The 72089-nt window shown below is 40.5% G+C and overlaps 1 protein-coding gene across 2 annotated transcripts; it reads left to right on the top strand.

Annotated features, from left to right (window-relative positions):
- The first annotated feature begins 26573 nt into the window (after positions 1 to 26573).
- On the top strand, positions 26574 to 66400 carry LOC311108018 (coiled-coil domain-containing protein 69-like). 2 transcript variants are annotated; one of them, XM_084150654.1, is made up of 11 exons: positions 26574 to 26828; positions 26934 to 27086; positions 31479 to 31661; positions 48354 to 48420; positions 49958 to 50142; positions 60010 to 60097; positions 61572 to 61645; positions 61781 to 61882; positions 62307 to 62426; positions 64347 to 64444; positions 65352 to 65560. In XM_084150654.1, exons 1-11 carry the CDS (start codon positions 26730 to 26732, stop codon positions 65518 to 65520), a joined length of 1338 nt encoding a protein of 445 aa, XP_084006780.1. In that variant the 5' UTR covers positions 26574 to 26729; the 3' UTR covers positions 65521 to 65560. The 2 variants fall into 2 exon arrangements, with proteins under 2 accessions (XP_084006780.1, XP_084006779.1); XM_084150653.1 differs by lacking the exons at positions 26574 to 26828; positions 26934 to 27086; positions 31479 to 31661 and adding an exon at positions 43138 to 43311 and having other exon boundaries at positions 65352 to 66400.
- Positions 66401 to 72089: the final 5689 nt, after the last annotated feature.

Here is a 72089-nt window from a genome sequence, read left to right as displayed (position 1 = left end):
ATGTGAAATTACAGTTAATAAACTATCTGTCTGACTCATGATGTGACATTACAGTTAATAAACTATCTGTCTGACTCATGATGTGACATTACAGTTAATAAACTATCTGTCTGACCATGATGTGACATTACAGTTAATAAACTATCTGTTTGACTCATTATGTGACATTACAGTTAATAAACTATCTGTCTGACTCATGATGTGACATTACAGTTAATAAACTATCTGTCTGACTCATGACGTGACATTACAGTTAATAAACTATCTGTCAGACTCATGATGTGACATTACAGTTAAAAAACTATCTGTCTGACTCATGATGTGACATTACAGTTAATAAACTATCTGTCTGACTCATGATGTGACATTACAGTTAATAAACTATATGTCTGACTCATGATGTGACATTTCAGTTAATAAACTATGTCTGACTCATGATGTGACATTACAGTTAATAAATTATCTGTGTCTGACTCATGATGTGACATTTCAGTTAATAAACTATGTCTGACTCATGATGTGACATTACAGTTAATAAACTATATGTCTGACTCATGACGTGACATTACAGTTAATAAACTATCTGTCTGACTCATAATGTGAAATTACAGTTAATAAACTATCTGTCTGACTCATGACGTGACATTACAGTTAATAAATTATCTGTGTCTGACTCATGACGTGACATTACAGTTAATAAACTATCTGTCTGACTCATAATGTGAAATTACAGTTAATAAACTATCTGTCTGACTCATGATGTGACATTACAGTTAATAAACTATCTGTCTGACTCATGATGTGACATTACAGTTAATAAACTATCTGTCTGACCATGATGTGACATTACAGTTAATAAACTATCTGTTTGACTCATTATGTGACATTACAGTTAATAAACTATCTGTCTGACTCATGATGTGACATTACAGTTAATAAACTATCTGTCTGACTCATGACGTGACATTACAGTTAATAAACTATCTGTCAGACTCATGATGTGACATTACAGTTAAAAAACTATCTGTCTGACTCATGATGTGACATTACAGTTAATAAACTATCTGTCTGACTCATGATGTGACATTACAGTTAATAAACTATATGTCTGACTCATGATGTGACATTTCAGTTAATAAACTATGTCTGACTCATGATGTGACATTACAGTTAATAAACTATCTGTCTGACCATGATGTGACATTACAGTTAATAAACTATCTGTTTGACTCATTATGTGACATTACAGTTAATAAACTATCTGTCTGACTCATGATGTGACATTACAGTTAATAAACTATCTGTCTGACTCATGACGTGACATTACAGTTAATAAACTATCTGTCTGACTCATGATGTGACATTACAGTTAAAAAACTATCTGTCTGACTCATGATGTGACATTACAGTTAATAAACTATCTGTCTGACTCATGATGTGACATTACAGTTAATAAACTATATGTCTGACTCATGATGTGACATTTCAGTTAATAAACTATGTCTGACTCATGATGTGACATTACAGTTAATAAATTATCTGTGTCTGACTCATGACGTGACATTACAGTTAATAAACTATGTCTGACTCATGATGTGACATTACAGTTAATAAACTATATGTCTGACTCATGACGTGACATTACAGTTAATAAACTATCTGTCTGACTCATAATTTGAAATTACAGTTAATAAACTATCTGTCTGACTCATGACGTGACATTACAGTTAATAAATTATCTGTGTCTGACTCATGACGTGACATTACAGTTAATAAACTATCTGTCTGACTCATAATGTGAAATTACAGTTAATAAACTATCTGTCTGACTCATGATGTGACATTACAGTTAATAAACTATCTGTCTGACTCATGATGTGACATTACAGTTAATAAACTATCTGTCTGACCATGATGTGACATTACAGTTAATAAACTATCTGTTTGACTCATTATGTGACATTACAGTTAATAAACTATCTGTCTGACTCATGACGTGACATTACAGTTAATAAACTATCTGTCAGACTCATGATGTGACATTACAGTTAAAAAACTATCTGTCTGACTCATGATGTGACATTACAGTTAATAAACTATCTGTCTGACTCATGATGTGACATTACAGTTAATAAACTATATGTCTGACTCATGATGTGACATTTCAGTTAATAAACTATGTCTGACTCATGATGTGACATTACAGTTAATAAATTATCTGTGTCTGACTCATGATGTGACATTTCAGTTAATAAACTATGTCTGACTCATGATGTGACATTACAGTTAATAAACTATATGTCTGACTCATGACGTGACATTACAGTTAATAAACTATCTGTCTGACTCATAATGTGAAATTACAGTTAATAAACTATCTGTCTGACTCATGATGTGACATTACAGTTAATAAACTATCTGTCTGACTCATGATGTGACATTACAGTTAATAAACTATCTGTCTGACCATGATGTGACATTACAGTTAATAAACTATCTGTTTGACTCATTATGTGACATTACAGTTAATAAACTATCTGTCTGACTCATGACGTGACATTACAGTTAATAAACTATCTGTCAGACTCATGATGTGACATTACAGTTAAAAAACTATCTGTCTGACTCATGATGTGACATTACAGTTAATAAACTATCTGTCTGACTCATGATGTGACATTACAGTTAATAAACTATATGTCTGACTCATGATGTGACATTTCAGTTAATAAACTATGTCTGACTCATGATGTGACATTACAGTTAATAAATTATCTGTGTCTGACTCATGATGTGACATTTCAGTTAATAAACTATGTCTGACTCATGATGTGACATTACAGTTAATAAACTATATGTCTGACTCATGACGTGACATTACAGTTAATAAACTATCTGTCTGACTCATAATGTGAAATTACAGTTAATAAACTATCTGTCTGACTCATGACGTGACATTACAGTTAATAAATTATCTGTGTCTGACTCATGACGTGACATTACAGTTAATAAACTATCTGTCTGACTCATAATGTGAAATTACAGTTAATAAACTATCTGTCTGACTCATGATGTGACATTACAGTTAATAAACTATCTGTCTGACTCATGATGTGACATTACAGTTAATAAACTATCTGTCTGACCATGATGTGACATTACAGTTAATAAACTATCTGTTTGACTCATTATGTGACATTACAGTTAATAAACTATCTGTCTGACTCATGATGTGACATTACAGTTAATAAACTATCTGTCTGACTCATGACGTGACATTACAGTTAATAAACTATCTGTCAGACTCATGATGTGACATTACAGTTAAAAAACTATCTGTCTGACTCATGATGTGACATTACAGTTAATAAACTATCTGTCTGACTCATGATGTGACATTACAGTTAATAAACTATATGTCTGACTCATGATGTGACATTTCAGTTAATAAACTATGTCTGACTCATGATGTGACATTACAGTTAATAAATTATCTGTGTCTGACTCATGACGTGACATTACAGTTAATAAACTATCTGTCTGACTCATAATGTGAAATTACAGTTAATAAACTATCTGTCTGACTCATGATGTGACATTACAGTTAATAAACTATGTCTGACTCATGATGTGACATTACAGTTAATAAATTATCTGTGTCTGACTCATGACGTGACATTACAGTTAATAAACTATCTGTCTGACTCATAATGTGAAATTACAGTTAATAAACTATCTGTCTGACTCATGATGTGACATTACAGTTAATAAACTATCTGTCTGACTCATGATGTGACATTACAGTTAATAAACTATATGTCTGACTCATGACGTGACATTACAGTTAATAAACTATCTGTGTCTGACTCATGATGTGACATTACAGTTAATAAACTATATGTCTGACTCATGATGTGACATTACAGTTAATAAACTATCTGTCTGACTCATAATGTGAAATTACAGTTAATAAACTATATGTCTGACTCATGACGTGACATTACAGTTAATAAACTATCTGTGTCTGACTCATGATGTGACATTACAGTTAATAAACTATATGTCTGACTCATGACGTGACATTACAGTTAATAAACTATATGTCTGACTCATGACGTGACATTACAGTTAATAAACTATATGTGTGACTCATGATGTGACATTACAGTTAATAAACTATCTGTCTGACTCATAATGTGAAATTACAGTTAATAAACTATATGTCTGACTCATGACGTGACATTACAGTTAATAAACTATCTGTCTGACTCATGATGTGACATTACAGTTAATAAACTATCTGTCTGACTCATAATGTGAAATTACAGTTAATAAACTATATGTCTGACTCATGACGTGACATTACAGTTAATAAACTATCTGTCTGACTCATAATGTGAAATTACAGTTAATAAACTATATGTCTGACTCATGACGTGACATTACAGTTAATAAACTATCTGTGTCTGACTCATGATTTGACATTACAGTTAATAAACTATATGTCTGACTCATGATGTGACATTACAGTTAATAAACTATCTGTCTGACTCATAATGTGAAATTACAGTTAATAAACTATATGTAATAATAATAATAATATGCCATTTAGCAGACGCTTTTATCCAAAGCGACTTACAGTCATGCGTGCATACATTTGTGTATGGGTGGTCCCGGGGATCGAACCCACTACCTTGGCGTTACAAGCGCCGTGCTCTACCAGCTGAGCTACAGAGGACCACATGTCTGACTCATGATGTGACATTACAGTTAATAAACTATCTGTCTGACTCATAATGTGAAATTACAGTTAATAAACTATCTGAGTCTGACTCATGACGTGACATTACAGTTAATAAACTATCTGTCTGACTCATGATGTGATATTACAGTTAATAAACTATCTGTTTGACTCATGATGTGACATTACAGTTAATAAACTATCTGTTTGACTCATGATGTGACATTACAGTTAATATACTATCTGTCTGACTCATGATGTGACATTACAGTTAATATACTATCTGTTTGACTCATGATGTGACATTACAGTTAATAAACTATCTGAGTCTGACTCATGACGTGACATTACAGTTAATAAACTATATGTCTGACTCATGACGTGACATTACAGTTAATAACCTATCTGTCTGACTCATGACGTGACATTACAGTTAATAAACTATCTGTCTGACTCATGATGTGATATTACAGTTAATAAACTATCTGTCTGACTCATGATGTGACATTACAGTTAATAAACTATCTGTTTGACTCATGATGTGACATTACAGTTAATATACTATCTGTCTGACTCATGATGTGACATTACAGTTAATATACTATCTGTTTGACTCATGATGTGACATTACAGTTAATAAACTATCTGAGTCTGACTCATGACGTGACATTACAGTTAATAAACTATATGTCTGACTCATGACGTGACATTACAGTTAATAAACTATCTGTCTGACTCATGACGTGACATTACAGTTAATAAACTATATGTCTGACTCATGATGTGACATTACAGTTAATAAACTATCTGTCTGACTCATAATGTGAAATTACAGTTAATAAACTATATGTCTGACTCATGACATGACATTACAGTTAATAAACTATCTGTCTGACTCATGATGTGACATTACAGTTAATAAACTATCTGTCTGACTCATAATGTGAAATTACAGTTAATAAACTATATTTCTGACTCATGACGTGACATTACAGTTAATAAACTATCTGTCTGACTCATAATGTGAAATTACAGTTAATAAACTATCTGTCTGACTCATGATGTGACATTACAGTTAATAAACTATATGTCTGACTCATGATGTGACATTACAGTTAATAAACTATCTGTCTGACTCATAATGTGAAATTACAGTTAATAAACTATATGTCTGACTCATGACGTGACATTACAGTTAATAAACTATCTGTGTCTGACTCATGATGTGACATTACAGTTAATAAACTATATGTCTGACTCATGACGTGACATTACAGTTAATAAACTATATGTCTGACTCATGACGTGACATTACAGTTAATAAACTATCTGTGTCTGACTCATGATGTGACATTACAGTTAATAAACTATATGTCTGACTCATGATGTGACATTACAGTTAATAAACTATCTGTCTGACTCATAATGTGAAATTACAGTTAATAAACTATATGTCTGACTCATGACGTGACATTACAGTTAATAAACTATCTGTGTCTGACTCATGATGTGACATTACAGTTAATAAACTATATGTCTGACTCATGACGTGACATTACAGTTAATAAACTATATGTCTGACTCATGACGTGACATTACAGTTAATAAACTATCTGTGTCTGACTCATGATGTGACATTACAGTTAATAAACTATCTGTCTGACTCATAATGTGAAATTACAGTTAATAAACTATATGTCTGACTCATGACGTGACATTACAGTTAATAAACTATCTGTCTGACTCATGATGTGACATTACAGTTAATAAACTATCTGTCTGACTCATAATGTGAAATTACAGTTAATAAACTATATGTCTGACTCATGACGTGACATTACAGTTAATAAACTATCTGTCTGACTCATAATGTGAAATTACAGTTAATAAACTATATGTCTGACTCATGACGTGACATTACAGTTAATAAACTATCTGTGTCTGACTCATGATTTGACATTACAGTTAATAAACTATATGTCTGACTCATGATGTGACATTACAGTTAATATACTATCTGTCTGACTCATAATGTGAAATTACAGTTAATAAACTATATGTCTGACTCATGACGTGACATTACAGTTAATAAACTATCTGTGTCTGACTCATGATTTGACATTACAGTTAATAAACTATATGTCTGACTCATGATGTGACATTACAGTTAATAAACTATCTGTCTGACTCATAATGTGAAATTACAGTTAATAAACTATATGTAATAATAATAATAATATGCCATTTAGCAGACGCTTTTATCCAAAGCGACTTACAGTCATGCGTGCATACATTTGTGTATGAGTGGTCCCGGGGATCGAACCCACTACCTTGGCGTTACAAGCGCCGTGCTCTACCAGCTGAGCTACAGAGGACCACATGTCTGACTCATGATGTGACATTACAGTTAATAAACTATCTGTCTGACTCATAATGTGAAATTACAGTTAATAAACTATCTGAGTCTGACTCATGACGTGACATTACAGTTAATAAACTATCTGTCTGACTCATGATGTGATATTACAGTTAATAAACTATCTGTTTGACTCATGATGTGACATTACAGTTAATAAACTATCTGTTTGACTCATGATGTGACATTACAGTTAATATACTATCTGTCTGACTCATGATGTGACATTACAGTTAATATACTATCTGTTTGACTCATGATGTGACATTACAGTTAATAAACTATCTGAGTCTGACTCATGACGTGACATTACAGTTAATAAACTATATGTCTGACTCATGACGTGACATTACAGTTAATAACCTATCTGTCTGACTCATGACGTGACATTACAGTTAATAAACTATCTGTCTGACTCATGATGTGATATTACAGTTAATAAACTATCTGTCTGACTCATGATGTGACATTACAGTTAATAAACTATCTGTTTGACTCATGATGTGACATTACAGTTAATATACTATCTGTCTGACTCATGATGTGACATTACAGTTAATATACTATCTGTTTGACTCATGATGTGACATTACAGTTAATAAACTATCTGAGTCTGACTCATGACGTGACATTACAGTTAATAAACTATATGTCTGACTCATGACGTGACATTACAGTTAATAAACTATCTGTCTGACTCATGACGTGACATTACAGTTAATAAACTATATGTCTGACTCATGATGTGACATTACAGTTAATAAACTATCTGTCTGACTCATAATGTGAAATTACAGTTAATAAACTATATGTCTGACTCATGACATGACATTACAGTTAATAAACTATCTGTCTGACTCATGATGTGACATTACAGTTAATAAACTATCTGTCTGACTCATAATGTGAAATTACAGTTAATAAACTATATTTCTGACTCATGACGTGACATTACAGTTAATAAACTATCTGTCTGACTCATAATGTGAAATTACAGTTAATAAACTATCTGTCTGACTCATGATGTGACATTACAGTTAATAAACTATCTGTCTGACTCATGATGTGACATTACAGTTAATAAACTATATGTCTGACTCATGACGTGACATTACAGTTAATAAACTATCTGTGTCTGACTCATGATGTGACATTACAGTTAATAAACTATATGTCTGACTCATGATGTGACATTACAGTTAATAAACTATCTGTCTGACTCATAATGTGAAATTACAGTTAATAAACTATATGTCTGACTCATGACGTGACATTACAGTTAATAAACTATCTGTGTCTGACTCATGATGTGACATTACAGTTAATAAACTATATGTCTGACTCATGACGTGACATTACAGTTAATAAACTATATGTCTGACTCATGACGTGACATTACAGTTAATAAACTATCTGTGTCTGACTCATGATGTGACATTACAGTTAATAAACTATATGTCTGACTCATGATGTGACATTACAGTTAATAAACTATCTGTCTGACTCATAATGTGAAATTACAGTTAATAAACTATATGTCTGACTCATGACGTGACATTACAGTTAATAAACTATCTGTGTCTGACTCATGATGTGACATTACAGTTAATAAACTATATGTCTGACTCATGACGTGACATTACAGTTAATAAACTATATGTCTGACTCATGACGTGACATTACAGTTAATAAACTATATGTCTAACTCATGATGTGACATTACAGTTAATAAACTATCTGTCTGACTCATAATGTGAAATTACAGTTAATAAACTATATGTCTGACTCATGACGTGACATTACAGTTAATAAACTATCTGTCTGACTCATGATGTGACATTACAGTTAATAAACTATCTGTCTGACTCATAATGTGAAATTACAGTTAATAAACTATATGTCTGACTCATGACGTGACATTACAGTTAATAAACTATCTGTCTGACTCATAATGTGAAATTACAGTTAATAAACTATATGTCTGACTCATGACGTGACATTACAGTTAATAAACTATCTGTGTCTGACTCATGATTTGACATTACAGTTAATAAACTATATGTCTGACTCATGATGTGACATTACAGTTAATATACTATCTGTCTGACTCATGATGTGACATTACAGTTAATATACTATCTGTTTGACTCATGATGTGACATTACAGTTAATAAACTATCTGTCTGACTCATAATGTGAAATTACAGTTAATAAACTATCTGTGTCTGACTCATGACGTGACATTACAGTTAATAAACTATATGTCTGACTCATAATGTGAAATTACAGTTAATAAACTATCTGTGTCTGACTCATGATGTGACATTACAGTTAATAAACTATCTGTCTGACTCATAATGTGAAATTACAGTTAATAAACTATATGTCTGACTCATGACGTGACATTACAGTTAATAAACTATCTGTGTCTGACTCATGATGTGACATTACAGTTAATAAACTATATGTCTGACTCATGACGTGACATTACAGTTAATAAACTATATGTCTGACTCATGACGTGACATTACAGTTAATAAACTATCTGTGTCTGACTCATGATGTGACATTACAGTTAATAAACTATATGTCTGACTCATGATGTGACATTACAGTTAATAAACTATCTGTCTGACTCATAATGTGAAATTACAGTTAATAAACTATATGTCTGACTCATGACGTGACATTACAGTTAATAAACTATCTGTGTCTGACTCATGATGTGACATTACAGTTAATAAACTATATGTCTGACTCATGACGTGACATTACAGTTAATAAACTATATGTCTGACTCATGACGTGACATTACAGTTAATAAACTATATGTCTGACTCATGATGTGACATTACAGTTAATAAACTATCTGTCTGACTCATAATGTGAAATTACAGTTAATAAACTATATGTCTGACTCATGACGTGACATTACAGTTAATAAACTATCTGTCTGACTCATGATGTGACATTACAGTTAATAAACTATCTGTCTGACTCATAATGTGAAATTACAGTTAATAAACTATATGTCTGACTCATGACGTGACATTACAGTTAATAAACTATCTGTCTGACTCATAATGTGAAATTACAGTTAATAAACTATATGTCTGACTCATGACGTGACATTACAGTTAATAAACTATCTGTGTCTGACTCATGATTTGACATTACAGTTAATAAACTATATGTCTGACTCATGATGTGACATTACAGTTAATAAACTATCTGTCTGACTCATAATGTGAAATTACAGTTAATAAACTATATGTAATAATAATAATAATATGCCATTTAGCAGACGCTTTTATCCAAAGCGACTTACAGTCATGCGTGCATACATTTGTGTATGGGTGGTCCCGGGGATCGAACCCACTACCTTGGCGTTACAAGCGCCGTGCTCTACCAGCTGAGCTACAGAGGACCACATGTCTGACTCATGATGTGACATTACAGTTAATAAACTATCTGTCTGACTCATAATGTGAAATTACAGTTAATAAACTATCTGAGTCTGACTCATGACGTGACATTACAGTTAATAAACTATCTGTCTGACTCATGATGTGATATTACAGTTAATAAACTATCTGTTTGACTCATGATGTGACATTACAGTTAATAAACTATCTGTTTGACTCATGATGTGACATTACAGTTAATATACTATCTGTCTGACTCATGATGTGACATTACAGTTAATATACTATCTGTTTGACTCATGATGTGACATTACAGTTAATAAACTATCTGAGTCTGACTCATGACGTGACATTACAGTTAATAAACTATATGTCTGACTCATGACGTGACATTACAGTTAATAACCTATCTGTCTGACTCATGACGTGACATTACAGTTAATAAACTATCTGTCTGACTCATGATGTGATATTACAGTTAATAAACTATCTGTCTGACTCATGATGTGACATTACAGTTAATAAACTATCTGTTTGACTCATGATGTGACATTACAGTTAATATACTATCTGTCTGACTCATGATGTGACATTACAGTTAATATACTATCTGTTTGACTCATGATGACATTACAGTTAATAAACTATCTGAGTCTGACTCATGACGTGACATTACAGTTAATAAACTATATGTCTGACTCATGACGTGACATTACAGTTAATAAACTATCTGTCTGACTCATGACGTGACATTACAGTTAATAAACTATATGTCTGACTCATGATGTGACATTACAGTTAATAAACTATCTGTCTGACTCATAATGTGAAATTACAGTTAATAAACTATATGCCTGACTCATGACATGACATTACAGTTAATAAACTATCTGTCTGACTCATGATGTGACATTACAGTTAATAAACTATCTGTCTGACTCATAATGTGAAATTACAGTTAATAAACTATATGTCTGACTCATGACATGACATTACAGTTAATAAACTATCTGTCTGACTCATGATGTGACATTACAGTTAATAAACTATCTGTCTGACTCATAATGTGAAATTACAGTTAATAAACTATATGTCTGACTCATGACGTGACATTACAGTTAATAAACTATCTGTGTCTGACTCATGATTTGACATTACAGTTAATAAACTATATGTCTGACTCATGATGTGACATTACAGTTAATAAACTATCTGTCTGACTCATAATGTGAAATTACAGTTAATAAACTATATGTCTGACTCATGATGTGACATTACAGTTAATAAACTATCTGTCTGACTCATAATGTGAAATTACAGTTAATAAACTATCTGAGTCTGACTCATGACGTGACATTACAGTTAATAAACTATCTGTCTGACTCATGATGTGATATTACAGTTAATAAACTATCTGTCTGACTCATGATGTGACATTACAGTTAATAAACTATCTGTTTGACTCATGATGTGACATTACAGTTAATATACTATCTGTCTGACTCATGATGTGACATTACAGTTAATATACTATCTGTTTGACTCATGATGTGACATTACAGTTAATAAACTATCTGAGTCTGACTCATGACGTGACATTACAGTTAATAAACTATATGTCTGACTCATGACGTGACATTACAGTTAATAAACTATCTGTCTGACTCATGACGTGACATTACAGTTAATAAACTATCTGTCTGACTCATGATGTGATATTACAGTTAATAAACTATCTGTCTGACTCATGATGTGACATTACAGTTAATAAACTATCTGTTTGACTCATGATGTGACATTACAGTTAATATACTATCTGTCTGACTCATGATGTGACATTACAGTTAATATACTATCTGTTTGACTCATGATGTGACATTACAGTTAATAAACTATCTGAGTCTGACTCATGACGTGACATTACAGTTAATAAACTATATGTCTGACTCATGACGTGACATTACAGTTAATAAACTATCTGTCTGACTCATGACGTGACATTACAGTTAATAAACGATATGTCTGACTCATGATGTGACATTACAGTTAATAAACTATCTGTCTGACTCACAATGTGACATTACAGTTAATAAACTATCTGTCTGACTCATAATGTGAAATTACAGTTGATAAACTATATGTCTGACTCATGACGTGACATTACAGTTAATAAACTATCTGTCTGACTCATAATGTGAAATTACAGTTAATAAACTATATGTCTGACTCATGACGTGACATTACAGTTAATAAACTATCTGTGTCTGACTCATGATTTGACATTACAGTTAATAAACTATATGTCTGACTCATGATGTGACATTACAGTTAATAAACTATCTGTCTGACTCATAATGTGAAATTACAGTTAATAAACTATATGTAATAATAATAATAATATGCCATTTAGCAGACGCTTTTATCCAAAGCGACTTACAGTCATGCGTGCATACATTTGTGTATGGGTGGTCCCGGGGATCGAACCCACTACCTTGGCGTTACAAGCGCCGTGCTCTACCAGCTGAGCTACAGAGGACCACATGTCTGACTCATGATGTGACATTACAGTTAATAAACTATCTGTCTGACTCATAATGTGAAATTACAGTTAATAAACTATCTGAGTCTGACTCATGACGTGACATTACAGTTAATAAACTATCTGTCTGACTCATGATGTGATATTACAGTTAATAAACTATCTGTTTGACTCATGATGTGACATTACAGTTAATAAACTATCTGTTTGACTCATGATGTGACATTACAGTTAATATACTATCTGTCTGACTCATGATGTGACATTACAGTTAATATACTATCTGTTTGACTCATGATGTGACATTACAGTTAATAAACTATCTGAGTCTGACTCATGACGTGACATTACAGTTAATAAACTATATGTCTGACTCATGACGTGACATTACAGTTAATAACCTATCTGTCTGACTCATGACGTGACATTACAGTTAATAAACTATCTGTCTGACTCATGATGTGATATTACAGTTAATAAACTATCTGTCTGACTCATGATGTGACATTACAGTTAATAAACTATCTGTTTGACTCATGATGTGACATTACAGTTAATATACTATCTGTCTGACTCATGATGTGACATTACAGTTAATATACTATCTGTTTGACTCATGATGTGACATTACAGTTAATAAACTATCTGAGTCTGACTCATGACGTGACATTACAGTTAATAAACTATATGTCTGACTCATGACGTGACATTACAGTTAATAAACTATCTGTCTGACTCATGACGTGACATTACAGTTAATAAACTATATGTCTGACTCATGATGTGACATTACAGTTAATAAACTATCTGTCTGACTCATAATGTGAAATTACAGTTAATAAACTATATGTCTGACTCATGACATGACATTACAGTTAATAAACTATCTGTCTGACTCATGATGTGACATTACAGTTAATAAACTATCTGTCTGACTCATAATGTGAAATTACAGTTAATAAACTATATTTCTGACTCATGACGTGACATTACAGTTAATAAACTATCTGTCTGACTCATAATGTGAAATTACAGTTAATAAACTATATGTCTGACTCATGACGTGACATTACAGTTAATAAACTATCTGTGTCTGACTCATGATTTGACATTACAGTTAATAAACTATATGTCTGACTCATGATGTGACATTACAGTTAATAAACTATCTGTCTGACTCATAATGTGAAATTACAGTTAATAAACTATATGTCTGACTCATGATGTGACATTACAGTTAATAAACTATCTGTCTGACTCATAATGTGAAATTACAGTTAATAAACTATCTGAGTCTGACTCATGACGTGACATTACAGTTAATAAACTATCTGTCTGACTCATGATGTGATATTACAGTTAATAAACTATCTGTCTGACTCATGATGTGACATTACAGTTAATAAACTATCTGTTTGACTCATGATGTGACATTACAGTTAATATACTATCTGTTTGACTCATAATGTGAAATTACAGTTAATAAACTATATGTCTGACTCATGACGTGACATTACAGTTAATAAACTATCTGTGTCTGACTCATGATTTGACATTACAGTTAATAAACTATATGTCTGACTCATGATGTGACATTACAGTTAATAAACTATCTGTCTGACTCATAATGTGAAATTACAGTTAATAAACTATATGTAATAATAATAATAATATGCCATTTAGCAGACGCTTTTATCCAAAGCGACTTACAGTCATGCGTGCATACATTTGTGTATGGGTGGTCCCGGGGATCGAACCCACTACCTTGGCGTTACAAGCGCCGTGCTCTACCAGCTGAGCTACAGAGGACCACATGTCTGACTCATGATGTGACATTACAGTTAATAAACTATCTGTCTGACTCATAATGTGAAATTACAGTTAATAAACTATCTGTCTGACTCATGATGTGATATTACAGTTAATAAACTATCTGTTTGACTCATGATGTGACATTACAGTTAATAAACTATCTGTTTGACTCATGATGTGACATTACAGTTAATATACTATCTGTCTGACTCATGATGTGACATTACAGTTAATATACTATCTGTTTGACTCATGATGTGACATTACAGTTAATAAACTATCTGAGTCTGACTCATGACGTGACATTACAGTTAATAAACTATATGTCTGACTCATGACGTGACATTACAGTTAATAACCTATCTGTCTGACTCATGACGTGACATTACAGTTAATAAACTATCTGTCTGACTCATGATGTGATATTACAGTTAATAAACTATCTGTTTGACTCATGATGTGACATTACAGTTAATAAACTATCTGTTTGACTCATGATGTGACATTACAGTTAATATACTATCTGTCTGACTCATGATGTGACATTACAGTTAATATACTATCTGTTTGACTCATGATGTGACATTACAGTTAATAAACTATCTGAGTCTGACTCATGACGTGACATTACAGTTAATAAACTATATGTCTGACTCATGACGTGACATTACAGTTAATAACCTATCTGTCTGACTCATGACGTGACATTACAGTTAATAAACTATCTGTCTGACTCATGATGTGATATTACAGTTAATAAACTATCTGTCTGACTCATGATGTGACATTACAGTTAATAAACTATCTGTTTGACTCATGATGTGACATTACAGTTAATATACTATCTGTCTGACTCATGATGTGACATTACAGTTAATATACTATCTGTTTGACTCATGATGTGACATTACAGTTAATAAACTATCTGAGTCTGACTCATGACGTGACATTACAGTTAATAAACTATATGTCTGACTCATGACGTGACATTACAGTTAATAAACTATCTGTCTGACTCATGACGTGACATTACAGTTAATAAACTATATGTCTGACTCATGATGTGACATTACAGTTAATAAACTATCTGTCTGACTCATAATGTGAAATTACAGTTAATAAACTATATGTCTGACTCATGACATGACATTACAGTTAATAAACTATCTGTCTGACTCATGATGTGACATTACAGTTAATAAACTATCTGTCTGACTCATAATGTGAAATTACAGTTAATAAACTATATTTCTGACTCATGACGTGACATTACAGTTAATAAACTATCTGTCTGACTCATAATGTGAAATTACAGTTAATAAACTATATGTCTGACTCATGACGTGACATTACAGTTAATAAACTATCTGTGTCTGACTCATGATTTGACATTACAGTTAATAAACTATATGTCTGACTCATGATGTGACATTACAGTTAATAAACTATCTGTCTGACTCATAATGTGAAATTACAGTTAATAAACTATATGTCTGACTCATGATGTGACATTACAGTTAATAAACTATCTGAGTCTGACTCATGACGTGACATTACAGTTAATAAACTATCTGTCTGACTCATGATGTGATATTACAGTTAATAAACTATCTGTCTGACTCATGACGTGACATTACAGTTAATAAACTATCTGTCTGACTCATGATGTGATATTACAGTTAATAAACTATCTGTCTGACTCATGATGTGACATTACAGTTAATAAACTATCTGTTTGACTCATGATGTGACATTACAGTTAATATACTATCTGTCTGACTCATGATGTGACATTACAGTTAATATACTATCTGTTTGACTCATGATGTGACATTACAGTTAATAAACTATCTGAGTCTGACTCATGACGTGACATTACAGTTAATAAACTATATGTCTGACTCATGACGTGACATTACAGTTAATAAACTATATGTCTGACTCATGACGTGACATTACAGTTAATAAACTATCTGTCTGACTCATGATGTTATATTACAGTTAATAAACTATCTGTCTGACTCATGATGTGACATTACAGTTAATAAACTATCTGTTTGACTCATGATGTGACATTACAGTTAATATACTATCTGTCTGACTCATGATGTGACATTACAGTTAATATACTATCTGTTTGACTCATGATGTGACATTACAGTTAATAAACTATCTGAGTCTGACTCATGACGTGACATTACAGTTAATAAACTATATGTCTGACTCATGACGTGACATTACAGTTAATAAACTATCTGTCTGACTCATGACGTGACATTACAGTTAATAAACGATATGTCTGACTCATGATGTGACATTACAGTTAATAAACTATCTGTCTGACTCACAATGTGACATTACAGTTAATAAACTATCTGTCTGACTCATAATGTGAAATTACAGTTAATAAACTATATGTCTGACTCATGACGTGACATTACAGTTAATAAACTATCTGTCTGACTCATAATGTGAAATTACAGTTAATAAACTATATGTCTGACTCATGACGTGACATTACAGTTAATAAACTATCTGTGTCTGACTCATGATTTGACATTACAGTTAATAAACTATATGTCTGACTCATGATGTGACATTACAGTTAATAAACTATCTGTCTGACTCATAATGTGAAATTACAGTTAATAAACTATATGTAATAATAATAATAATATGACATTTAGCAGACGCTTTTATCCAAAGCGACTTACAGTCATGCGTGCATACATTTGTGTATGGGTGGTCCCGGGGATCGAACCCACTACCTTGGCGTTACAAGCGCCGTGCTCTACCAGCTGAGCTACAGAGGACCACATGTCTGACTCATGATGTGACATTACAGTTAATAAACTATCTGTCTGACTCATAATGTGAAATTACAGTTAATAAACTATCTGAGTCTGACTCATGACGTGACATTACAGTTAATAAACTATCTGTCTGACTCATGATGTGATATTACAGTTAATAAACTATCTGTTTGACTCATGATGTGACATTACAGTTAATAAACTATCTGTTTGACTCATGATGTGACATTACAGTTAATATACTATCTGTCTGACTCATGATGTGACATTACAGTTAATATACTATCTGTTTGACTCATGATGTGACATTACAGTTAATAAACTATCTGAGTCTGACTCATGACGTGACATTACAGTTAATAAACTATATGTCTGACTCATGACGTGACATTACAGTTAATAACCTATCTGTCTGACTCATGACGTGACATTACAGTTAATAAACTATCTGTCTGACTCATGATGTGATATTACAGTTAATAAACTATCTGTCTGACTCATGATGTGACATTACAGTTAATAAACTATCTGTTTGACTCATGATGTGACATTACAGTTAATATACTATCTGTCTGACTCATGATGTGACATTACAGTTAATATACTATCTGTTTGACTCATGATGTGACATTACAGTTAATAAACTATCTGAGTCTGACTCATGACGTGACATTACAGTTAATAAACTATATGTCTGACTCATGACGTGACATTACAGTTAATAAACTATCTGTCTGACTCATGACGTGACATTACAGTTAATAAACTATATGTCTGACTCATGATGTGACATTACAGTTAATAAACTATCTGTCTGACTCATAATGTGAAATTACAGTTAATAAACTATATGTCTGACTCATGACATGACATTACAGTTAATAAACTATCTGTCTGACTCATGATGTGACATTACAGTTAATAAACTATCTGTCTGACTCATAATGTGAAATTACAGTTAATAAACTATATTTCTGACTCATGACGTGACATTATAGTTAATAAACTATCTGTCTGACTCATAATGTGAAATTACAGTTAATAAACTATATGTCTGACTCATGACGTGACATTACAGTTAATAAACTATCTGTGTCTGACTCATGATTTGACATTACAGTTAATAAACTATATGTCTGACTCATGATGTGACATTACAGTTAATAAACTATCTGTCTGACTCATAATGTGAAATTACAGTTAATAAACTATATGTCTGACTCATGATGTGACATTACAGTTAATAAACTATCTGTCTGACTCATAATGTGAAATTACAGTTAATAAACTATCTGAGTCTGACTCATGACGTGACATTACAGTTAATAAACTATCTGTCTGACTCATGATGTGATATTACAGTTAATAAACTATCTGTCTGACTCATGATGTGACATTACAGTTAATAAACTATCTGTTTGACTCATGATGTGACATTACAGTTAATATACTATCTGTCTGACTCATGATGTGACATTACAGTTAATATACTATCTGTTTGACTCATGATGTGACATTACAGTTAATAAACTATCTGAGTCTGACTCATGACGTGACATTACAGTTAATAAACTATATGTCTGACTCATGACGTGACATTACAGTTAATAAACTATCTGTCTGACTCATGACGTGACATTACAGTTAATAAACTATCTGTCTGACTCATGATGTGATATTACAGTTAATAAACTATCTGTCTGACTCATGATGTGACATTACAGTTAATAAACTATCTGTTTGACTCATGATGTGACATTACAGTTAATATACTATCTGTCTGACTCATGATGTGACATTACAGTTAATATACTATCTGTTTGACTCATGATGTGACATTACAGTTAATAAACTATCTGAGTCTGACTCATGATGTGACATTACAGTTAATAAACTATATGTCTGACTCATGACGTGACATTACAGTTAATAAACTATCTGTCTGACTCATGACGTGACATTACAGTTAATAAACTATATGTCTGACTCATGATGTGACATTACAGTTAATAAACTATCTGTCTGACTCATAATGTGAAATTACAGTTAATAAACTATATGTCTGACTCATGACGTGACATTACAGTTAATAAACTATCTGTCTGATTCATGATGTGACATTACAGTTAATAAACTATCTGTCTGACTCATAATGTGAAATTACAGTTAATAAACTATATGTCTGACTCATGACGTGACATTACAGTTAATAAACTATCTGTCTGACTCATAATGTGAAATTTACAGTTAATAAACTATATGTCTGACTCATGACGTGACATTACAGTTAATAAACTATCTGTGTCTGACTCATGATGTGACATTACAGTTAATAAACTATATGTCTGACTCATGATGTGACATTACAGTTAATAAACTATCTGTCTGACTCATAATGTGAAATTACAGTTAATAAACTATATGTCTGACTCATGATGTGACATTACAGTTAATAAACTATCTGTCTGACTCATAATGTGAAATTACAGTTAATAAACTATCTGAGTCTGACTCATGACGTGACATTACAGTTAATAAACTATCTGTCTGACTCATGATGTGATATTACAGTTAATAAACTATCTGTCTGACTCATGATGTGACATTACAGTTAATAAACTATCTGTTTGACTCATGATGTGACATTACAGTTAATATACTATCTGTCTGACTCATGATGTGACATTACAGTTAATATACTATCTGTTTGACTCATGATGTGACATTACAGTTAATAAACTATCTGAGTCTGACTCATGACGTGACATTACAGTTAATAAACTATATGTCTGACTCATGACGTGACATTACAGTTAATAAACTATCTGTCTGACTCATGACGTGACATTACAGTTAATAAACCATCTGTCTGACTCATGATGTGACATTACAGTTAATAAACTATCTGTTTGACTCATGATGTGACATTACAGTTAATAAACTATCTGTCTGACTCATGACGTGACATTACAGTTAATAACCTATTTGTCTGACTCATGACGTGACATTACAGTTAATAAACTATCTGTCTGACTCATGATTTGACATTTCCTCAACAGGTTGATAGGTATACTGTGATAGACCAGCCAGGAATATAACAAGACGTTTCCAACTTCATTACGTGCGATTTTGATATGGAATGACACCAAAACCTTCCCAGCACCTCCCTTCGTGTACATAAACGCAACATGAAACAGACAGACAGTGATACAATGAAAATAATTAACAGGAGGGTTCTATAAGATACATGGAAAACATGTGCTTGATATGGACTGACAGACTGTAATAATAATAATAATAATAGTAATAATAATAATAATAATAACACCATATGAGGTCTATGAAACACGTGAAGGAAGATTTCACCACAATACTGATGATGATGTATGGCTTCACAGCATGGTTTCACAGCATGCCTTCACAGCATGGCTTCACAGTTGGAGCCAGGTGGTAGAGACAGGATAGAGGCTAGAGAGATGGGAGAAAGATGTTTTGTTTAAATCCTCTTCATACAGTTTAGTGTGAGTTTAGTGTGAGTGATTTCCTAATGTCTGAGACAGAGAGGTAGGGAGGAGGAGGAGGAGAGACACAAGTGATGAAAGATCAGCTCAGACAATCAAGGAAGGTGCAAGATGAGACTTGGGGATGCGTCCCAAAAGGTAACCTATTCCCTATTTAGTGCACTACTTTCGACCAGAGCGTTATAGTACAACACAATATTAGGGAACAGGGTGCCATTTGGGATGCACTTTGGTGAGAGGAGCATGTCTGTCACACCCTGTCCTACCGTCTGTCTGGCTGACTGAGAGAGAGAGAGTCGACTGTTTGATAACGTCAAAGATTTGGTTACGCTCCAACAGAACTCATAAAGGCCTATTGCAGTCAGGGAATCTTGATTAGCTCATTTGTTTGTGTTGATTGTATAGGCTTAGTCATGTATAAACTAGAAAACACAGAAGGAACTGTGCTATCACACTATAGCTAGTCTGGCTACTGCATTAGCTCATATTGACAATGAGAACTGACTACAGCAACACCAGGCAGTTGGTTGTGTGCTAGACAGCCTTGTTCTGTGTCTAAAATGGCTGCCACCACCACGCTTCACCGCAGGGATGGTGCCAGGTTTCCTCCAGACGTGACGCTTGGCATTCAGGCCAAAGTGTTCAATCTTGGTTTCATAAGACCAGAGAATCTTGTTTCTCATGGTCTGAGAGTCCTTTAAGGGCTTTTTGGCAAACTCCAAGCAGGTAGTCATGGGCCTTTTACTCCCGAGTGGCGCAGTGGTCTAAGGCACTGCATCTCAGTGCTTGAGGCGTCACTACAGACCCCCTGGTTCGATTACAGGCTGTATCACAACCGGCGGTGATTGGGAGTCCCATAGGGCGGCGCACAATTGGCCCAGCGTCGTCCGGGTTTGGCCGGTGTAGGCCGTCATTGTAAATAAAAATGTGTTCTTTACTGACTTGCCTAGTTAAATAAAGGTAAAATAAAAATATATTACTGAGGAGTGGCTTCCGTCTGGCCACTCTACCATAAAGGCCTGATTGGTGGAGTGCTGCAGAGTTGGTTGTCCTTCTGGAAGGTTCTCCCATCTCCACAGAGGAACTCTGGAGCTCTGTCAGAGTGACTATCGGGTTCTTGGTCACCTCCCTGACCAAGGCCCTTCTCCCCCAATTGCTCTAGTAAGAGTCTTGGTGATTCCAAACTTCTTCCATTTAAGAATGATGGAGGCCACTGTGTTTTTGGGACCTTCAATGCTGCAGAAAGTTTTTGGTACCCTTCCCCAGATCTGTGCCTCAAAACAATCATGTCTCTGAGCTCTACGGACAATTCCTTCAACCTCATGGCTTGGTTTTTGCTCTGACATGCACTGTCAACTGTGCGACCTTATATAGACAGGTGTGTGCCTTTCCAAATCATGTCCAATCAATTGAATTTGTAACAGGTGGACTCCAATCAAGTTGTAGAAACATCTCAACAATGATCAAGGGAAACAGAATGCACCTGAGCTCATTTTCTAGTCTCATAGCAAAGGTTCTGAATACTTATGTAAAGAACGTTTTTTTTATTATTATTTTTTATACATTTGCAAACGTTTCTAAAAACCAGTTTTTGCTTTGTCATTATGGGGTATTGTATGAAGATTGATGAGAAAAATAAAAACGTTTTAACCCATTTTTGAATAAGGCCACCAACAAAATGTGGAAAAAGTCAATAGGGTCTCTGAATACATTCCGAAGGTATAGGCTATATGACTGACTAGGTATAGGCTATATGACTGACTAGGTATAGGCTATATGACTGACTAGGTATAGGCTATATGACTGACTAGGTATAGGCTATATGACTGACTAGGTATAGGCTATATGACTGACTAGGTATAGGCTATATGACTGACTAGGTATAGGCTATATGACTGACTAGGTATAGGCTATATGACTGACTAGGTATAGGCTATATGACTGACTAGGTATAGGCTATATGACTGACTAGGTATAGGCTATATGACTGACTAGGTATAGGCTATATGACTGACTAGGTATATGCTATATGACTGACTAGGTATAGGCTATATGACTGACTAGGTATAGGCTATATGACTGACTAGGTATAGGCTATATGACTGACTAGGTATAGGCTATATGACTGACTAGGTATATGCTATATGACTGACTAGGTATAGGCTATATGACTGACTAGGTATAGGCTATATGACTGACTAGGTATAGGCTATATGACTGACTAGGTATAGGCTATATGACTGACTAGGTATAGGCTATATGACTGACTAGGTATAGGCTATATGACTGACTAGGTATATGCTATATGACTGACTAGGTATAGGCTATATGACTGACTAGGTATAGGCTATATGACTGACTAGGTATAGGCTATATGACTGACTAGGTATATGCTATATGACTGACTAGGTATATGCTATATGACTGACTAGGTATAGGCTATATGACTGACTAGGTATAGGCTATATGACTGACTAGGTATAGGCTATATGACTGACTAGGTATAGGCTATATGACTGACTAGGTATAGGCTATATGACTGACTAGGTATAGGCTATATGACTGACTAGGTATAGGCTATATGACTGACTAGGTATAGGCTATATGACTGACTAGGTATAGGCTATATGACTGACTAGGTATAGGCTATATGACTGACTAGGTATAGGCTATATGACTGACTAGGTATAGGCTATATGACTGACTAGGTATAGGCTATATGACTGACTAGGTATAGGCTATATGACTGACTAGGTATAGGCTATATGACTGACTAGGTATAGGCTATATGACTGACTAGGTATAGGCTATATGACTGACTAGGTATAGGCTATATGACTGACTAGGTATAGGCTATATGACTGACTAGGTATAGGCTATATGACTGACTAGGTATATGCTATATGACTGACTAGGTATATGCTATATGACTGACTAGGTATAGGCTATATGACTGACTAGGTATAGGCTATATGACTGACTAGGTATAGGCTATATGACTGACTAGGTATAGGCTATATGACTGACTAGGTATATGCTATATGACTGACTAGGTATAGGCTATATGACTGACTAGGTATAGGCTATATGACTGACTAGGTATAGGCTATATGACTGACTAGGTATATGCTATATGACTGACTAGGTATAGGCTATATGACTGACTAGGTATAGGCTATATGACTGACTAGGTATAGGCTATATGACTGACTAGGTATAGGCTATATGACTGACTAGGTATAGGCTATATGACTGACTAGGTATAGGCTATATGACTGACTAGGTATAGGCTATATGACTGACTAGGTATATGCTATATGACTGACTAGGTATAGGCTATATGACTGACTAGGTATAGGCTATATGACTGACTAGGTATAGGCTATATGACTGACTAGGTATAGGCTATATGACTGACTAGGTATAGGCTATATGACTGACTAGGTATAGGCTATATGACTGACTACAACACTACTATAGTGTTATAACACCTGAAGGATTTGAAAATGCCACTTCAACATTTCAATTCAAAACAACTTGTGCAAGACACTGTGCAGCTGGACTTTGCCTTCAACATTGTCTACAAGGCCAAAGCTCCGAGAGTAGGCCATGCCATGCTGTTCACAGGGAGAGGAAATAAAGACAGTATCGCCATCTTGTGGTGGGTAGCAGATCAACAGCACTGTAGAACGAGTGAGATGGCCCATAGGCAAGTCTACTACTATGGGCGAGAAGGCCAGAGTGTAGGCATCGTCTTCAAAATACAGTGCCTCAGGCAAGCAACCAATTAACCCTATCCCATGGGTTTAACTGCAATGCTTGTTTTGGAACTTGGATGGGATACTAATGGATGGCAGTTTTTGCTGAGATGTGTGGCTACTTACTGAAGGTATGATCAATTCTGGCAACCACTGAATTTTCTTTATGCTGGTGACAGACTATGGATTAGATTTGTTCACAAAAACCTGTATCACAATTTGTCAATCTAAAGATTAAAGACCAATTTCCTGATTGGAGGTATCAAGTGAGGTATTAAATGTATTACCAAAACTAATACATATGTTAAGTAAGCTTCTAATGCATCTGGTAAGTATGCTTCTGACTGTGGAAGATTTCCTTGCGTCCTCTCTTCTCGACCTCCTCGCCTCCTTCTCAAACTCCATTGGATTAGAGAGCCAGAGGTCCCGCCCATCTGACCTTCTTCTCCAATGGATTTTGAGAAGGAGGCAAGGAGAGAGGACGCGAGGAGAAAGTATTGAGATTCTCCCATTGTCATTTGCGTCTACTTTATAGAAGTTTGTCACTAGACAATGTGAGGAAGACTGAGTTTTTTTTTTTCGAGAGTTGCAGGAGAATGTCGGACGGAAAAAAGATAGCGGAAGTGGATTCTGAATCTAATGGCGGTAGAACCAAGGAGAATTGAAATATTGTCCAAAAGAAAGGAAAACGTAGCAAAGGAGAGTACAGTGATGAGAATGTCACGTCGTATCTTGTAGGAGTACGGTTTGTAATTGAGGGCCAGCTGATCGAATTACCAATCTTGAGGAATCCATTTGAGATATCCAAACTGGTGGAGAGAGTCCTGGTGAGAGTGAAAGCTGTGATGATCACGAGAAGCGGGCTGGTTGTTATGTTTTGTGCTTCTGAGGATCAGAAGAAACATGTGTTGTGTCTCACCCGATTTTATAAGTTTGAAGTGTCCTGTGTGTCTTAGGGACAGGGCACCCCTCAAGGGGGTTATATCTGGAGTCTCGTGGGAAGTAGATGTTGAAGAGTCCATGGTGGTGGATAGGCCTTCACTGCAGGCTGCAGGGGTTGCCTTTCACCAGCAGGATCCTGACATTTTAATGGTTAAGAAGGTGGACTTTGTGGCCTTTATAGTTATGGTGATAAATGGCACTGCCAAGGTGGAGAGAAGGTCCAGGAAGATAGAAATCATTGTGGAAGCAGCTGAGCAGTTCCTGGGGCTGAAAGATTTCTTGGCGGAGGAGTTACATGGAATATTGTCACAAGCCGTACCACCCTCTCAGGCCCTAGAGCCTGAAAAGAGAGATATGGAGAACTGAAAGAAGGAAGAAGTGGGAGTTTTGTTTTGTTATTGTACTATTGTTATTTGGGTGGATTAAGTTAGTTTCCCTATTACGTCTGGATTTTCTTTTTACATTGTTTTGGTTTCAACCCGTCCAGTTGGTGACGGCAAAATACACCCAAAAATGGGTTGTAGTCCGCCATAAAACCCACAGAAGAAGAAGTCTGTAACGAGCCTCGGGTTTGATTTGATGAACACGGAAGTGATACTGGAATTAATGATTGGGAAAACAAATCTTTACTGCACCGCCTCAACGTGTTAAGACAGTCATTACCGATTCGTTTCAACCGTGCACAGTCTTAGTTTACGCGCATTCTGTTATCTTGAATTAACCGTAATTCTTTCTAGCTCTGCTGTAGACTAGTTGAGCACAATGAACAACTGTATTGTTAATGTGATAACACTATGCATTGTAATGCAGGTGAATTGCGCTTTGGATTTCGACAAAACGCGCACGACATATTCTGCGAAGGTGAGTGAAATATCTTTACATTTATTCAAATGTTGTTCATTAACCTACTCTATCAATTCATTATGTATAGTACAGTAACATAGACTATTCAATATTCTTGCACAGATCTTTGGGTTCTCATGGGAGAACTGCGGTAAGCCAGACGACCCAGCGGTTCTGAAGACCCTAGCCCTGTCCCCGGACCCCATCACAGTTCCAGGGGACCTGACGGCCAGTGCATCCGGGACCACAACGGTCGAGCTGGCCGCTCCCCTAGCTGTGAGTACAAGGCATGCACCAAGGGTCTCCTCCTCAAATGCTCAAATGAGATCTTGAATGCTATTTGATTACTAACGAAGTATACTGATTTGTTAAAGTAGCTAGTGAATTGAATTAACCAACCATTAGCTTTCGAGGTAGGCATATGGTATTGCCTGTCTTTAACACATGTATATACATACTCCTCTGTTACCATAGCCGCAGGATATAGGGGTGCTAAGGGTGCTGCAGCACCCCCTGAAAAATCAGAAAAAATATATATACTACCGGTCAAAAGTTTGGACACACCTACTCATTCAAGGGTTTTTCTTTATTTTTACTATTTTTGTGTGTTGTAGAATAATAGTGAAGACGTCAAAACTGTGAAATAGCACATATGGAATCATGTAGTAACCAAAAAAGTGTTAAACAAATAAAATAAAATATATTTGAGATTCTTCAAAGTAGCCACCCTTTGCCTTGATGACAGCTATGCACACTCTTGGCATTCTCTCAACCAGCTTCACCTGGAATGCTTTTCCAACAGTCATGAAGGAGTTCCCACATATGCTGAGCACTTGTTGGCTGCTATTCCTTCACTCTGCCGTCCGACTCATCCCAAACCATCAGGGGATTATGGTGGCCAGGTCATCTGATGCAGCACTCCATCACTCTCCTTCTTGGTAAAATAGCCCTTACACAGCCTGGAGGTGTGTTGGGTCATTGTCCTGTTGAAAAAGAAATGATAGTCCCACTAAGCCCAAACCAGATGGGATGGCGTATCACTGCAGAATGCTGTGGTAGCCATGCTGGTTAAGTGGGCCTTGAATTCTAAATAAATCACTGACAGTGTCACCAGCAAAGCACATGAAGGCCTGATTCACGCAGTCTCCTCTGAACAGTTGATGTTGAGATGTGTCTGTTACTTGAACTCTGTGAAGCATTTATTTGGGCTGCAATCTGAGGTGCAGTTAACTCTAATTAACTTATCCTCTGCAGCAGAGGTAACTCTGGGTCTTCCTTTCCTGTGGCGGTCCTCATGAGAGCTAGTTTCATCATAGCGCTTGATGGTTTTTGCGACTGCACTTGAAGAAACGTTCAAAGTTCTTGAAATGTTCCGTATTGACTGACCTTCATGTCTTGATGGACTGTCATTTCTCTTTGCTTATTTGAGCTGTTCTTGCCATAATATGGACTTGGTCTTTTACCAAATAGGGCTATCTTCTGTATACCCCCCCTACCTTGTCACAACACAACTGATTGGCTCAAACGCATTAAGAAGGAAATAAATTTCACAAATTAACTTTTAAGAAGGCCCACCTGTTAATTGAAATGCATTCCAGGTGACTATCTCATGAAGCTGGTTGAGAGAATGAGACACAAGAGTGTGCAAAGCTGTCATCAAGGCAAAAGGGGTGGCTACTTTGAAGAATCTCAAATATAAAATATATTTGGATTTGTTTAACACTTTTTTGGTTACTACATGATTCCACATGTGTTATTTTAATAGTTTTGATGTCTTCACTATTATTCTACAATGTAGAAAATAGTAAAAATAAAGAAAGACCTTTTGAATGGTACTGTATATTACAAAACATTTGTATTTATTTTTTACCAAAGCAGTGCACTGAGCCTTTACTAGTCCTGTATTAACGGACCGATATAGACGTCTGGGGGGAAAAAAGGTAGTTGTATAATTAAGCACCACCCCAAAACTACTTCCCGCGACTATACAATACATAAAGAAATATATATTTTTGTCATTTAGCTTTTATCCAGAGCGACTTACAGGAGCAATTAGGGTTAAGTGCCTTGCTCAAGGGCACATTGGCAGATTTTTCACCTAGTTGGTTTGGGGATTCGAACCAGCGACCTTTCAGTTACTGGCCCAACGCTCTTAACTACTAGGCATATTCAGTGCCTTTGGAAAGTATTCAGACCCCTTGACTTTTTCCACATATTGTTACGTTACAGCCTTATTCTAAAATTGATTAAATAATGTTTTTCTCCTCAATCTACACACAGTACCCCATAATGACAAAGTGAAAACAGGTTTTTTGAAATGTTTGCTAAAAACATCAACAGAAAAACCTTATTTACATACGTGTTCAGACCCTATGGGCCCTGTGTAGCTCAGTTGGTAGAGCATGGCGCTTGCAACGTCAGGGTTGTGGGTTCGATTCCCACGGGAGGCCAGTATGAAAATGTATGCACTCACTAACTGTAAGTCGCTCTGGATAAGATCATCTGCTAAATGACTAAAATGTAAATGTAAATACTCGAAATTGAGCTCAGGTGCATCCTGTTTCTATTGATCATCCTTGAGATGTTTCTACAACTTGATTGGAGACCACCTGTGGTAAATTCATTTAATTGGACATGATTTGGAAAGGTGCACACCTGTCTATATAAGGTCCCATAGTTGACGGTTCATGTCAGAGTAAAAACCAAGCCATGAGGTCAAAGGAATTGTTCGTAGAGCTCCGAGACAGGATTGTGTCGAGGTACAGATCTGGGGAAGGGTATCAAAAAATGTCTGCAGCTTTGAAGGTCCACAAGAACACAGTGGCCTCCATCATTCTTAAATGGAAGAAGATTGGAACCACCAAGACTCTTCCTAGAGCTGACTGCCCGGCCAAACTGAGCAATCGGGGAGAAGGGCCTTGGTCAGGGAGGTGACCAAGAACCCGATGGTCACTCTGACAGAGTTCCTCTGTGGAGATGGGAGAACCTTCCAGAAGGACAACCATCTCTGCAGCACTCCACCAATCAGACCTTTATGGTAGAGTGGCCAGATGGAAGCCACTCCTCAGTAAAAGGCACATGACAGCCCGCTTGGAGTTTGCCAAAAGGAACCTAAAGGACTCTCAGACCATGAGAAACAAGATTCTCTGGTATGATGAAACCAAGCTTGAACTCTTTGGCCTGAATGTCACCTTCCAACAGGACAACGACCCTAAGCACACAGCAAAGACAACACAGGAGTTGCTTCTGGACAAGTCTCTGAATGTCCTTGAGTGGCCCAGCCAGAGCCCGGACTTGAACTTGATCGAACATCTCTGGAGAGACCTGAAAATAGCTGTGCAGCGATGCTCCCCATCCAACCTGACAGAGCTTAAGAGGGTCCGCAGAGAAGTAAAGGGTCTGAATACTTATATAAATGTGATGTTTTTTGTATTTAATAAATATGCAAAAATGTCTAAACCTGTTTTTTTTTTCCATTAGGGGTATTGTGTGTAGATCGATGAGGTGAGAAACAATGTAATACATTTTTGAATAAGGCTGTAACGTAACAAAATGTGGATAAAGTCAAGGGGTCTGAATACTTTCCGAATGAATAGGCTCTTTGTGTATAAAAATGGTCACAATCAAAGCTAGTTTGACACACTATAGTCCTACTAAATAAGAGACCATCAATTCCTCCTGAAAAACTTACCAACAGGGAATTGAAAGCTGTTACTTTGCCACATCAGTCTGTAGGCCTCTTCAGACATGTGAGAGCCTATTCCACTTTGTCTGTGTGTGTCTGTTGTTGGCTCTGTGTGCTTCTGTGTGCTTCTGGGTGCTTCTGGGTGCTGTGTTGTTAAACAGGTAGAAACTTGCCTGTGGGGAGGTTTGTCTGACTCACGGATGAGCTTCATGTGAGCAGCTCACCACATAAACCTCTGCTCTGCTGCACCGGTGGCCCAAATAGATATGAAATGTACAGTAGACTTCCTGATTCAATGCTCACCCTTACAATGCAGAGTTCACAAGAGAAGGAATGGCATTTGCAGTGGTGATGGCAGTGTTCTGTTCAAGAATGCGCCAATGTAATGTTGCGTTATGAACGTTTTTGCAACAGACAGCTTTCACATACTGGACATTCAGTTGTTCCCAACTTCTATTGGTTTAGTTGATGCAATGCAGAGAAGACTGACTTGACTGTTCTTCCTGGAAATCAATCACCTAGATCAGTGTCAGATTATTCCTTTCCTTCCATGGCTATAGCCTACCCCTGATTCTCTCTTAACATTGGTGACATCATTGCAAGGGAAGAATAGAACCGTTTCTGCTTTGCTGGAAACAACTAGGGTGCATTGTACAAGTCAAGAATAGCCTGACATTCGGTTATTTTTTTTAACACCACAGTACTGGACCTATTTTCTCCTCTTAGGTAACTTGACCAAGCCTGGCGGTACGTCTGTCAAGATAGTTTTATTGTCATAACCCATGGATTATATACTTTGTTTTTCATAACATCCCAGTTAACTATTTAGGATGCAAATTGGCCAATCAAACGTTGTAGAGTAGTTGAATAACAGCGTTTTGTCCTTGTGCTGGCCTACCTTGTGGATAGGCATACTGTTACTGTAGCCCACTGTTTTTCCAGACAACCCAGTTAACTGGCCCTATATATTTCTCTCCTCTTAGGTGAACGTGACGCTGGAGAAGGAGGTGGCAGGGTTCTGGGTCAAGGTCCCGTGTCTGGAAGAGATAGGGAGCTGCCACTACACAGACGGCTGTGACCTGCTCAACCAACTGATACCGCCCGGAACGGACTGTCCTGAACCTCTACACACCTACGGCATCCCCTGCCACTGTCCCTTTAAAGCTGTGAGTCTATACTGTAGTTCATCCCCTGCCACTGCCCCTTTAAAGCTGTGAGTCTAGATATGTGATGTAGAAAGAACGTGTTCCTCCAGTGGTTAACGCTTAGGCTACTTCCCTCTTTCATATCCTGTTCAGTGCAATGTAGTGAATGTCCGTTGACAGCACTCTTTGTTGTACAGCAGCTAGCCAAACAACAAAGTTCTAAACGTTCTCTGAATGTTCTGAACATTTGCACTTAACGTTCTGTTGCTCAGTACTCATTCTGTTTTTCTCAAGGATACGTTTTTCTGTTTACTCAATGTCTTTTGTGTTCAAATGACCTATTTTCTCTCTCCTAAGGGTGCATACCTTTCTATACAGTAAAGCATGCTTTACTCAGAGTCTGTATCCCAAATGGCTCCCTATACACTATATATATATATATATATAGTACTTTGACCAAGGTGCACTACCCTTGAAAAGAGCCCAATGGGCCTTGGTCAAAAGTAGTGCACTATATAGGGAATAGGGTGATATTTGGGACACGGAGAAAGTGTATTGGTTGAACCTCTATTTCCTGTCTGTTCTAAGGGGGTGTACACACTACCAGAGTCAGATTTCTACCTCCCTGACATTGACCTTCCCTACTGGCTGACCAACGGACACTACAGAGTACAGGGAGTGCTGGGAGCTGTGGGGAAAGAACTGGGCTGCCTCAAAATCACCTTCGCTGTCCACTCCAATAACTAAACGGTGGGTAAATCACCTTCGCTGTCCACTCTAATAACTAAAACGGTGGGTAAATCACCTTCGCTGTCCACTCTAATAACTAAACGGTGGGTAAATCACCTTCGCTGTCCACTCTAATAACTAAACGGTGGGTAAATCACCTTCGCTGTCCACTCTAATAACTAAACGGTGGGTAAATCACCTTCGCTGTCCACTCTAATAACTAAACGGTGGGTAAATCACCTTTGCTGTCCACTCTAATAACTAAACGGTGGGTAAATGTCCTTCTCTGTCCACTCTAATAACTAAACGCTGGGTAAATCACCTTCGCTGTCCACTCTAATAACTAAACGGTGGGTAAATGTCCTTCTCTGTCCACTCTAATAACTAAACGGTGGGTAAATCACCTTCTCTATCCACTCTAATAACTAAACGGTGGGTAAATGTCCTTCTCTATCCACTCTAATAACTAAACGGTGGGTAAATGTCCTTCTCTGTCCACTCTAATAACTAAACGGTGGGTAAATCACCTTCGCTGTCCACTCTAATAACTAAACGGTGGGTAAATGTCCTTCTCTATCCACCCTAATAACTAAACGGTGGGTAAATGTCCTTCTCTGTCCACTCTAATAACTAAACGGTGGGTAAATGTCCTTCTCTGTCCACTCTAATAACTAAACGGTGGGTAAATCACCTTCGCTGTCCACTCTAATAACTAAACGGTGGGTAAATGTCCTTCTCTATCCACTCTAATAACTAAACGCTGGGTAAATCACCTTCTCTGTCCACTCTAATAACTAAACGGTGGGTAAATGTCCTTCTCTGTCCACTCTAATAACTAAACGGTGGGTAAATGTCCTTCTCTATCCACTCTAATAACTAAACGGTGGGTAAATGTCCTTCTCTATCCACTCTAATAACTAAACGGTGGGTAAATGTCCTTCTCTATCCACTCTAATTAAATGGTGGATACAGGGAACGTAATGTACCATTCAGTGAACTGGTGTACTGACACTTCTTTATTCTCAAGGGAACTTCGGCTTTCATCTCTTCTCATCAAACCGTCGATTGAGAACTGGGCCTGTATACACAGGAGTGTTGACTTAGGATCAGTTTGACCGTTACGGTCTGAGGCGCTTTGTGGATACTGGCCCAAACAAGCAGTAACTGAACTACTACTGTAGTTTAGGACACGATTCAGTAGACTCACTTTCAGGGAAAACAGTTGAGTGATTTGCAAGGCTACGTACAGGCTACGTACAGGCTACGTACAGGCTACGTACAGGCTCCCTACTGTACTGCTATGAACTTGCCATAACTAGTATGATTATTTGTCATAATGTTTTACACTGTCTTTTCTTTTTTTATACGGAATGCTTTTTATTCGATTTCTTGTCAAGGGTGAATGACCGTGGGTATGCTTCTATTGCTCAGTTGCTTTTACCCTAGGCATGGTACTGTATCTCCCGAGTGGCGCAGTGGTCCAAGGCACTGCATCGCAGTGCTAGCTGTGCCACTAGAGATCCTGGTTCGAATCCAGGCTCTGTCGTAGCCGGCCGCGACCGGCAGACCCATGGGGCGGCGCACAATTGGCCCAGCGTCGTCCAGGATAGGGGAGGGAATGGCCGGCAGGGATGTAGCTCAGTTGGTTGAGCATGGCGTTTGCAACGCCAGGGTTGTGGGTTCAATTCCCACGGGGGGCCAGTAAAAATAAAAATATATAGATATATAAAAAAGAATAATGTATGCACTCACTAACTGTAAGTCGCTCTGGATAAGAGCGTCTGCTAAATGACTAAAATGTCAAATGTAAATGTAATACTGGTCACATGACTAGTAGTTTTCTACGGATCGTATTGCTACTTCTGTTGCTAGTGGTGACGCTTCTTATTTTACAACCCATGGGAATATGTTGTTCTTCCTGTTTAATTGTGCATTGATCTGTTTTTTTTCTGAAGGTGTTTTATTGTTGACATGTTCAAAGTGCCTAAATAGACCTGCTGGAATTGGCGTCTACGGATCCAGTGCGACTTTGTGACGTTTCAAAGGGAAATGGCATTAACACAGGCAATCAATTCCCTCCCTCGTATAATACCAATAGGCTAATCCCATTCTGTAACCAATTAAAGTGATCTAAGAAATGTAAATGCACTTCCTATCTTAAATAAAAATTCAAATGAAATGGTAATCAACTATATACGTTTTGCACCTTGATTATTTAGAAATTATGTGCTTACTATTGTAACAAATCACCATTATGCTGGTCAATATTTCACTGTATTTTTTTTTTTTTTTAATAAAATAATATCCTATATGTTGGTAAGTCTTTGTTTTCTGAAATGCATTACTGTATTGTGCGATCAGGATTTGAACCTCTGCAGTTCCCCAGGATGGCCACAGGAAAGCACTAGTGGTTAAATGTTGATTACTTGACAGTGGGTCATGGGAGATTCTGAGACTTATTCCTGGTTTCAGTCTACCAACTTCTTTGGTAGTTTATTGAAAAGATGCCATGCAAATTATGTGTAGTTCTATGTGAAGTACTGTAATTTGATTACTTACTTTAACATCATGGTGCAAGATAATGGAGTGGGGATTGTTATGGATATCTTAGTACTAATCTGTCTGATGTGTTGACCAGTCAGTCTGCAGATGGAAACCCAGTCCTGGTACAATGCTGCTCAGTCCAGAGTCCAGATCACTCTTCTTCTCAACTTGACAACATTCTCCTCATTTCTGATTGTCCAGGGTGTACTCCAATTCACTTTACACTAACAGATGTCCAGGTGTTCTTGTGTGTCTCTCTCTCTCTCTGTGTCTCTCTCAAAATGTCTCAGAGCAGATGTCTAAGTTAAGAGGCCTACGTACCCTCCCCTCATGTCTATAGACTTCCTGTACGTACCCTCCCCTCATGTCTATACACTTCCTGTACGTACCCTCCCCTCATGTCTATAAACTTCCTGTATGTACCCTCCCCTCATGTCTATACACTTCCTGTACGTACCCTCCCCTCATGTCTATACACTTCCTGTACGTACCCTCCCCTCATGTCTATAAACTTCCTGTATGTACCCTCCCCTCATGTCTATACACTTCCTGTACGTACCCTCCCCTCATGTCTATACACTTCCTGTACGTACCCTCCCCTCATGTCTATACACTTCCTGTACGTACCCTCCCCTCATGTCTATAAACTTCCTGTATGTACCCTCCCCTCATGTCTATACACTTCCTGTACGTACCCTCCCCTCATGTCTATAAACTTCCTGTACGTACCCTCCCCACATGTCTATACACTTCCTGTACGTACCCTCCCCTCATGTCTATAAACTTCCTGTACGTACCCTCCCCTCATGTCTATAAACTTCCTGTATGTACCCTCCCCTCATGTCTATAAACTTCCTGTACGTACCCTCCCCTCATGTCTATAAACTTCCTGTACGTACCCTCCCCTCATGTCTATAAACTTCCTGTATGTACCCTCCCCTCATGTCTATAAACTTCCTGTACGTACCCTCCCCTCATGTCTATAAACTTCCTGTACGTACCCTCCCCTCATGTCTATACACTTCCTGTACGTACCCTCCCCTCATGTCTATACACTTCCTGTACGTACCCTCCCCTCATGTCTATACACTTCCTGTACGTACCCTCCCCTCATGTCTATACACTTCCTGTATGTACCCTCCCCTCATGTCTATAAACTTCCTGTACGTACCCTCCCCTCATGTCTATAAACTTCCTGTACGTACCCTCCCCTCATGTCTATAAACTTCCTGTACGTACCCTCCCCTCATGTCTATAAACTTCCTGTACGTACCCTCCCCTCATGTCTATACACTTCCTGTACGTACCCTCCCCTCATGTCTATACACTTCCTGTACGTACCCTCCCCTCATGTCTATACACTTCCTGTACGTACCCTCCCCTCATGTCTATACACTTAAGCCAGGGGCAATTTAGGTGCAAATATAACCTCGTCCCCAGCGGGCTCTCTCTGAATTGAGCCTGGGGACGAGGTGAGTGGAAATAGAACATACCGTTAGTATTTTATGTCACTGTGTATGTTACTGTCCTCTGTTGTGGCTAGAGAGAAATATAAAGCACTGTGTATACCCTTCCAGAGAGTTCTCACTCAGTCTCAGAGGGCAATGGATGCGTCCCAAATGGCACCCTATTCCCCGATGGGCACTGGTCAAACGTAGTGCAGTATATAGGGAATAGGGTGCCATTTGGGACTCATACAATGTTAACAATGTTATATGTTGGCCAGCTGGATGGACAGCTACCCTCCTGATGTCTGGTCCTCCTATCCTGCTGATGTCTGGTCCTCCTACCCTGCTGATGTCTGGTCCTCCTACCCTCCTGATGTCTGGTCCTCCTACCCTGCTGATGTCTGGTCCTCATACCCTCCTGATGTCTGGTCCTCCTACCCTCCTGATGTCTGGTCCTCCTACCCTGCTGATGTCTGGTCCTCCTACCCTGCTGATGTCTGGTCCTCCTACCATCCTAATGTCTGGTCCTCCTACCCTGCTGATGTCTGGTCCTCCTACCCTGCTGATGTCTGGTCCTCCTACCCTGCTGATGTCTGGTCCTCCTACCTTGCTGATGTCTGGTCCTCTTATCCTCTTACCCTGCTGATGCCTGGTCCTCCTACCCTCTTACCCTGCTGATGTCTGGTCCTCCTACCCTGCTGATGTCTGGTCCTCCTACCCTCCTGATGTCTGGTCCTCCTACCCTCCTGATGTCTGGTTCTCCTACCCTGCTGATGTCTGGTCCTCCTACCCTGCTGATGTCTGGTCCTCCTACCCTGCTGATGTCTGGTCCTCCTACCCTGCTGATGTCTGGTCCTCCTACCTTGCTGATGTCTGGTCCTCTTATCCTCTTACCCTGCTGATGCCTGGTCCTCCTACCCTCTTACCCTGCTGATGTCTGGTCCTCCTACCCTGCTGATGTCTGGTCCTCCTACCCTCCTGATGTCTGGTCCTCCTATCCTCCTATCCTCCTGATGTCTGGTCCTCCTACCCTCCTGATGTCTGGTCCTCCTATCCTTCTGATGTCTGGTCCTCCTACCCTCCTACCCTCCTGATGTCTGGTCCTCCTATCCTCTTACCCTGCTGATGTCTGGTCCTCCTACCCTCCTGATGTCTGGTCCTCCTATCCTCCTATCCTCCTGATGTCTGGTCCTCCTACCCTCCTACCCTCCTGATGTCTGGTCCTCCTATCCTCTTACCCTGCTGATGTATGGTCCGTCTACCCTCCTGATGTCTGGTCCTCCTATCCTCCTGATGTCTGGTACTCCTATCTTCCTGATGTCTGGTCCTCCTACCCTGCTGATGTCTGGTCATCCTATCCTCCTGATGTTTGGTCCTCCTACCCTGCTGATGTGTGGTCCTCCTATCCTCCTGATGTCTGGTCCTCCTATCCTCCTGATGTCTGGTCCTCCTACCCTGCTGATGTTTGGTCCTACCCTGCTGATGTCTGGTATTCCTACCCTGCTGATGTCTGGTCTTCCTACCCTCCTGATGTCTGGTCATCCTACCATCCTGATGTCTGGTCATCCTACCCTCCTGATGTCTGGTCCTTCTACCCTGCTGATGTCTGACCCTCCTATCCTCCTGATGTCTGGTCCTCCTATCCTCCTGATGTCTGGTCCTCCTATCCTCCTGATGTCTGGTCCTCCTATCCTCCTACCCTGCTGATGTCTGACCCTCCTACCCTGCTGATGTCTGGTCCTCCTACCCTCCTATCCTCCTGATGTCTGGTCCTCCTATCCTCCTACCCTCCTGATGTCTGTTCCTCCTACCCTGCTGATGTCTGGTCCTCCTACCCTCTACCCTCCTGATATCTGGTCCTCCTATCCTCCTGATGTCTGGTCCTCCTATCCTCCTACCCTGCTGATGTCTGGTCCTCCTATCCTCCTACCCTCCTGATGTCTGTTCCTCCTACCCTGCTGATGTCTGGTCCTCCTACCCTCCTACCCTGCTGATGTCTGGTCCTCCTATCCTCCTACCCTCCTGATGTCTGTTCGTCCTACCCTGCTGATATCTTGTCCTCCTACCGTCCTACCCTGCTGATGTCTGGTCCTCCTACCCTCTACCCTTCTGATGTCTGGTCCTCCTACCCTCCTACCCTGCTGATGTCTGGTCCTCCTTAAGAACTAATAACTGTTCATGCATGATGGATATGGAGTTTCAAATAAACTGTTACATATACAGTACAAGTCAAAAGTTTGGACACACCTTCTCATTCAAGTGTTTTTGTTTATTTTTACTATTTTCTACATTGTAGAATAATATTGAAGACATCAAAACTATGAAATAACACATATGGAATCATGTAGTAACCAAAAAAGTGTTAAACAAATGAACATATTTTATATTTGAGATTCTTCAAATAGCCACCCTTTGCCTTGATGACAGCTTTGCACACTCTTGGCATTCTCAACCAGCTTCACCTGGAATGCTTTTCCAACGGTCTTGAAGGAGTTCCCACATATGCTGAGCACTTGTTGGCTGCTTTTCCTTCACTCTGCCGTCCGACTCATCCCAAACCATCTCAATTGGGTTGAGGTCGGGGGATTGTGGAGGCCAGGTCATCTGATGCAGCACTCCATCACTCTCCTTCTTGGTAAAATAGCCCTTACACAGCCCGGAGGTGTGTTGGGTCATTGTCCTGTTGAAAAACAAATGATAGTCCCACTAAGCCCAAACCAGATGGGATGGCGTATCAATGCAGAATACTGTGGTAGCCATGCTGGTTAAGTGTGCCTTGAATTCTAAATAAATCACAGACAGTGTCACCAGCAAAGCACCCTCATACCATAACACCTCCTCCTCCATGCTTTACGGTGGGAACCACACATGCGGAGATCATCCGTTCACCCACACCGCGTCTCACAAAGACACGGCAGTTGGAACCAAAAATCTCAAATTTGGACTCCAAACCAAAGGACAGATTTCCACTGGTCTAATGTCCATTGCTCGTGTTTCTTGGCCCAAGCAGGTCTCTTCTTCTTATTGGTGTCCTTTAGTAGTGGTTTATTTGCAGCAATTCGACCATGAAGGCCTGATTCACACAGTCCCCTCTGAACAGCTGATGTTGAGATGTGTCTGTGACTTGAACTCTATGAAGCATTTATTTGGGCTGCAATTTCTGAGGCTGGTAACTCTAATAAACGTATCCTCTGCAGCGGAGGTGACTCTGGGTCTTCCATTCCTGTGGCGGTCCTCATGAGAGCCAGTTCCATCATAGCGTTTTGATGGTTTTTGCGACTGCACTTGAAGAAACTTTCAAAGGTCTTGACATTTTTTCGTATTGACTGACCTTAATGTCTTAAAGTAATGATGGGACTGGCGTTTCTCTTTGCTTATTTGAGTTGTTCTTGCCGTAATATGAACTTGGTCTTTTACCAAATAGGGCTATCTTCTGTAGTAAATAGGGCCCCCCCCCCCCCCCCCCCCCCCGTGATTGTCTCTTAGGTATAATCCCCTATTCACACATACAATGACCTCCAAAGTCTTAGCCTGCTTAGCCTGCTGTTCCTTCAGTCTTTGGTCGTCTAGCCTAATACACCTGGTCTTCAAAGTGATCAGCACTGTAGCATATGATTATAGGATTGGTATTAAAAAGTCATGGCCCTATAATCTTATCCTTCCTTTCCACCCTCACTTTGAGAAAGTCATCATTTCCTATCCTAGTGCCTGGTAACAAAAAGGAAGGATGTCACCTCCTTTCTCCTCCCTCTTTCCAGTGTCCAATGAGGCCCTCTTTCTCAGATAAATGACCTACCAATGACAATGACCCTTCCAGATTATCCCTGTGTTTAGTCAGATTGTGTTGAATAAATGTTAGAATGACGTTGACATATTGTTTATCCTTTAGATGGCAGTGCAAACTCGACATTGCATCCGACAGCTTGTCACTCTGATCGCAACAAAGGGAACGTATGGCCCTGTACACACTTAGGTTGTGCAACTGATCTGCAACACATTCGGCACAATGGTTGTGATGCAACAAAACTAATCACACAAGTGCTGTGTAAACATTTTTCAAGCACATAAGTTGTGTCACAACCATTGTTACAAATGCGTCGCACGTCAGTTGTATAACCTAAGTGTATACGGGGCCTTATGGGCCCAGGGTTAACTGAGACACTGCAGCTGCTACTGCTATGGAAAGTTCCACTGTTCACACACAGTTCTCAACGAACAACTGCTCCATCATTTAATGTGGGATTAGAGCTCACTAACCTATAAATAGACAGAGTTTTTTACAAAAAATGAAAGCGTTTGGGATTCCACGGATTAATCTGACCCTAGTACTGTAGATGCTTAGTATAAACTGAACAGAGACCAAGGCCAAAAATAGACTCAGTGTTTCAGTGAACTCATTGCCGGGTTGTGGGGAAGACAGCTGGTGTGTCAGAGGAAAGAGCGACACTTGAATACATTGTTCTGCTTGTATTGTTTTTATACAACTTTTAGTTTGTCCTCTATTTTACAAGATAGAGGACTTTGTCTCTAATATGTTCAAAGTTGAAATAATGTAATGTTGATAATATAGATATTTTGTAATGACTGTAAGTCGCTTTGGATAAAAAGCGTCTGCTAAATGGCATATTATTATTATTGTAAGGGGGCCAACTTTCAGAGTCGTATCTGAGAGATAAAATCTCTTTGTTCACAGTTGAAATTATTGAATGTTAATTGCAGGGAAAGGTATTTTTGTAAGACGGCCATATCATTTATGTCATTTAGCAGACTTACAGGAGCAATTAGGGTTAAGTGCCTTGCTCAAGGGCACATCGACAGATTTTTCACCTAGTCGACTCGGGGATTAGAACCAGCAACCTTTCGGATACTTAACCACTAAACTACCTGCCGCGCATATCACAGTCATATCTGTTTAACCTCTTGTAGTTTTGAATTTAACCCATTTTAAATTGTACCTTTATTTAACTAGGCAAGTCAGTTAAGAACAAATTATTATTTACAATGACGGCCTACACCCGCCAAACCCGGATGCTGGGCCAATTGCGCGCTGCCCTATGGGACTCCCAATCACGGCCGGTTGTGATACAGCCTGGAATCGAACAAGGGGGTCTGTAGCACGCCTCCAGCACCGAGATGCAGTGCCTTAGACCACTGCGCCACTCGGGAGCCCATGATGTCACCTTTGGGAAATGTGATTGTAAACTAACAGCCACTAACTTTTTTGACTCATCACATACGCTGCTTCTGTTGTTAATTATCTGTCACTTTATTCCTAGTTATGTACATATCTACCTCAATTACCTCATACCCCTGCACATAGCCTCAGTATTGGTACCCCTTATATATAGCCAAGTTATCATGGACTCAGTACTGGTACCCTGTGTATATAGCCAAGTTATCATAGCCTCAGTACTGGTACCCTGTGTATATAGCCAAGTTATTATTACTTTTATTATTACGTGTTTTACTTTTCTATTATTTCTGTATTTTCTTTCTCTGCGTTGTTGGGAATGTAGGTAAGCGTTTCACTGTTAGTCTACACCGAAGCATGTTACAAATACAATTCGGTGTGATTAGATTTGTAAGTCATGAGGGCAACGATCATTCTTAACTATGGGACATGATGAAGGTTGGTAAGTTATCCCAGAGGGCTGTGTGCAGCCTACAGGGGTAAAGCTATGATATGGAGTCTTTACAGCTGGCTACCCCTCCCTGCAAGATCAACATGAAGCTGGAGACTCATCTCCCTCACTAACTTTAAGCATCAGTTGTCAGAGCACCTTACCGATCACTGCACCTGTACACAGCTCATCTGAATTTAGCCCACCCAACTACCTCATCCCCATATTGTTATTTATTTTGCTCATTTGCACCCCAGTATCTCTATTTGCACATCATCTTTTGCACATCTATCATTCCAGTGTTAATACTAAATTGTAATTATTTTGCACTATGGCCTATTTATTGCCTTACCTCCATAACTTGCTACATTTGCACACACTGTATATATATTTTCTGTTGTATTTGTAACTTTATGTTTTGTTTATCCCATATGTAACTCTGTGTTGTTGTTTTTATCGCACTGCTTTGCTTTATCTTGGCCAGGTCGCAGTTGTAAATGAGAACTTGTTCTCAACTGGCTTACCTGGTTAAATAAAGGTGAAATAAATAAATAAAATAAACATGGCCTCCTCCTCAGAGAAGGAATTAGTCTGTAAAGTAAAAACATGAAGGTCCATGTCCCATGTCCTTCTGACAGCCCTCCCTCCCTGGATGGATGGATGGATGATGGCTCTACTGTGTGTCTTTTACATTTCCATTGACTTTTTTGTGTGTTTTTCACATGGACTGTTCCCCAACATGTACTGTATTATAAACAAAATCACAGATTCAGATCAACCCATACAATTCTTTATTTGTATCTTATTACAGTGAGAATTCAATATTCTGGGGCACATTATAGGCCTGCTATGATTAAATAGCCTAGGCAATAGGAAACATTTTCCATGTATGAAACCCATGATTAGATAACCTATTATTTGTTTTGTAAATCATTGTATTGTCTGATGGGTCGTGTCTTCGGTGTATTACGGTAAAATGTCAAATCAATAGACTAGAAACACCCACAAGCCTCAATTTTGCGACACAGGATGCGCAATCCACTGATCTTCACAGTGTTTCCCCTTCTAGAACGTGGATATTTAGGTCGGTCCAGATTGTTTTAAGATCAGTGTTTTTGATTTTGAAAAATAACTGCCCATCTGGTCGAGTTGAGCGAGTTGTTGTGAGTGAGAGAGCAGCACAGACCTCTTGAGAGACCCGACCACACCACACCACAGCCCAGCCCAGCCCAGCGAGGCGCGTTGTTCAGAAGAGTTTGTAACTCTAGACAAGGACTGGTAGGGTTGACGAGTGGACGCGGGGCAAGCATGGGTTGCAGACACAGCAAGGTGTGTGGCGGAATTTGCAAGAAAAATGTATTTATTCATATTTGTTGTGAAATCATCTAGGAAGTTAATTAGCGAACCGAGTGGAGTTTTGTTATTGTAGCTGCCATTGTCGCACCGATTCCTGGCACAACACAGGCGTGTTGATCACTTTTTAAATCGATCAAACAAAACTGTTTGTTATGGTTATAGCCTAATTTCCCACGTGGATTTTACAACCGAGATTACACGTTCATTAACATCAGTGCTTTGCAACGGGTGATGTAGGCTATCAGTGAATTTGTGCAACGTTTTCTAAATTTTGATTGGAAACAGATGTGCTGCAAATAACTTCAGAAATGTAGTCTATCCTCAGATACTGACTTTTTCCCACGAGTTTGAAACCTACTTGTCAAATGTAGCGGTGCAGGGAACTAATCTGATGTAAATCTTCCGCATTAATTATAAGAAGTTGCAGGTTGGCCAGACATTGACAGTCACTGCTGATACAATGACACTGAAGGTTGAGATCATTGATACAAGGTATCATAATCACCAGTAAATATACATTGGATTCATTGATTGACACCCTATAGCCTACGTAGTCAGTGAATTACATCTGTCAAAGTTTCTACTTTCTGATCATATGAGTTGTTGGGTTTTTCTACATGGTTCACAAAATCAGTTCATGTTTTCTGTGACAACTACCGATAACTACAAACTGCTGCACTGTTTGTGATAGAACGGAAGTGACTTGAGGATATGAAAATTGTAATATTACATATGCAGCTAAATGTATTTTTTTAGGCTACAGTTAATTAGATGTACTAGTACTGCCTCTTTGACATTTACAACCAGTGGCACAGGCTTATATTACATCCAGAAATTATACCCCAGATATGGATTATCCAGACATTTTACCCCAGATTGTACCACTTCTAGGAGGCATAGAGGAGAGCGACTACATGGATAAATCGTTAAGTTGAAGGGGATATCATTTCACTTATCTGTCAAACAGACACATTGAGACCACTTACACAGTTAAAAGCAGGGTGAATTCTTTGATTGATTAGCCAATATTCTCTTAGTGGATTCCTTCATGTATCAATGGGACCAGGTGGTGCTTGATATTAACACTCCCAACTCTCCTTGAGATGGAAAATTAATTTTATTCTACACAAAGTAAGTAAGCACTTAGAGGTACTGCAAACCAAGCCGCTGGCAAGCTGCAGAGCAGATCACAAAACCATCTGTTTGCCTGGTTGGCGCAGGCAACTGGAGAAGTGTGAAGGTCTGCTAGAGAGGGCTCGACAAGAGAAGCCTGGAGACACACACTATGGCTCCATATGGACCATGATGAAAATACCACATGAAGAGCCTCGGTGTTAATGAAATCTCAAGGAACATTTGTTTCTCCGCTTGAAAGACTTAATCACAGTCTAAATTAAATGTCCCTTAACTAAGTCTGAATGTTCTTTGCTGTGTTGAAGATGTGGTTTTATTTTTCTGAATTTCCTTTTGATTGGCGGGGCTGTTTTTCTAGTTCTATCAACCTAGGGTACATTTCTGTGTCTTCTATGCTTGCACCTTTGACAGGCCACTTCTTTATTCTACAAAAAAATGTGACATTTTGCGCTCTTCTTGGAAAGTTTCTTTCAACTCTTGTGAGAGCATACCTGGACTAGATATTTCTCAAAGTCACAAAACATTCAATCTTAACCTTGTACTCTAGGGCCAGGAGGAACTTGTAACCATTAGGAGTCCGGTGTAGGCTACATTCTGCCATAGGGCTAGGATGTTCCCTGTGAGTTTAGTCAGTGAAGACATACCTCCACGTTGCAGTTTCTCCTATGTTTAAAAGGACTGTGGAGACTGGCCCTCTGTCACAAATGGCACCCTATTCCCTCTGTAGTGCACTACTTTGGGCCCTGGCCTATGGCCCCTGTTCAAAAGCAGTGCACTATATATAGGGAATAGGGTGCCATTTGGGACGTGTTCCCAGAGAAGGAAGAGAAGATGTGATTTATGGCCGTGTTAAAGAGAGCCTTTCCAACCCCTCTTCAACATATGCTCCTGGACTTGTGTTTTTAAGATCCTTTACTGAGATTTAAAGCAGGTCATTAAACACATGTCCATCACATCATGCTGTAATGGTCTCGACATTGTCTTCCTGGAGTCACTTGTGTTATTGGAATATTAGGTATTATGATATTGGAATATTAGATATTGTCTTATTGGAATATTAGATATGATGGTATTTATTGGGGCTGCGTCCTATATGACACTCTTCCCTTTGTCGTGAGCTCCTGTGAGACCAGGGTCCATGGGGCTCTGGTCAAAAGTAGTGTACTATATAGGGAATAGGGTGCCGTTTGGGACACGCCCTGTTTTCCAGGCACAAATGAAGCTGGTACGCCATGTTGTTTGGCGTGTTTATACAGCGGTAGTGGTGGTGGGAGAATGTTGTTTTATGGCAGGAGGTCAGGATGTCGCATGGTGGCAGGTAGCCTAGCGGTCAGAACGTTGTGTTATGGCAGGAGGTGGCTGGTCTCCACGGACGGCCATACTGCATGGTGGCAGGTAGCCTAGCGGTCAGAACGTTGTGTTATGGGAGGAGGTGGCTGGTCTCCACGGACGGCCATACTGCATGGTGGCAGGAAGCCTAGCGGTCAGAACGTTGTGTTATGGGAGGAGGTCAGGAGGTGGCTGGTCTCCACGGACGGCCATACTGCATGGTGGCAGGAAGCCTAGCGGTCAGAACGTTGTGTTATGGCAGGAGGTCAGGAGGTCGCTGGTTTCCACGGACGGCCATACTGCATGGTGGCAGGTAGCCTAGCGGTCAGAACGTTGGGACAGTAACCGAAAAGTCGCTGGTTTGAAAATCGGAGACGTCAAAGTGACAATTATTTCTGTGCCTTCAACTCTAATGTGCTCCAGGGGCGCCGTACTACTATGGCTGACCCTGTAGAACAACACATTACACTGCACCTATCATACTACTATGGCTGACCCTGTAGAACAACACATTACACTGCACCTATCATACTACTATGGCTGACCCTGTAAAACAACACATTACACTGGACCTATCATACTACTATGGCTGACCCTGTAGAACAACACATTACACTGGACCTATCATACTACTATGGCTGACCCTGTAAAACAACACATTACACTGCACCTATCATACTACTATGGCTGACCCTGTAGAACAACACATTACACTGCACCTATCATACTACTATGGCTGACCCTGTAGAACAACACATTACACTGCACCTATCATACTACTATGGCTGACCCTGTTAAACAACACATTACACTGGACCTATCATACTACTATGGCTGACCCTGTAAAACAACACATTACACTGGACCTATCATACTACTATGGCAGACCCTGTAAAACAACACATTACACTGCACCTATCATACTACTATGGCAGACCCTGTAAAACAACACATTACACTGCACCTATCATACTACTATGGCTGACCCTGTAAAACAACACATTACACTGGACCTATCATACTACTATGGCAGACCCTGTAAAACAACACATTACACTGCACCTATCATACTACTATGGCAGACCCTGTAAAACAACACATTACACTGGACCTATCATACTACTATGGCTGACCCTGTAAAACAACACATTACACTGGACCTATCATACTACTATGGCTGACCCTGTAAAACAACACATTACACTGCACCTATCATACTACTATGGCTGACCCTGTAGAACAACACATTACACTGCACCTATCATACTACTATGGCTGACCCTGTAGAACAACACATTACACTGCACCTATCTGGTGTTTGTGGCAATACAACTTTATTTGTATTTCTTTTACAGTCTACACAGTGAGGACTCAATGTAAAGTTGTGTGATCTGGACTCCCTAGTAATGTCAGGAACCTTGATCTTGTTTGACAGTTTAGGAATAGGTTGGTATAGAGTAGTGACCTATGCGGCAAACAGGTTTTTTGTTTCAAGCTTGGCTAATATTTGGTAATGGGCAATTCCATGGAAACTCAGTTTTTTCACTTTAAAATGTATGCCAATCGAAAAACATTGATTTCAGAGTTTAACAAACAATACAACTCTATGCACAATGACTACTTTGAACAATTTACACAGTAAAAAAAATAAAACGTTTACTGGAAAAACAGATGCAAAGTTTGGTAACAGAATTTTCGGTAAAATCTCCCTCAGTTTTATTGTTACCAAATGTTGTTCTTCCTGTAAATGTGTTTTTGTACAAATGTTCCATGTAAAAAGTGGTCCTTGTGCATAGAGTTCCATGGTTTGTTAAACTTTGAAATCAATGTTTTGCTTTTTTGGTATGCATTTTAAATACAAAACAAAATCAGAGTCTCAGCATCATTCCGTTACCATTGAATTGCCCTATTACAAAATCTGTTATGATTGACCTCACAGTAACTCCTTAGTGTAGTGGTTAGTCTCACCTAATATAGGTTATTCTACAACAACGTAATGTATCTAATGCAGAAATGTTTATTAAGACTCCATAAGTACTGGTATGATCAGTTTGAAGTAAATCACCAGTATATCACATTGTACAAATAGTATGAAGACCAGGTCAGCTGTTGAATCCTAACCCTGTAGCATGGACACGTTATGTAACTTTGAACAAATGAATTATTCATTTCCAGTCAGGTGCGTACTAATCACTCCCTATGAGAGAGTAAAATGGGTCAAGCACCCATCAGACGCTTTACATAAGCTCCTACCCTGCTTCAGTTTACTAAGAACAAGTTCTGGTTTCCCTGGTGACTTCAAAACGTCTAAAATAGTGTTTAGGTATTCTTAGTGCTTTTAGTAAATCTGTGATATGTTGAGAGATTGTCATAATGTGTTCCCCACATCAGACGACACACTTTTCTCCTTGTAGAGGAAAAACTAAGAGAGAGAACGGTTTTTAGGTCATGTTAGTAATCTCATCTACTTTACCCAGACAATGTTTAATATCGTGTGAACTAGACCAGAGTTGATCAATGACAACATTCTCTTTTCTCTTGTCTTTTTTTAGAGGAAAAACAAAGCGAAAGTGGTGGAGAAAACGGTGGAGGAGCTCAACAACCATCAAGATGGTGGAGGTGAGTGGTGTGGTTTCCTGTTGTGTTGTAGACAGACAGAAAACGGTGGAGGAGCTCAACAACCATCAAGATGGAGGAGGTGAGTGGTATGGTTTCCTGTTGTGTTGTAGACAGACAGAAAACGGTGGAGGAGCTCAACAAGATGGTGGAGGTGAGTGGTGTGGTTTCCTGATGTGATGTAGACTGACACTGTGACTACCCCTCTCCTACTGCTTGTCAGATTGTCTTTACTACATCTCTGATTGAGAGGGTTTTACACATCACACTGCCTCTTTTCACTCATTATAAAATCATATAAAAAATATATAATAATATGCCATTTAGCAGACGCTTTTATCCAAAGCGACTTACAGTCATGCGTGCATACATTTTTTTTGTGTATGGGTGGTCCCGGGGATCGAACCCACTACCTTGGCGTTACAAGCGCCGTGCTCTACCAGCTGAGCTACAGAGGACCACCATCATAAAAGCTAGGCGCCCATACTAACATGTATCCTCTTTATAATTAGGCTCGCTAATAACCAGTACATCATATATTTGCTCCTGTATAGCTCAGTCGGCTTGCAACTCCAGGATTGTGGGTTCGATTCCCGGGTCCACCCATATGTAACAATGTATGCGGGCGTGACTTGTAAGTTGCTTAGGATAAAAGCGTCTGCTAAATGGCATAAAATAACTGAATGTTTTAAATGACACAGACTTTGTCATGATCCCGAGGTGGGTTGAAATGATGTCACTACACCCCAGAAACTGGTTGGAATGACTGATTTTTAAAGTGACATCATAATGGCCTAATTTCAACCAGTCAGTTTTTGGATGCTGAGATGGCCCTGGTAAACACTGATGTGTCAACACTGTGCTGTCTGCATTAGAATACTCAACAGGTACTGTCTTGTGTTCTCTGTTGCCATGTAATTCTGGGTCTCAGGGGTCATGCCTTCAACAACCGCCTGAGTGAACAAGACTGTGTTAGCCTAGCCTGCTGAGCTAAAAACCTAGGCATTAGCTAGGGGAGCTAGCACAAATTCTCCATGTCTCAGGAAGGTCAATCATCACTCGGGAACTTTGTTCACCAAACTTCTCCATTACATGAGTTCCTCAGAAGTTGGACCGGAGCTTTTTCCCCCAGACACATATCAGAGTAGCTATGAGTATTTATAGGCGACAGATTGAGTTAGTATATTGTACTGGTGTTGTAGTGAGTCTAGTCAGCCCAGTAAATGTTGCAGCCAGGTCTGGTTTGGTTCAAACCCTCTGCCCACTGTGCAACATACTGTACAAGATAGAAATGTTGTGAATAGAGCTGACATGATTTCTTATCCTACATGTCTACATAATAGATTTCTATCTGAGCATTCCAGCAAAGTTTTTGCCTTGATAACCGCAGCCCTGGGTCGTATTCAGCGCACATTGTAACGTAGCAAATGTAGGATTTTGCCATGTAAAACAAGCATTTGTTATTGGACAAGTCCCTCCCTGTTTCTGTTTTCTTCTGTTTGTTACCTACTGAGTACAACCCTGTTATCCCCTCCTCCAGGTAAAGTCCCTCTGGAGGAGCTGAACGTGGGTCTAGAAACAGAGAAGCAGCCGGGTCAGTATGCGTGGCAGCTGAAGATCCTACGGGAGGTGCTGTCTGCCTCTGGGACCCAGGAGAGGGAGGAGCTACTAAAAGAGCCAACCCAAGGAGAGCTCTGTTCCCTGGTCCACAACATCACTGAGAAGGTAGCTAACCCCATAGAGAGCTATGTTCCCTGGTCCACAACATCACTGAGAAGGTAGTTAACCCCATAGAGAGCTCTGTGCCCTGGTCCACAACATCACTGAGAAGGTAGTTAACCCCATGGAGAGCTTTGGTCCACAACATCACTGAGAAGGTAGCTAACCCCATAGAGAGCTATGTTCCCTGGTCCACAACATCACTGAGAAGGTAGTTAACCCCATAGAGAGCTCTGTGCCCTGGTCCACAACATCACTGAGAAGGTAGTTAACCCCATAGAGAGCTCTGTGCCCTGGTCCACAACATCACTGAGAAGGTAGTTAACCCCATAGAGAGCTCTTTTCCCTGGTCCACAACATCACTGAGAAGGTAGTTAACCCCATAGAGAGCTCTGGTCCACAACATCACTGAGAAGGTAGTTAACCCCATAGAGAGCTCTGTGCCCTGGTCCACAACATCACTGAGAAGATAGTTAACCCCATAGAGAGCTCTGTGCCCTGGTCCACAACATCACTGAGAAGGTAGTTAACCCCATAGAGAGCTCTGTGCCCTGGTCCACAACATCACTGAGAAGGTAGTTAACCCCATAGAGAGCTCTGTGCCCTAGTCCACAACATCACTGAGAAGGTAGTTAACCCCATAGAGAGCTCTGTGCCCTGGTCCACAACATCACTGAGAAGGTAGCTAACCCCATAGAGAGCTCTGTGCCCTGGTCCACAACATCACTGAGAAGGTAGTTAACCCCATAGAGAGCTCTGTGCCCTAGTCCACAACATCACTGAGAAGGTAGCTAACCCCATAGAGAGCTCTGTGCCCTGGTCCACAACATCACTGAGAAGGTAGTTAACCCCATAGAGAGCTCTGTGCCCTGGTCCACAACATCACTGAGAAGGTAGTTAACCCCATAGAGAGCTCTGTTCCCTGGTCCACAACATCACTGAGAAGGTAGTTAACCCCATAGAGAGCTCTGTTCCCTGGTCCACAACATCACTGAGAAGGTAGCTAACCCCATAGAGAGCTCTGTTCCCTGGTCCACAACATCACTGAGAAGGTAGCTAACCCCATAGAGAGCTCTGTGCCCTGGTCCACAACATCACTGAGAAGGTAGTTAACCCCATAGAGAGCTCTGTGCCCTGGTCCATAACATCACTGAGAAGGTAGCTAACCCCATAGAGAGCTCTGTGCCCTGGTCCACAACATCACTGAGAAGGTAGTTAACCCCATAGAGAGCTCTGTGCCCTGGTCCACAACATCACTGAGAAGGTAGTTAACCCCATAGAGAGCGCTGTTCCCTGGTCCACAACATCACTGAGAAGGTAGTTAACCCCATAGAGAGCTCTGTTCCCTGGTCCACAACATCACTGAGAAGGTAGTTAACCCCATAGAGAGCGCTGTTCCCTGGTCCACAACATCACTGAGAAGGTAGTTAACCCCATAGAGAGCTCTGTTCCCTGGTCCACAACATCACTGAGAAGGTAGTTAACCCCATAGAGAGCTCTGTGCCCTGGTCCACAACATCACTGAGAAGGTAGTTAACCCCATAGAGAGCTCTGTTCCCTGGTCCACAACATCACTGAGAAGGTAGTTAACCCCATAGAGAGCTCTGTTCCCTGGTCCACAACATCACTGAGAAGGTAGTTAACCCCATAGAGAGCTCTGTTCCCTGGTCCACAACATCACTGAGAAGGTAGTTAACCCCATAGAGAGCTCTGTGCCCTGGTCCACAACATCACTGAGAAGGTAGTTAACCCCATAGAGAGCTCTGTGCCCTGGTCCACAACATCACTGAGAAGGTAGTTAACCCCATAGAGAGCTCTTTTCCCTGGTCCACAACATCACTGAGAAGGTAGTTAACCCCATAGAGAGCTCTGGTCCACAACATCACTGAGAAGGTAGTTAACCCCATAGAGAGCTCTGTGCCCTGGTCCACAACATCACTGAGAAGATAGTTAACCCCATAGAGAGCTCTGTGCCCTGGTCCACAACATCACTGAGAAGGTAGTTAACCCCATAGAGAGCTCTGTGCCCTGGTCCACAACATCACTGAGAAGATAGTTAACCCCATAGAGAGCTCTGTGCCCTGGTCCACAACATCACTGAGAAGGTAGTTAACCCCATAGAGAGCTCTGTTCTCTGGTCCACAACATCACCGAGAAGGTAGTTAACCCCATAGAGAGCTCTGTTCACTGGTCCACAACATCACTGAGAAGGTAGTTAACCCCATAGAGAGCTCTGTGCCCTGGTCCACAACATCACTGAGAAGGTAGTTAACCCCATAGAGAGCTCTGTGCCCTGGTCCACAACATCACTGAGAAGGTAGTTAACCCCATAGAGAGCTCTGTTCCCTGGTCCACAACATCACTGAGAAGGTAGTTAACCCCATAGAGAGCTCTGTTCCCTGGTCCACAACATCACTGAGAAGGTAGTTAACCCCATAGAGAGCTCTGTTCCCTGGTCCACAACATCACTGAGAAGGTAGTTAACCCCATAGAGAGCTCTGTGCCCTGGTCCACAACATCACTGAGAAGGTAGCTAACCCCATAGAGAGCTCTGTGCCCTGGTCCACAACATCACTGAGAAGGTAGTTAACCCCATAGAGAGCTCTGTGCCCTAGTCCACAACATCACTGAGAAGGTAGCTAACCCCATAGAGAGCTCTGTGCCCTGGTCCACAACATCACTGAGAAGGTAGTTAACCCCATAGAGAGCTCTGTGCCCTGGTCCACAACATCACTGAGAAGGTAGTTAACCCCATAGAGAGCTCTGTTCCCTGGTCCACAACATCACTGAGAAGGTAGTTAACCCCATAGAGAGCTCTGTTCCCTGGTCCACAACATCACTGAGAAGGTAGCTAACCCCATAGAGAGCTCTGTTCCCTGGTCCACAACATCACTGAGAAGGTAGCTAACCCCATAGAGAGCTCTGTGCCCTGGTCCACAACATCACTGAGAAGGTAGTTAACCCCATAGAGAGCTCTGTGCCCTGGTCCATAACATCACTGAGAAGGTAGCTAACCCCATAGAGAGCTCTGTGCCCTGGTCCACAACATCACTGAGAAGGTAGTTAACCCCATAGAGAGCTCTGTGCCCTGGTCCACAACATCACTGAGAAGGTAGTTAACCCCATAGAGAGCGCTGTTCCCTGGTCCACAACATCACTGAGAAGGTAGTTAACCCCATAGAGAGCTCTGTTCCCTGGTCCACAACATCACTGAGAAGGTAGTTAACCCCATAGAGAGCGCTGTTCCCTGGTCCACAACATCACTGAGAAGGTAGTTAACCCCATAGAGAGCTCTGTTCCCTGGTCCACAACATCACTGAGAAGGTAGTTAACCCCATAGAGAGCTCTGTGCCCTGGTCCACAACATCACTGAGAAGGTAGTTAACCCCATAGAGAGCTCTGTTCCCTGGTCCACAACATCACTGAGAAGGTAGTTAACCCCATAGAGAGCTCTGTTCCCTGGTCCACAACATCACTGAGAAGGTAGTTAACCCCATAGAGAGCTCTGTTCCCTGGTCCACAACATCACTGAGAAGGTAGTTAACCCCATAGAGAGCTCTGTGCCCTGGTCCACAACATCACTGAGAAGGTAGTTAACCCCATAGAGAGCTCTGTTCTCTGGTCCACAACATCACCGAGAAGGTAGTTAACCCCATAGAGAGCTCTGTTCACTGGTCCACAACATCACTGAGAAGGTAGTTAACCCCATAGAGAGCTCTGTGCCCTGGTCCACAACATCACTGAGAAGGTAGTTAACCCCATAGAGAGCTCTGTGCCCTGGTCCACAACATCACTGAGAAGGTAGTTAACCCCATAGAGAGCTCTGTTCCCTGGTCCACAACATCACTGAGAAGGTAGTTAACCCCATAGAGAGCTCTGTTCCCTGGTCCACAACATCACTGAGAAGGTAGTTAACCCCATAGAGAGCTCTGTTCCCTGGTCCACAACATCACTGAGAAGGTAGTTAACCCCATAGAGAGCTCTGTTCCCTGGTCCATAACATCACTGAGAAGCTACAGTGTCTTCGAAAAGTATTCAGACCCCTTGAAAAATAAATTACGTTACAGCCTTATTCTAAAATTCATTATATAAATGTCAAATCCTCAGCAATCTACACACAATACCCCATAATGACAAAGCGAACACAGGTTTGTAGAAAACAGATACCTTATTTACAGAAGTATTCATACCCTTTGCTATGAGACGTGAAATTGATGTCAGGTGCATCCTGTTTCCATCGATCATCCTTGAGATGTTTCTACAACTTGATTGGAGTCCACCTGTGGTAAATTCAATTGATTGGACATGATTTGGAAAGACACACCTGTCTATATAAGGTCCCACAGTTGACAGTTTATGTCAGAGCAAAAACCAAGCCATGAGGTCAAAGGAATTGTCCGTAGAGCTCAGAGAAAGGATTGTATCGAGGCACAGATCTGGGGAAGGGAACCAAAAAATGTCTTCAGCATTGAAGGTCCCCAAGAACACGGTGGCCTCCATCATTCTTAAATGGAAGAAGTTCAGAACCACCAAGACTCTTCCTAGAGCTGGCCGCCCGGCCAAACTGAGCAATCAGGGGAGAAGGGCCTTGGTCAGGGAGGTGACCAAGAACCCAATGGTCACTCTGACAGAGCCTCAGAGTTCCTCTGTGGAGATGGGAGAACCTTCCAGAAGGACAACCATCTCTGCAGCACTCCACTAATCAGGCCTTTATGGTAGTGGCCAGACGGAAGCCACTCCTCAGTAAAAGGCACATGACAGCCCGCTTGGAGTTTGCCAAAAGGCACCTAAAGACTCTCAGACCATGAGAAGCAAGATTCTCTGGTCTAATGAAACCAAGATTGAACTCTTTGGCCTGAATGCCAAGCGTCACGTCTGGAGGAAACCTGGCACCATCCCTACGGTGAAGCATGGTGGTGGCAGCATCATGCTGTGGGGATGTTTTTCAGTGGCAGGGACTAGGAGACTAGTCAGGATCGAGGCAAAGATGAACGGAGCAAAGTACAGAGATATCCTTGATGAAAACCTGCTCCAGAGCGCTCAGGACCTCAGACTGGGGCGAAGGTCACCTTCCAACAGGACAACGACCCTAAGCACACAGCCAAGATAATGCAGGAGTGGCTTCTGGACAAGTCTCTGAATGTCCTTGAGTGGCCTAGCCAGAGTCTGGACTTGAACCCGATCGAACATCTCTGGAGAGACCTGAAAATAGCTGTGCAGCGACGCTCCTCATCCAACCTGACAGAGCTTGAGAGGATCTGCAGAGAAGAATGGGAGAAACTCTCCAAATACAGGTGTGCCAAGCTTGTAGCGTCATACCCAAGAAGACTCAAGGCTGTAATCGCTGCCAAAGGTGCTTCAAGAAAGTACTGAGTAAAGGGTCTGAATACTTATGTAAATGAGGTATTTCTGTTTTTTGTCTAAAAACCAGTTCTGTTGTCTAAGACTCACCCCATTGTCATTATCAGAGGTTTCAAGTTTGTATCCGTACATTTTTGACAAGCTGATCATAGCGAAAAAGAAAATACTTCTGCATTTCCTGCTGTGTAAACACATTGCAAATAGGCTCAGGATAACTCCTGATAAAGTTGGGTAGCTGATATTCAGAGCTTAAATAGCCAAATTGATTAGTCACAGGAATCAGGACTAGTAAAGCCAATGCAACGCCTGTTTTACAAACGGTGGTCCTCACATGGATGGACATTCATAGAATTCAATTTCAGGCGACACTGTAGGCTCCACCTCGGTAAGCACGGACTGACGCTGATGCCTTTTGGATGTCTTTTTTTGGTGCAGTCCGGACCGGCCTTGATTTCAACGTCCATGGACGTAGATTTTTGGTCCGGTCCGCACCAAATCTGAACCAATCATAGACAACTGTTTGCTTCAGATTTTGTCCGGTCTGGACCAGCCTTGTTTTGACCCAAACATAGACGTCTATAAATTATGTATTTTCAACTTTCATTCAGAACCAAAAATGTGCCTGATTTCAGCATTGGGAAAATACGTATTTTCAACATCTGGAAAATAAGTATTTTCAACTTTTATTCAGAACCGGAAATTAACCCGATTTCAACGTCCAGAAAATAATAATTTTTCAACGTCCGGAAAATACACCTTTTCAACGTCCTGGAAAATATGTATTTAAAATGTACAGAAAATATGTATTTTCACCTTTCATTCAGAACCTAAATTGAACCTAACTTCAACGTCTGGAAAATACATTTTTCGCCTGTCTTTTCAACGTAATTTTGATTACTGGGACTATTCTAGTTGTGGCATTTGGTGTTGCCTAGGGCGGCAGAACGGTAAGGGCCGGCCCTGCTGAGAAGGTAGGTAGTAACTGCTAGCCCACTTCCCTAACCCCAACCCCTCACCCTAGCCCTAACCCTCAGCTCACTAGTGTTTCCCAAACCTCTTTTCCAAGTAACCCCAGCTGGAGTTTTACCTCCAGCCCTTCATATACCCTTTACCATATACTATATACCTATACCCTTTACCATATACTATATACCTATACCCTTTACCATATACTATATACCTATACCCTTTACTATATACCTATACCCTTTACCATATACTATATACCTATACCCTTTACCATATACTATATACCTATACCCTTTACCATATACTATATACCTATGCCCTGTACCATTTACGTTCACCATATACCCTTTACCATATACTATATACCTATACCCTTTACCATATACTATATACCTATTTTCTTTACCATATACTATATACCTATACCCTTTACCATATACTATATACCTATACCCTTTACCATATACCTATACCCTTTACCATATACTATATACCTATACCCTTTACCATATACTATATACCTGTACCCTTTACCATATACTATATACCTGTACCCTTTACCATATACTATATACCTATGCCCTTTACCATATACTATATACCTATACCCTTTACCATATACTATATACCTGTACCCTTTACCATATACCTATGCCCTGTACCATTTACGTTCACCATATACCCTTTACCATATACTATATACCTGTACCATTTAGACTGAACAAAAATGCAACAATTTCTAAGATTTTACTGAGTTACAGTTCATATAAGGAAGTCTGTCAATTAAAATAAATAAATTAGGCCCTAATATATGGATTTCACACGACTGGGAATACAGATATTGGTCACAGATAACTTATTTTTTTTAAGGTAGGGGCGTGGATCAGAAAACCAGTCAGTATCTGGTGTGACCACCATTTGCCTCATGCAGCACGACATCTCCTTCGCATACAGTTGATCAGGCTGTTGATTGTGGCCTGTGGAAGGTTGTCCCACTCCTCTTCAATGGTTGTGCAAAGTTGCTGGATATTGGCAGGAACTGGAACACGCTGTCCTACACACAGATCCAGAGCATCCCAAACATGCTCAATGGGTGACATGTCTGGTGAGTATGCAGGCCGTGGAAGAACTGGGACATTTTTAGCTTCCAGGAATTTTATACAGATCCTTGCATTATCATGCGGAAATATGATGTGATGGCGGCGGATGAATAGCACGACAATGGGCCTCAGGATCTCGTCACGGTATCTCTGTGCATTAAAAATTGCCATCGATGAAATTGTATTATGTTTGTTGTCTGTAGCTTATGCCTGCCCATACCATAACCCCACTGCCACCATCGGGCACTCTGTTCACAACGTTGAAGTCAGCAAACCGCCATACACGTAGTCTGCAGTTGTGAGGACGGCTGGACGTACTGCCAAATTCTCTAAAACAACGTTGGAGGCGGGTTATGGTAGAGAAATTAACATTAAATTATCTGGCAACAGCTATGGTGGACATTCCTGAACTCAGCATGCCAATTGCACGCTCCCTCAACTTGAGACATCTGTGGCATTGTGTTGTGTGACAAAACTGCACATTTTAGTAGCCTTTTATTGTCCCCGGCACAAGGTGCACCTGTGTAATGATCATGCTGTTTAATCAGCTTCTTGATATGCCACACCTGTCAGGTGGATGGATTATCTTGTCAAAGGAGAAACGCTCACTAACAGGGATGTAAACAAATTTGTGCACAAAATTTGAGAGAAATAAGCTTTTTGTGCGTGTGGAACATTTTCTGGGATCTTTTATTTTCAGCTCACGAAACATGGGACCAACACTTTACATGTTACGTTTTATATTTTTATTCACCATCTACCATATACCCTTTCCACACTGCTGAGCAGAGCCAACGGTACTGGTGCTGGCCTGGTTATACAGCATATCCACCATAGTTGCTGGAACCGGGTTGGAGAGGACAACGTGAAAACAAAATGTCCATGCCAACACAGCACAGTTGGCACAGGGTTGGCACGATGGCATGAAAAGGGCATTCGTATGAATCAGTGTGAACCACAGAGCCACTACTACAGCATGTGTGGGTATTGTTATTACTAAGCAGATCACAGAAAAGTCCATCTGCTCTTCCTACAGGATTGCATTGTGATTTTGTATTTTATTGACACAAAGTGTCTGACACAAAGTGCCTGGTTAGCCTTTCGAATTGAGGTCTCATAGTAGCTGCGTCCCAAATGGCACCCTATTCCCTATATAGTCCCTGTGGGCCCTGGTCAAAAGTAGTGCGCTACATGGAGAATAGGGTGCCATTTGGGACGTCGCCCCATGTTTCCAGGACGTGCAGCTTCAAGTCGGAGCGACTGAATTCAGAATAACCAGAGCAGCACAGTAACATGATGTCAAGTCATATATTATACAGCTGTCAGAGATGATAAACGCATGCTTTTCCATTACACAATCTTTGGGAACACTACCTATTTGGTGCGTGTGTGTGTTGTGATGCCCTGTGTGACTGCCTGCATAGCTCTCTGGCCATGGATTTGTAAACCTCCTGTCAGCAGAGCAAGGTTGTTTTCCCATTGGCACCCTATCACATAGGGCTCTGATCAAAAGTAGTGCACTATGTAGGGAATAGGGTCTAATTTGGGATGTAGACATAGATCTGTTTGGCTGCTTTGGCATCAGAATGGAAATTGTTCAAAAATCGTTGACAAAGTAAGAACAAGAAGTGAGAAGTCTTGGGAGGCATGTTGATTTATTGTGTATTAAGTGATGGGTTGGTAGCAGCCAGTTGGATTGTTAAGTGTTGTCTGTCCTCATCTTGACATGGCCTGGTAGAGCAGCGAGTTATGGCTGGGTCATCTGGTATTATACACCTGGTAGAGCAGCGAGGTATGGCTGGGTCACCTGGTATTATACACCTGGTAGAGCAGCGAGGTATGGCTGGGTCACCTGGTATTATACGCCTGGTAGAGCAGCAAAGTATGGCTGGGTCACCTGGTATTATACGCCTGGTAGAGCAGCGAAGTATGGCTGGGTCACCTGGTATTATACGCCTGGTAGAGCAGCGAGGTATGGCTGGGTCACCTGGTATTATACACCTGGTAGAGCAGCGAGGTATGGCTGGGTCACCTGGTATTATACACCTGGTAGAGCAGCGAGGTATGGCTGGGTCACCTGGTATTATACACCTGGTAGAGCAGCGAGGTATGGCTGGGTCACCTGGTATTATACACCTGGTAGAGCAGCGAGGTATGGCTGGGTCACCTGGGATTATACACCTGGTAGAGCAGCGAGGTATGGCAGGGTCACCTGGTATTATACACCTGGTAGAGCAGCGAGGTATGGCTGGGTCACCTGTTATTATACACCTGGTAGAGCAGCGAGGTATGGCTGGGTCACCTGGTATTATACACTTGTTTTGTTTATATAACATAAATATCTCACTGTTGTTTTATATTTGATATTCACTTTGTCTAGCTCCTATGACAAGTGTGGATGTACATGGCTAAACCCTGTCCTTATGTTCTTGCTGATCTCCAGGTGAAGACAGAGACGGCTGCTGACCTGACTGTTCTCCATGGGGAGGCGAGCCAGAGGACCACAGAGCAGCACGAGAGACAGCTGGAAGGCAAGACTAGAGCTGTGAAATAACTTCTGGAGATCTAGATCTAATAACCAAAGACTAGAGCTGTGAAATAACTTCTGGAGATCTAGATCTAATAACCAAAGACTAGAGCTGTGAAATAACTTCTGGAGATCTAGATCTAATAACCAAAGACTAGAGCTGTGAAATAACTTCTGGAGATCTAGATCTAATAACCAAAGACTAGAGCTGTGAAATAACTTCTGGAGATCTAGATCTAATAACCAAAGACTAGAGCTGTGAAATAACTTCTGGAGATCTAGATCTAATAACCAAAGACTAGAGCTGTGAAATAACTTCTGGAGATCTAGATCTAATAACCAAAGACTAGAGCTGTGAAATAACTTCTGGAGATCTAGATCTAATAACCAAAGACTAGAGCTGTGAAATAACTTCTGGAGATCTAGATCTAATAACCAAAGACTAGAGCTGTGAAATAACTTCTGGAGATCTAGATCTAATAACCAAAGACTAGAGCTGTGAAATAACTTCTGGAGATCTAGATCTAATAACCAAAGACTAGAGCTGTGAAATAACTTCTGGAGATCTAGATCTAATAACCAAAGACTAGAGCTGTGAAATAACTTCTGGAGATCTAGATCTAATAACCAAAGACTAGAGCTGTGAAATAACTTCTGGAGATCTAGATCTAATAACCAAAGACTAGAGCTGTGAAATAACTTCTGGAGATCTAGATCTAATAACCAAAGACTAGAGCTGTGAAATAACTTCTGGAGATCTAGATCTAATAACCAAAGACTAGAGCTGTGAAATAACTTCTGGAGATCTAGATCTAATAACCAAAGACTAGAGCTGTGAAATAACTTCTGGAGATCTAGATCTAATAACCAAAGACTAGAGCTGTGAAATAACTTCTGGAGATCTAGATCTAATAACAATGTTGATTCTGTTGTGTTGGAACTGGAATGTTTTTTTTCTGTTGGTTCTAGAATGAGTAAACATTTTACATTTACATTTTAGTCATTTAGCAGACGCTCTTATCCAGAGCGACTTACAGTTAGTGATTACATATTTTTTTTTTTTTTATACTGGCCCCCCCGTGGGAATCGAACCCACAACCCTGGCGTTGCAAACGCCATGCTCTATCAACTGAGCTACATCCCTGCCGGCCATTCCCTCCCCTACCCTAGACGACGCTGGGCCAATTGTGCGCCGCCCATGAGTCTCCCGGTCGCGGCCGGCTGCGACAGAGCCTGGATTCGAACCAGGATCTCTAGTGGCACAGTTAGCACTGCGATGCAGTGCCTTAGACCACTGCGCCACTCACATTGACTGATGTTATCCCGGTTCTAGAATGAGTAATCATTGACTGATGTTATCCCGGTTCTAGAATGAGTAATCATTGACTGATGTTATCCCGGTTCTAGAATGAGTAATCATTGACTGATGTTATCCCGGCCCGTAGAATTACATATAGAATCCCTGTTATCCCCCACAGAACTGCAGGGGATTCACAGTGAAGAGACGACACGGCTAACAGCCACCCACCAGGCAGCTGAGAAAGTGTTGAAGGTGTGTGTTTAGTTGTCTTTTTTAACTTATTCAGCATTTTATCCATTTTGATCCTTGTTTTTATTTACTGTGGTCCCTTACCTACAAACTGTGTAATAGGAAGTACAGTACTGACCAGTAGGTTTTATTTTGAAGGACGAGGTAGAAGAGCTGACTGCAGAGCTCCATGTGTACAACGAGTTAAAGAAGAGAGTTGAGGAGTCTACCTTCAAGAAGGACCTGCAGCGGAACATTCAGGTGTGTGTGTGTGTGTGTGTGTGTGTGTGTGTCTGCACGGTGGGTCTGTTTCTACATGGTGTGTGTGTGTGTGTGTGTCTGCACGGTGGGTCTGTTTCTACATGCTGTGTGTGCATGATCCCATAACCAGTTCACTTAGTTGGACTGTTGCTTTAGACATCTGGTCTCCAGGTCTCATTAGTATGCTGTTCATTTTTTTACTCTTCCTCCCCTCCCCCTCTTTCCTCCCTCCCTCTCTCTCCCCTCCCTCCCTCTCTCTCCTCCCTCCCTCTCTCTCCTCCCTCCCTCTCTCCCCTCCCTACCTCTCTCCCCTCCCTCTCTCTCCTCCGCTCCCCTCCCTCTCTCTCCTCCGCTCCCCTCCCTCTCTCTCCTCCCTCCTCTCCCTCTCCCTCCCTCTCTCTCCCCTCCCTACCTCTCTCTCCAGGCCCATGGCAGTCCTGGGCCGTTCTGGGAGCGGGAGCAAGAGAGTCTGCTGTTTGTCATTGAGATGAAGAGTGAGCGTATTCAGGAGCAGGGGAACAGACTGCTCCAGATGCAGTCTCTGGTAGGGAACAGGGACTGGGACTGGGGACTGGCTGACAGACTAGTACAGGCACCTGTCTCTTAGAGATTTCTCCTAGTCAAATTCAAGTCAAACTTTATTTAAAGTCCCGGTCTCAATACACTTTACAGAGGAAATAAAACAGAAACAAGAAATCTGAGGTGCTCTGCGCTGTCAATAAATACAGTTGAAGTCGGAAGTTTACATACACCTTAGCCAAATACATTTAAACTCAGTTTTTCACAATTCCTGACATTTAATCCTAGTAAAAAATTCCCCGTCTTAGGTCAGTTAGGATCACCACTTTATTTTAAGAATGTTAAATGTCAGAATAATAGTAGAGAGAATTATTTATTTAAGCTTTTATTTCTTTCATCACATTCCCAGTGGGTCAGAAGTTTACATACACTCAATTAGTATTTGGTAGCATTGCCTTTAAATTGTTTAACTTGGGTCAAACGTTTCGGGTAGCCTTCCACAAGCTTCCCACAATAAGTTGGGTGAATTTTGGCCCATTCCTCCTGACAGAGCTGGTGTAACTGAGTCAGGTTTGTAGGCCTCCTTGCTCGCACACGCTTTTTCAGTTCTGCCCACAAATGTTCTATAGGATTGAGGTCAGGGCTTTGTGATGGCCACTCCAATACCTTGACTTTGTTGTCCTTAAGCCATTTTGCCACAACTTTGGAAGTATGCGTGGGGTCATTGTCCATTTGGAAAACCCATTTGCGACCAAGCTTCTACTACCTGACTGATGTCTTGAGATGTTGCTTCAATATATCCACATAATTTTCCTTCCTCATGATGCCATCTTTTTTGTGAAGTGCACCAGTCCCTCCTGCAGCAAAGCACCCCCACAGCATGATGCTGCCACCCCTGTGCTTCACAGTTGGGATGGTGTTCTTCGGCTTGCAAGCATTCCCCTTTTTCCTCCAGACATAACGATGGTCATCATGGCCAAACAGTTCTATTTTTGTTTCATCAGACCAGAGGACATTTCTCCAAAAAGTACGATCTTTGTCCCCATGTGCAGTTGCAAACCGTAGTCTGGCTTTTTTATGGCGGTTTTGGAGCAGTGGCTTCTTCCTTGCTGAGTGGCCTTTCAGGTTATGCCGATATAGGACTTGTTTTACTGTGGATATAGATACTTTTGAACCTGTTTCCTCCAGCATCTTCACAAGTTCCTTTGCTGTTGTTCTGGGATTGATTTGCACTTTTCGCACCAAAGTACGTTCATCTCTAGGAGACAGAACGCGTCTCCTTCCTGAGCGGTATGACGGCTGCGTGGTCCCATGGTGTTTATACTTGCGTACTATTGTTTGTACAGGTGAACGTGGTACCTTCAGGCGTTTGGAAATTGCTCCCAAGGATGAACCAGACTTATGGAGGTCTACAATTTTTTTTCTGAGGTCTTGGCTGATTTATTTTGATTTTCCCATAATGTCAAGCAAAGAGGCACTGAGTTTGAAGGTAGGCCTTGAAATACATCCACAGGTACACCTCCAATTGACTCAAATTATGTCAATTAGCCTATCAGAAGCTTCTAAAGCCATGACATCATTTTCTGGAATTTTCCAAGCTGTTTAAAGGCACAGTCAACTTAGTGTATGTAAACTTCTGACCCACTGGAATTGTGATACAGTGAATTATAAGTGAAATAATCTGTCTGTAAACAATTGTTGGAAAAATTACTTGTTTCATGCACAAAGTAGATGTCCTAACCGACTTGCCAAAACTATATTTTAACAAGAAATGTGTGAAGTGGTTGAAAAACAAGTTTTAATAACTCCAACCTAAGTGTATGTAAACTTCCGACTTCAACTGTACTCTGTGTTATAGTTTCACGAAGTCTGTGAATTTCAACATGTCGTCTTCACCACCCTGATTGCTGATAGGGTCCTTACTTTTTTATTTCTACCAATTCAGGTGGAGAAGAATCTCTCTCTAGAAGACCAGGTCATAAATGTTCTACAGCAGAATGAGGACCTGAGGGTTCGGATCGACAACTATCAAAGCCTTGTACAGTAAGACCTGCTGCTGCTTATCATATGATATCCACACCATCTCTGTCTCTGTTGGAATATTCAGTTACCCTGGAGTTGTTGGTAACAGTCAGTTACCCTGGAGTTGTTGGTAACAGTCAGTTACCCTGGAGTTGTTGGTAACAGTCAGTTACCCTGGAGTTGTTGGTAACAGTCAGTTACCCTGGAGTTGTTGGTAACAGTCAGTTACCCTGGAGTTGTTGGTAACAGTCAGTTACCCTGGAGTTGTTGGTAACAGTCAGTTACCCTGGAGTTGTTGGTAACAGTCAGTTACCCTGGAGTTGTTGGTAACAGTCAGTTACCCTGGAGTTGTTGGTAACAGTCAGTTACCCTGGAGTTGTTGGTAACAGTCAGTTACCCTGGAGTTGTTGGTAACAGTCAGTTACCCTGGAGTTGTTGGTAACAGTCAGTTACCCTGGAGTTAATGTTGTTAGGTCTGTACCAGGAAGTCACATTGTAGAATACATGGCAACAAGGCTGTAAATAGATGAACAAACTTAACAAGTTCTGTTCAAGCAAACTCAAATGTAGGAAACGGCAATGGCATTTACATAAGATGTGAATGTGGCGCCACTTGGTGGAGAAAGTGGTAGGGATATTTCTTAAAGGAAGCCAGTTATGGCTGTTTACTTTAGTGTAAAAGTTCAATTCAATCATCCGAACTTGTGTAATTTCTATAGCTGCTGGATGGCTTGTTGGTGCTACTTCTACACATGTAGGATTTTGATGAAGAATAGTGATTTTAGGTCAGCAAAGGATTGATTTAAAAAGTGCTTTGCTACAGATTCGTTTTTGTAGCTCATTATAAATGTATTTCTGTCCTAAACTATCAATGTTGTTATATGTGTTCTCTTCTATTATCTACCCTTCCCTGTGCTCCTGTCTGTAGGCAGCTCTCCAAGGAGCACCAGGACCTCCAGGGGGCGTTAGACAGGCAGACAGGTCTCAGTCAGAGGCTCACCCAGGAGAAAGAGCAACTCGTGTTTAAACTGAAGCACAGAGACTCCTGTCCTACCTTCCCTTCCTTCCCCATAGTGTCTGAGGTCTTCCCCAGCTGATCCACCCATGTTTAAACTGAAGCACAGAGACTCGTGTCCTTCCTTACCCATAGTATCTGATCCACCCAGACCGAACAGGGCAATCAGTTACCTTTCTCTTAATCCTGTCTAGGGTTGCAAGCATGGAGCCTGAATCCGGAAACTTTCCCCAAATTCTGAAAGTATTTTTTTCAGAAATCCCTGCTTGGTGGATTCCAAGAATCAGGAAGGAATACGTAAGGAGGGATTCCTCCAACCTGAAATACTTACTTTCTGAAAAAGCAGGGGATTTTGGGAATGTTTTGGGACTTACTTTTGCAACCCTAATCCTACTTTTGACAACCAAAGTCCAGGTATCTTTACAAAGGGCTATAGTCACATGTTTGATGGAACATGATGCCAAATTAATGTTTTTTTATTTGTGTTATTGTCCAGTTTTATACCTGCTGTGCCTTTACAGTACCTAATATTTGTATATCAGTATGGTGTTCATACAACAGGACTGTTTTTTAGGGGGTGGGCATAGCCACGGGCTGTTGGACTTAACTGACACCAGCTGTTCAACTGAGATTCTTATTCAACTGACATTCTCACAGTTGTGTTACTGTTCAACTGAGAATATTCTAGGTGAACGTGACTGTTCACGTTGATGGTTTAACTTGCAGATGTTCAATCGTGTGGTACATAGCTAGTAGCTACAAAGTGTTTTGGATCTACCTTCCTCCTGAGAAAACTATTACGTCTGTCAAAAAAGGTTTTACGTCACTCGATATGGAATAAACGTTACAGAATATAATGCAGTAATACAATTTAAACAGTTGCTAAAGGCAACTGCTTTTGTATTGGGATGTGTTTAACCTTTTTGTTTCATAGAGTATGGAAATAGATTGTTATTAACTTCTAAAGAACCAAAAGCATTTCTGTGTTTTTATTTTTATATATTTTTTCTTCTGATGCACTAGCACTTTTAATCAGTATTTTTACTAGTACTAAATGTGAGAGGTCGTTGAAGTAGTTTTTTTGTTACTCTTGCGTTTACTCCTTTTGTTTTACATTTTTGTTTGTTTACATTTACATTTTAATCATTTAGCCGACGCTTTTCCCCGAAGGCAGCGGATAGATCTAGGAGGATGAGAACAGAGGAGAGAGCTGGATCTAGGAGGATGGGAACAGAGGAGAGAGCTGGATCTAGGAGGATGGGAACAGAGGAGAGAGCTGGATCTAGGAGGATGAGAACAGAGGAGAGAGCTGGATCTAGGAGGATGGGAACAGAGGAGAGAGCTGGATCTAGGAGGATGAGAACAGAGGAGAGAGCTGGATCTAGGAGGATGAGAACAGAGGAGAGAGCTGGATCTAGGAGGATGAGAACAGAGGAGAGAGCTGGATCTAGGAGGATGAGAACAGAGGAGAGAGCTGGATCTAGGAGGATGAGAACAGAGGAGAGAGCTGGATCTAGGAGGATGAGAACAGAGGAGAGAGCTGGATCTAGGAGGATGAGAACAGAGGAGAGAGCTGGATCTAGGAGGATGAGAACAGAGGAGAGAGCTGGATCTAGGAGGATGAGAACAGAGGAGAGAGCTGGATCTAGGAGGATGGGAACAGAGGAGAAAGGGAGTGCATGAGTCACAATAAACAGCTGCATCTGAACCGTTTGACTTCAAGTGTTTGTGTGAAATGTGTCAGCGTCTCCACTAGGGGGAAGGTTGTGTGAAATGTGTCAGTGATCCACTAGGGGGAAGGTTGTGTGAAATGTGTCAGTGATCCACTAGGGGGCAGGTTGTGTGAAATGTGTCAGTGATCCACTAGGGGGCAGGTTGTGTGAAACGTGTCAAATGTGATAAACGCTAGGGGGCAGAACAGGCCAGTTGGTTGGAATGGGTTGATGAGTATCGCTTTGGCTTTGTCCTTTTATCTTGTCTACTGTCAACTTATTTTATTTCTCCAGTATGTTTTCACTGAAAGAAAAAGGTTGTCACAATGAAATAATGAACATTGTGTATTTGTCTAATCAATGTGAAAGTGCAGAAAAGATGCTGACAATGTTTGTTAATGCGTTAGGGTGTACTTTCTAATGTAGAAAAGGTTTATAAGTAGTTTAGAAACTGTTAATTAACTGTTAATTAGTTCATCGCTAATTTACCCTGCAGTCATGACCTCCTCATCCACCCACTGTGTGTTATAATGAGGTAATTTGAGAAGGTGTCAGACGTGACTAACAACGACCACAAACGTGAAGCTGATTGACACATTCATTGGTGACTTTTGCACCCTGGTGCTTGAACCCCCGTCCCGTCCCGGTGCTTTGCTCAGGGCAGATGGGTAGCAGAGGGGGTGAAAGTGGGACAACCCTCACCCCTCTCACCCCCCTCTGTTTTGTTGCGGCCGGCAGCGGAACCATTTGCTCAGCGGATGTAAAAAGGATCACTATGTCAATGGATGTTTGACAAGCCAGGACAATACCTGGTGGGGCTCCACGCTAACTGCAGGTCAAACCCCCGGGTGTGATGTCACCCAGTTCCCAGGGCATTTCGCAGCCACCTGGGAGGACTGGAGGAACACCTTTCTACGTATGCGTCCCAAATGGCACCCTATGCAGCATCCTGTTACAACTCCCAGTCACAATGAGGAGCATGTCAACCCCACCTGCACACAGACAGACACAGCCTGGCTAGCATGCCAACCAACCCTAGACTGGAGGCTGAACCTGTGAATGCTGAAACGGTGACCTGTCCTTTGTCTAAGAGTTACTTCCTTCTCACTTTTCATTTTTTTACTATTATATTTTTCCTATTAATTGCCTTTTCTTTGTTGATTGATAGAGGTTAATAACATTTTTTAAGTCTGATTCACTATTACTACCAAGCCAAACACCCACAATGCTTAGCGGTGAAACGGAGTCTCGACAGAGACGCACAGCTCTGCTCTACCGTTAATATTTCCTGGGCGGTGGAGAAGAAAGAGGGAGGAGGTGTCTGGTGTCATGATCGTGTTGTGAACACCTGAATTGTCTTAGTCCCTCTGTGTATTATTAGCTGTGTGAATTTACTACAATACCTGACCCTGTCTCATCATAATTTGCTAATTGCTCAGGAATAAAAACAGATCCCCATATTCATTAACAGACTACTGAAAATATTGTTTCCGTTACCTCTGCTTGGTGTCTTCATGACACTCCTAGTGTCTTTATTTATGATCATTTCCATAATTTTATTACAGGCAACGATAACCCCTTAAATTACCAAGTGGGGAATTAAAAATCTCATGCAGATTTCTGTAGGTTTTATTGCCAACTGCTATTTGTGGCAACTGAGGTGTTTTCTTCCCGTTTGCTTAGAACAAAAAAAGGTGAAAATTGCACCCTGGGGAAAACAGCTTTGAGGGAAAGAAGGTGTAATCACCCCCACCATCTCTCTCTCACACACTGTATTCTGCGTGTTCTCAACGCGCCTAGGGTTTTAGTCGATTCTGGCAACATCCTAATCGTTATTTTACCTTAACCGTTTTAAATTCAGACAAAAATGCAACTTGGCAAGTAATTCTCTCCATTCTCTCCCATGTGTTTCGTCTTAGGAATTGATGGCCAATACATACAGTGAAAAACACATCACCAATTCATTAAAAGCACATGATATACATTCAACCTGTTTATGTTACACTGTGTATCCAGATAAACTTCTGTGAGAAAAACACTGAAGAGTGAGTCGAGGGAAACCCTGTCCAGACATGACCAGCCATTCAGCAGCACCAACCCTGTCCAGACATGACCAGCCATTCAGCAACACCAACCCTGTCCAGACATGACCAGCCATTCACCAGCACCAACCCTGTCCAGACATGACCAGCCATTCAGCAGCACCAACCCTGTCCAGACATGACCAGCCATTCAGCAGCACCAACCCAGACATGACCAGCCATTCAACAGCACCAACCCAGACATGACCAGCCATTCAACAGCACCAACCCTGTCCAGACATGACCAGCCATTCACCAGCACCAACCCAGACATGACCAGCCATTCAACAGCACCAACCCTGTCCAGACATGACCAGCCATTCAACAGCACCAACCCTGTCCAGACATGACCAGCCATTCACCAGCACCAACCCTGTCCAGACATGACCAGCCATTCATCAGCACCAACCCAGACATGACCAGCCATTCAACAGCACCAACCCTGTCCAGACATGACCAGCCATTCACCAGCACCAACCCAGACATGACCAGCCATTCAGCAGCACCAACCCTGTCCAGACATGACCAGCCATTCACCAGCACCAACCCAGACATGACCAGCCATTCACCAGCACCAACCCTGTCCAGACATGACCAGCCATTCAGCAGCACCAACCCAGACATGACCAGCCATTCAGCAGCACCAACCCAGACATGACCAGCCATTCAGCAGCACCAACCCAGACATGACCAGCCATTCAGCAGCACCAACCCAGACATGTCCAGCCATTCACCAGCACCAACCCAGACATGACCAGCCATTCAACAACACCAGACATGACCAGCCATTCAACAGCACCAACCCTGTCCAGACATGACCAGCCATTCAGCAGCACCAACCCAGACATGACCAGCCATTCAACAGCACCAACCCTGTCCAGACATGACCAGCCATTCACCAGCACCAACCCAGACATGACCAGCCATTCAACAACACCAACCCTGTCCAGACATGACCAGCCATTCAACAGCACCAACCCTGTCCAGACATGACCAGCCATTCAGCAGCACCAACCCAGACATGACCAGCCATTCAACAGCACCAACCCTGTCCAGACATGACCAGCCATTCACCAGCACCAACCCAGACATGACCAGCCATTCAACAGCACCAACCCTGTCCAGACATGACCAGCCATTCAGCAGCACCAACCCTGTCCAGACATGACCAGCCATTCAGCAGCACCAACCCTGTCCAGACATGACCAGCCATTCACCAACACCAACCCTGTCCAGACATGACCAGCCATTCACCAGCACCAACCCTGTCCAGACATGACCAGCCATTCAGCAGCACCGGGTCCTACTATACCACCTCACCCAGAGCCAAGTGGTTCTGTAGGCAGGGCTCCATGTACAGATGGCCTGCTTTGCACCCTCCTGTCCGTCCCCATCTTCTGCTTTCTACATTTACAAATTACTCACATGGAAATGTACACAAGGCTTTGGACATACGGGCCTTTTAGATTTAACGTCTCATATTTTGTTTATCCAAATTTGATTTAGATCTGCATACTTTGTTCAATATATTCATGTTCATATGTGTTGTATACAATGTATATAGTTAATATTTGTTAATATACATACAGTATTTGTATATACAGGTATGTACTGTTTGTCCTTGCAGCATGAGTTAAAGTGAGTTTCTGAGATAAAACACTAGGGGTCTCAGTGTTGCTCCTGAGGGTATTATAACTGTAGTCTTGTCTTGTGGTCGTAGTTTGCTTCCATCGGCTAAGAGCCTGTGGTGTTGTTTGTTCAGCCGTCCCATCAAATGAGGCAGATTCATGGCTTAAAACAAGTCACTTACACTGTGTATATAAATCAACAGGCTGGGAGGCAGCGCTGCCTGCCCGCCACTGAAACCCAATCCCTCTCTGTCCCAGGTGCACGTCACTCAAGTCTGCATCTGTACGTCAGTCCTACGACTGGACCGAACCTGACAGATACTGTAACACTCATGAAGATGATTTGGGGGTTTGGATTTATGGATATGTCACATTATTATGATGTCATATTAATTAATCACAAGAAGAAAACTTGCACAGAATAACTGATATAGATGTTCAAAATGTCATATTTGTTTAATCCCAGTTTCTATACAGAAATACAAATACACATACAAATAGGTAGTTACAGGAATGCAAAATCAGATTTGAACCTTGACATTAGGGCCAAACTGATATGCCATTAGTTTACAGCTTTTGTTACATGCCTAAAATTGATCTCATAGATAGGATTCTGTTATTATCCTATTACTGTTACTGTAAAAGCCCTCAAACTGGAGACAACAATGATTAATTATATTTACCCTGTAATTTGTCTGCCAGAATAACCTGCCAACACTTCTACTGTTCTGCCTATCACTGGAGACGCCATGAAACACAATTTTAATGCCACATTCATTACGCACACAGATTAACAGTGTAGATTAGATCCTGAACGTGAGTTATTTGTGTCTGTTTCATGTACGGGTAAAACCTATCAGTCTCCCTTATCTGCCGACTGCCTCATCCCTGGTATAACGCTATGTCTTCGGTTTATCCCTGGGATAGAGTGAGTTATGACATTTTTTGGCATAGCTCTCATACAGGTGAAAACATGTCGGAGAAATAGAGTCTAGCTAATGTTAGTGCATCTCCTGGAGCAGTTTGTCCTTGACAACACGTGTTGAGTAGGCCTCACTAAGAGCCCCTTGGCTAATTTCAGTTGGTTTGGGGTCTGGATCAAATACATACAGTCTGTGGGGTGTCGTCAATTGAATGGACCCTATTCTCAAAATATAGACTATTAGACACCAATACTATCTGCATTGTCAATGATAACCCTACAGTACCTATTCCTACAAGTAGACTTTA

Source organism: Coregonus lavaretus (assembly GCF_964263955.1).
Source record: "Coregonus lavaretus genome assembly, chromosome: 32".
In the NCBI taxonomy this organism is placed as follows: domain Eukaryota; kingdom Metazoa; phylum Chordata; class Actinopteri; order Salmoniformes; family Salmonidae; genus Coregonus; species Coregonus lavaretus.
Note: the sequence above shows the minus strand (reverse complement) of the source record. Positions and strands in the feature narration are given on the sequence as shown.

Coding starts and splice junctions, on each gene's coding strand:
- LOC311108018 (XM_084150654.1), top strand. CDS start 26,730: ATGAACAACTGTATTGTTAATGTGATAACACTATGCATTGTAATGCAG. Junction 61,646..61,780: donor CAGCTGAGAAAGTGTTGAAG/GTGTGTGTTTAG, acceptor TTTATTTTGAAG/GACGAGGTAGAAGAGCTGAC. Junction 61,883..62,306: donor ACCTGCAGCGGAACATTCAG/GTGTGTGTGTGT, acceptor CTCTCTCTCCAG/GCCCATGGCAGTCCTGGGCC.